This window comes from Coffea arabica, chromosome 9e, assembly GCF_036785885.1.
Source record: "Coffea arabica cultivar ET-39 chromosome 9e, Coffea Arabica ET-39 HiFi, whole genome shotgun sequence".
NCBI lineage: Eukaryota > Viridiplantae > Streptophyta > Magnoliopsida > Gentianales > Rubiaceae > Coffea > Coffea arabica.
Genome location: NC_092327.1, coordinates 40,738,466 through 40,808,304, shown reverse-complemented (window position 1 = coordinate 40,808,304; position 69,839 = coordinate 40,738,466). Strand labels below are relative to the sequence as shown.

At 37.3% G+C, this 69,839-nt stretch overlaps 6 protein-coding genes and 1 long non-coding RNA gene across 25 annotated transcripts; 5 read left to right on the top strand and 2 right to left on the bottom strand.

The window, feature by feature from the left end:
• Positions 1–10,243: 10,243 nt before the first annotated feature.
• LOC113710193 (serine/threonine-protein kinase STY46) lies at positions 10,244–19,283 on the top strand. Of its 2 annotated transcripts, none has more exons than XM_027233053.2 (16): positions 10,244–10,977; positions 11,440–11,554; positions 12,429–12,502; positions 12,691–12,810; positions 13,313–13,367; positions 14,074–14,145; positions 14,697–14,747; positions 15,053–15,228; positions 15,303–15,410; positions 16,348–16,421; positions 16,641–16,816; positions 17,403–17,498; positions 18,144–18,224; positions 18,311–18,364; positions 18,494–18,628; positions 18,766–19,283. In XM_027233053.2, exons 1-16 carry the CDS (start codon positions 10,769–10,771, stop codon positions 18,841–18,843), a joined length of 1,674 nt encoding a protein of 557 aa, XP_027088854.2. In that variant the 5' UTR covers positions 10,244–10,768; the 3' UTR covers positions 18,844–19,283. The 2 variants fall into 2 exon arrangements, with proteins under 2 accessions (XP_027088854.2, XP_027088853.2); XM_027233052.2 differs by having other exon boundaries at positions 10,246–10,977; positions 14,035–14,145.
• Positions 19,284–21,025: 1,742 nt separating this feature from the next.
• LOC140014832 (mechanosensitive ion channel protein 6-like) lies at positions 21,026–25,514 on the top strand. Its single transcript, XM_072066348.1, has 5 exons — positions 21,026–23,126; positions 23,971–24,094; positions 24,205–24,498; positions 24,637–24,839; positions 24,965–25,514. The coding sequence occupies exons 1-5, from the start codon at positions 21,175–21,177 to the stop codon at positions 25,251–25,253; spliced, it is 2,862 nt and encodes a 953-aa protein (XP_071922449.1). The 5' UTR covers positions 21,026–21,174; the 3' UTR covers positions 25,254–25,514.
• A 2,382-nt stretch (positions 25,515–27,896) lies between these two features.
• LOC113709654 (uncharacterized) lies at positions 27,897–31,268 on the bottom strand. Its single transcript, XR_003452761.2, has 2 exons — positions 29,290–31,268; positions 27,897–28,222 (listed from the first exon to the last, which is right to left on the bottom strand). It is a non-coding gene; the product is annotated as an uncharacterized lncRNA (long non-coding RNA).
• A 4,115-nt stretch (positions 31,269–35,383) lies between these two features.
• LOC140004016 (serine/threonine-protein kinase ATR-like) lies at positions 35,384–53,272 on the top strand. 9 transcript variants are annotated; one of them, XM_072066404.1, is made up of 16 exons: positions 35,389–39,428; positions 39,555–39,699; positions 40,250–40,362; positions 40,496–40,827; positions 40,931–41,055; positions 41,871–41,961; positions 42,080–42,652; positions 42,720–42,804; positions 43,086–43,398; positions 43,935–45,191; positions 45,511–48,892; positions 48,993–49,559; positions 50,018–50,641; positions 51,047–51,241; positions 51,648–51,922; positions 52,856–53,272. In XM_072066404.1, the coding sequence occupies exons 1-15, from the start codon at positions 39,272–39,274 to the stop codon at positions 51,813–51,815; spliced, it is 8,127 nt and encodes a 2,708-aa protein (XP_071922505.1). In that variant the 5' UTR covers positions 35,389–39,271; the 3' UTR covers positions 51,816–51,922; positions 52,856–53,272. The 9 variants fall into 9 exon arrangements, with proteins under 9 accessions (XP_071922509.1, XP_071922505.1, XP_071922504.1 ...); XM_072066403.1 differs by having other exon boundaries at positions 41,817–41,961; positions 42,729–42,804; XM_072066400.1 differs by having other exon boundaries at positions 41,817–41,961; positions 51,648–51,913.
• LOC140014844 (pentatricopeptide repeat-containing protein At2g17033-like) lies at positions 53,261–54,987 on the bottom strand. Its single transcript, XM_072066409.1, has 2 exons — positions 54,676–54,987; positions 53,261–54,564 (listed from the first exon to the last, which is right to left on the bottom strand). The coding sequence occupies exons 1-2, from the start codon at positions 54,961–54,963 to the stop codon at positions 53,503–53,505; spliced, it is 1,350 nt and encodes a 449-aa protein (XP_071922510.1). The 5' UTR covers positions 54,964–54,987; the 3' UTR covers positions 53,261–53,502.
• Positions 54,988–56,103: 1,116 nt separating this feature from the next.
• On the top strand, positions 56,104–61,583 carry LOC140014515 (uncharacterized). 3 transcript variants are annotated; one of them, XM_072065444.1, is made up of 6 exons: positions 56,104–56,318; positions 57,967–58,218; positions 58,578–58,721; positions 58,843–59,592; positions 60,777–61,184; positions 61,264–61,376. In XM_072065444.1, the coding sequence occupies exons 1-5, from the start codon at positions 56,208–56,210 to the stop codon at positions 61,170–61,172; spliced, it is 1,653 nt and encodes a 550-aa protein (XP_071921545.1). In that variant the 5' UTR covers positions 56,104–56,207; the 3' UTR covers positions 61,173–61,184; positions 61,264–61,376. The 3 variants fall into 3 exon arrangements, with proteins under 3 accessions (XP_071921545.1, XP_071921544.1, XP_071921546.1); XM_072065443.1 differs by having other exon boundaries at positions 60,777–61,583; XM_072065445.1 differs by lacking the exon at positions 60,777–61,184 and having other exon boundaries at positions 56,106–56,318; positions 61,264–61,583.
• Positions 61,584–62,899: 1,316 nt separating this feature from the next.
• On the top strand, positions 62,900–67,417 carry LOC113710594 (putative F-box/LRR-repeat protein 23). 8 transcript variants are annotated; one of them, XR_003452921.2, is made up of 6 exons: positions 62,900–63,692; positions 64,596–65,217; positions 65,548–65,912; positions 66,211–66,470; positions 66,926–67,027; positions 67,115–67,417. XR_003452921.2 is itself a non-coding variant. In XM_027233695.2 (2 exons), the coding sequence occupies exons 1-2, from the start codon at positions 63,256–63,258 to the stop codon at positions 65,005–65,007; spliced, it is 849 nt and encodes a 282-aa protein (XP_027089496.2). In that variant the 5' UTR covers positions 62,900–63,255; the 3' UTR covers positions 65,008–65,397. The 8 variants fall into 8 exon arrangements, 1 of the variants encoding a protein (XP_027089496.2); XR_003452920.2 differs by having other exon boundaries at positions 66,878–67,027; XR_011821433.1 differs by having other exon boundaries at positions 65,585–65,912; positions 66,211–67,027.
• The last annotated feature ends 2,422 nt before the right edge of the window (positions 67,418–69,839 follow it).

Genomic DNA, 69,839 nt, shown 5'->3' with positions numbered 1-69,839 from the left:
TTCAAAGTCTTCGGGACGACCAACAGCCCAATAATAGCATTAATACACAATTTATTAGATCGATAATAATCTAAATATCAAAGCATCTACATACGAGTTATCTTTTTGGGTGACTGAGGTTTGAGCTAACAGTTTTCAGAATTATTAGTAATTATGGTAGTGATATTTATGGCGCATATTTCCTTGCTCTACTGCAAGAAACGGAAACGATGATATACAAGTACGAACAACGGCTGGATCACATCACAGACGTTTTGTAAGTTTTGAACTTACAGATGCTGTACCTATCGGTTGTTTAGCTCAAGTTTTGCTCTTTTTTTTTTTTTTTTGATTCTTTTTTGGTGCTAAAATTTCTTTGCTTTTCCTGGCTTGAACAAGAACAATGCCATGCTCGGGAGACTAGTTATGATGATTTGCCATTCGTTGAAATAATCACAAATTGATGGACCTTGAAAAATGGATAATTCGATTGGAAATTTGTTCATACCATTAAATACGATTCTACAGTCAAATTTATAAAAGTTTCAACACACAAATCACGAACCAAAGGCCAAATAACTCCACGTCACACAAAAACTATCGATGCTCGATTTAGTCTTCTCTATCTAGAAAACTTTCAATTCCTTCTAATTGATCATTGGTTGCAGAGCAGAGCAACTTAGTTTGAAGTTGGATGCAAATTAAGGCCCCGTTTAACAAGTGAATTTTTTGGGTGTTTGTCTAAAACTTTATTGTAACTCACTGTAGAAGCTTTTAAAAAAGATTTTGCAGTGTGTTTTTTTTAAAAAATATTTTGCAGTGTATAGTTTAAAAATTTTGAGAAATTTTTTGAGATTACTGTAGCTAAAGTTTTTAAAAAACTTGTAGCAAACAAACTTAGCAAAAAATTTGTCTACCAAACAAGGCCTAAGATTGAGTCAATGCACTCATATTCCATACTAGTAATTAGCGTATTGTTCCGGTAGAGGTTGTAAATCAAGTCGCTGCATGTTACTCCAGGCCTACCAAACGTTATCGATACGATGGTGGGAACAGAAACAGAACAGGAACAGGAACAGGAACACACCATGTTCAATGCTACTGTCTTTTTTTTTAGGGTTAGGTACAAGAACCGGTTTCCCTTGCCTTTTCCGTTTCGATTATCCCGTCCTTCTAAAAATGTACCGTAAACGAGTTGCATTAACCCAAAACCAGAAGGGGAGGGGAGGCAAATCCCTCCTAAAAAGAAGGCTGGTACGGCTTAAGGAATATGTAGCCCACCGCAATACTGGAAGAATGAGCACCGAGCGAGGCGGGATTTTACCATCTCTTTACCCAACATATAAACTCCTTCCTGTTCTTTGGCTTGGCTCCGCTTTGGATTGATCTTTTTTAAAAACTAAATTTTTCATATATAATGTTATAGTAATACACAGACAAAAATAATTTCAAAAATACAAAAAACAACCTTAAAAATACAAAAAATAGCCTCAAAAAACAAGATCATCTACAGTAAAAGCTTTTCACCTATATTACTACAGTAAAATATTTCAAAAACATCACAAAAAACAGCTAATCTAAAGGGAGCAGCTTTGCTTTAACTTGTAATTTCTTTTTACTGAACTTTTTTTTTTTCAAAAAAAAGGGATGCATGAAAACAAAAAACACGTAGTACTAAAAAGGAAAGACTATCATTATAAACTTATGATTATGTTGGCGCATTGAAAGTGTCACACTTTTTATTTTGAAATATTTTAAAAACGCTTTTCAATCTTTCTTTTCAATATAGTCTTTCCCTTTAATCATATGCATGTTATCACTCAAATTCAAAATTTAAATTTGCGAGGATAAGATTGAAAAAAAAAAAAGTACAAACATCACAATTAAATCACTATTATTAACGAAGCATAACAAAATAATTGGAACCTATCTTCTAATCTAGCATCTAGGTTCAATGAACTTGAAAAGCGTCTAGATTCATTGAATATATGCATATATGCTTTGCTTTTAGAAGAGTTTACCGTGACGATTGCCGTCCATGTGGTTTCTTTTTAATCTAGCGTCCCGTTATGTAATCTTATAAATACAGTCATTCCATTTAAGCTTTAGGACTTCATATTTCCCTTTCATTTTCTCAGTGACATTTTAAATCCGTTCTACGTAAAATTTAGCAAACCTTGTATCCTTTCTGTTTTATAATAAGTCAATTAGAAATAAGCTCCCATAAAACCCATTTTAATACACAGGTTATAATCTTCAATTTCCTTTTTTTTTTTTTTGCATATAAATGAAGAGTAGCAAAGGAAAGATAGACGACGGGCCCTAGCGAAAAGGACCATCCCCGCGAGTTAGGAGTGCCAGGATGAAGATAAAGATAAACTCCAAAATAAAATGCTACTTGTCGGGGAGGGAAAGCAACCGGCGGAGGACCCCATTTGCCCAAACGTCGTATCTGCTCAAGTCCGGGCTTATTACACCGTTTTGCCTCATAAACCCATTAATATCATCGACTCTTTCTAGCCAAGCATAAAGTCCGTTTGGATTGCCTTTTTTTTTTTTGGAGATTTTTCCGAAAAAATCTCCATTTAATGTATGTGAAATAAAAATGGAGATTAAAAAATGAATTCACAGAAAACGTATTGATGGTTATTTGGGATAGTAAATTATTTGGAATAATTTTTTTAAAAAAATACTATAGTACTTTTTTAATGTGATGTATATGACATAAAAATATGTTGATAATGTAAACAAATAAATTTTTTTAAATAATACACAATCCAATAGTATCTGGCGATTAATTTGATAAATTAGGTCAATTCATTTTGAAGCAAAAAAAAAAAAAAGTTGTACTAGTTCACTTTGAATTGTTTAAATTTGATTTTCTAGTTAAATTGAAAACAAGTAACTTTTCAAATTTTGACATGTAATCATATCATACTCGTTCTATTAGAAAATAAGGGTTAGTACTAGTTTATATAGTAAGATTGTTGGGCCTGTTTGGCAAGCAAGTTTTTTGTCAAGTTTGTCTACTACAAGTTTTTTAAATAACTTTAACTACAATAACCTCAAAAAATTTCTTAAAATTTTTAAACTATACACTTCAAAATATCTAAAAATTTATACATTTCAAAAAATTTTCCTACAACTTCTATAGTAAGTTACCGTAAAAGTTTAAACAAACACCCAAAAAATCCATTTATCAAACAGGACCTGTGTTCTTTCCTTCTTTTATTTTTTGGCAACACATGACAGAGGGAGCATAGAATGTACCTATTATTTACTGTTGACAGATTTGGTCTGTTTTGCATTTATATTTATTCGCAACTAAAGAGTTAGAAATAATACTCTAATATCAGTGGCGGAGCCAGAAAAAAATCTTAGTGAGGGCAAAAATAACATTAAAATTTTTTATCTACTATTTTTCTAGTTTTTTAAGCAAAAAAAAAAAAATATTACCAACAAGTACAAATGATACGTATATTCCATAAAAAATCATGAAAAACATAAAAAGACGAACTCAAAATTATTAATGTAATAATTATTTTATTTTAAAAACAAACTAAACTATTTACAATTGCTGACGACGAGTTTTCATATTTTGATAATGGTTTACAACTTTCTCATTTTGAACTTCATGAAGTATATTTTTCTCAATATAAGTAACTAAACTAAATTTTGTGACCCATTCTTTCACATCTTTTCTAAAAAAACTCTGGGGGCACACTTAAAATTATGTTAAAATTGTATAAGTATTATAGAAATTTAAGGGGGGCAGTGGGGGCCCGTGCCCCCACCTTAAATCCGCCCCTGTCTAATACAGTTATGGAAATGCTGTATATACTCATGCACTATTGCTTTTCAAAGTTTAAGATGCTCTTATTTCACGTTTAGGGAAAAAAAAAAAGAATTCAAACGCAAAAAAAAAAAAAAAAAACCAAGAATAATATGACCAAATTAATGATATATCAACACAATACAATTTGTACAGATGAAATCTTAAAAAGAAGTATTTTTTTTTTTGCTATATATATATATTTAGCAATTCTAAAGGACGGTGGATTAGGGTTTTGTGGGAGTGGATGGATTAGGGTTTGTTGGGATAGGGACCGCGGGCAACCTTTGTCCTTGGATAGCATATTATACACACATAATTTTTATGGAATAAAATATTCCTCACATTACATATGAGTAAAATGATTTTTTATTTTGCTTTGGGATTAATAAATAGTAGAAACCCCGGACCGGAGGAGTTGGAAAAATGTACGCGGCATATTCCATCCAATATCCAGCGGCAGCCTGTCGCCGCTCCCGCTGCCACTCACCGTTATCCAATGCAATAATAGTACTAATATACTTCCGCCACGACATTTGCACGCTGGCTGGTTGATACAACGCTATGCTGATTTATTTAATAAAAAAAATGACCTTTGGTTGCATCCAAGAGCCGCTCCAACCACGTCAGCTAAATCTCCAGGCTTTTATCTATCCATTCTAGTGGAGTAGTAAGCTGACTTGTCTTCCCATCTCAGTCCACATTTTTAGGTAGTTTCCTTGAGATTTATTTCCATCTTTGGTCTCCATTGACTTTCTTTCTTTTCTTCTTCTTTTTTTTTTTCAATTATTTGTGTGTTATAGGTATTTGGAGAAAGTGGTGATCTTAAAATAAATAATTTATCGAGTTTGTATTTAGCTAGGTTAGGTGCCTACTTGGCCCTTATTTCTATTATGTGTGTTTTTGTAGTGTATAATTTTATCATTCATGTCTGGATCCGATCGCTCGCGGTGGCTCGTAAGCAAAAGATATGCTTTCAAAGATTAATTCGGAAAACTATTTTTTTTCTCTAAATTTTTTTTATGTTTTTCATAAATATATCAAATCGTTACAGTACATTTTTCTATAAAAATTTCAGAAAATAGCAATCCAAACGAGACCTAAACTTTCCTAGAAAGAGCAGTTTCATATTGGGAAATAAATAGATAAACCATCGATGCAGACCATATATCGCTATTTGTTTGGATTGGCATGATTTCAGATAAAATAATTTGCTTCACAAATTCTAATCACCTTTTTATCTTCCCAATCACCTTTTTATCTCACATACATCACCATCACAAAAAGTGCTACAGTAATTATCTCAAATAAATCATCCAAATAAACTCCTATCCAAACAAACCTACATGTGAATCATATTTTATCAAAAAAAATAGGGAGATTTGCCTTAAGTCATTCAGTAAGATATGACTGTGTCACAGAATAATATATTTCTTTTTACTGCTTAACTTATCCATTATTGCTATTAAAAAAAAAAAGATATCTAGGAATCCACTTTAATTATTGGAGTAATTTGCATCTACTAGAAACATGGATGGTGTGGAATGCTCTCAGCAGCGCGTTCAAACTTCAAACTGCTTTTTATTGCAACAAATACAAGGACAGCGTTCAAACAAGAACAGCTTCAATCTCTTGTTGCTTATCAAAGCCTTTGTTCATATCACACAGGTGGACAATAATACGTAGGAAAATGATAAGAGTTGTCTAAAGCTTGTCATATACAACCGTAACAGGAGGGTGCTTCTCCACGTTAAATGAAAAAGAAAAATAAATATTGTGGTTTAGTGCCCGTTTAGAGTTACGGTGACTTATTAATTAAAAAGTAGAAGTTCACTTCATGCGTGTTGTTTGGATTTATATCTTCCGTCAGTGCTTATTGTATTGAATAATATGTAATTTTAAATTTTTAATGTATTTATCTCTTTATTGAGTTCATAATATGGGATAAAATGATTAAATTTTATGTTTAAAATTTTAAAATACTAAAATTTGAGTTTTTACTAAAAGTCTTTTTAACACTGATAACTTTATTCCTAAATTTAAAGGATGGTGTTTACTAGATACTTTAAAAGTACTTTAATCATCCACAAAATGGTCTAAAAAGGAAAAAAGCTCTTACAAAATAGCAATCCAAACAGGAGGTTTTTGAACACATCCATCCTTGCACGCTTCTCATGTACCAGTGCATTTGGTGTTATAGGGCTTATTTGGCAAACAAGTTTTTGGCCAAGTTTGTCTGCTACAAGTTTTTTAATAACTTTAGTTACAATAATCTCAAAAAAATTCTAAAAAATTTTAAACTATACATTTCAAAATATTTAAAAATTTATACAATTCAAAAATTGTTTCTACAATTTCTACAGTAAAGTTTTAAACAAACATCCAAAAAACTCATTTACCAAACAAGGCCATAATTAAACGCCCGATCTAAAATGATTTGAATGAATAAATTATAAAAATACGAGACCCAATGAGCTTTCCTAGTTCCGGAAGATTAACAAAATGTTTTTTTTAAAAAAATTTTTATGGAGCATAAACAAAAAGGAAGAGGGTTCAGAACCCTCTTTCTTTCTTTTCTTTTTTTTTTGGTGGGTTCCTTCTTGTTTTTCTGGTCATGCATTGAAGAATATGTTTCTTGCTATTCAAAGTAGCAAGTCAATCAAAATGTATTTGGGGCTGCAGATAGAACCAAAGGGGAGTCGGCATTTGCTTCGTCTTCTGTCTGTCTGTCTGTTAATGTTATTATACTCCTACTACTAATCATCACATCACGATCAAACGGAGTTGAGGAGACGCCAAAGTTGTCATCGCAAAAGTACTATTCATTCTGCACCTCAGAAGCCAGCATCAATCAATCCCCTCACACCCCACCACCTATCGGTCCTATCCCCGCTACTACCTCCATCTGCATATTTATCTGCATCTCACATACTTCTCATGAGCTACCTGCCTCTGCCTCTAGCTTTGGTTTCAAAAGTATGTGCCATGTTAGCTCGATAAGTTGCCATCTAGCAGTGAAGACGTGGTGAATTTGCCTCTTAATTAATTGCTTCTATACGTAAAAAAAAAAAAAACAAAAGAGCATTTTCTGGTATATGAATTCAAACCATAGTTAGTAAAATATGATACGGGTATAGCACGAATTATACGTATGTATAGTATATAGATTTTTTTAAAAGTATGATTAAAAATCGGGTGCAAAAATGTGTGTTCTGCAAAATTATTTATATATATATATGAATTCGTACATGAATATTATGAATATATTTGAAAGTTATGGGACTTTAAACACCGTTAAAATTACTATATTTTTAAAAAATTATGCTACATTTGTACTATTTTAAGTTTTATCCTTTTGCATGAGATGTTAAAAAATCACTTTATTTCTTTTATACATATTAATCTGCATAATTATGGTATATATTTCTAAATAGGATTAATTTTTCCTACATTGACAGTGTATACACTATCAACGTTGGATGAATAACAACTACGCAAAATTTAAATTTACAATTCAACTTTTGCACACATGTCATGAATTAATCGGTGATAATATATACACTGTTAGTGTATATAAGATTTACTCTTTTTTTTTTGTATGTGCTGCTGTTATTTTGCATAGAACTAGAAAGATAAGTCACTGTCCTTACCCAAATTTTAAAGATTTTTCAAAAAATTGAAGTATAGTTCACAAAGTTTATTATATTTTTTGTACGGTAAATTGAGAAGTACGAGTATTTTTGAAGTATACGAAAGTTTTTTAAACTATACATACGAACGTGTATTACATAAGTATAGTACGAATATTTACTGACTAAGATTCAATTATTTGATATCAGCATTAGGCTAATGATCATCATACACCGTCTTTAATTGGTTATACACCCTTCAAGTGAAATAATGCGTGTTTATAAAATTGGTTATACACGCTAGAACTAGGGTTATGCTTATTATTGAGTTCAATCCTTAACTCAATCACTGAAAGTGGAAATTATACTACTGTAAAACATGTATATCTTAATTAGCTCTAGACTTGCAATTAAGGGATAAAGTTTGGAGTTTTATCTCCATGGACATTAATGGAAGAAAAGAGTTTAGAGGACTTTTTATTTTAATTATTTTTTAAACAGTAAGTTAGTCCAGGACGAATGAATAAGATGTCTACATTTATGCATAGTTTGGATAGCACAAATATCTCAAATAATATTTCGCTTACATCATAAACACTTTTTCCAACTCGCCTTTTTATATTTTCAATTACCTTTTTATTTCACATACATCACATCACAAAAAGTGCTACAGTAATTATTCCAAATAATATTTCAAATAATACTCTATCCAAGCAATCGAAACTTATAAGATTTGGCAAATAAGAATACAAACAATGCAACTTGTAGTAGTAGTCTAGACAAATGGAGCATAATGAAGTTGGTAAGACACTTCTGATGTAACAACAAAGATGTTACGGGTTTAAGCGATCAAATTCATTCTTCCTTAACTTTTCCTATTATTACTATCTAACAATATTAGGAGCATTAATAAATGGATAAACAATGGACCACCAAAAATGGACCAAAAAAAAAAGAAAAAAGACAAGGGCATGTACACGTAGGGTTGCCGTGTTTTTTGTGTAGGCCTAATAAAAACACATAGTATTTACCTAATCTACCAAATATATACACATACTAATAATTATTGGATTAATCTTTCCTACACCGACAGTGTATACACTATCAGCATTAGATGAATGACAACTATGCAAAATTTGAATTTGAAATTCAATTTTTGCATACATGTCATGAATCCAATGATGATATTTATTATATTCTTTTGCATAATTATTATATAAGATTTACTCATAACTATTATATTATTTTGCATTTATATACTTTTTCTATTTAATCTTGCTTACCATCCCTTATATTTATTTATATTTTATAATTAATTTTATATTTTAAAAAACATAATACCTGAAATATATTTTAACGAGTGTCCTACAGGTACCCGTTAGATAAATCGTAAAGGTAGTTATGGGCTTTGTTCCCCTACAATTACGTGTCTTATTACTAGATGGTTAAATTTTTCCTTTTTTTTGGCAAAGAGAAATAAAACAAAATAAATAAATTAAACTTCAGGGTTGATGCAAGAAGGTTCTTGGTAGAATGAGTAACAAAATTTTACTAATTTGTTTTGGGGGATAAAATGCGTGCAGAATTGAGTAGCATTCTTGTTTGATAACAAGGCACGTAATAGCGGTTGCAAGAGAGACTGTGAAAGAAGGTAATAATGGGAAGCAGCACGCAGTTATGTAAGGTAACCCATTCACAGTCATAGCTCAGTTATTTCACGTATCCTACCATGTATATTTATGCACCCCAGGTGCAGATCGGCTGGCTGTGGGATCACCTCATTAGGCCCCAGGTCGTGTGGTCGAATCTGCCCTCTTTAACAATCTCTGGCTTCTTGGTGGTGCGGGGGTCAGGGCCCAGTGGAGGACTAGTCGGTTGCCAATGCAATTGGATACCCCACTGAAAGAAAAAAAAAAAAAATACCATGTATATTTATATATATTAACAACTATTATCTTCTTTTATATTTATATTCTTTTCTTATTTAATTTTGCTCATTCTTTTTTGTATTTATTTACTTTTTCTGACTAATTTTATATTTACAAAAATATAATACTTGAAATATATCTTAACGAGTGCTCCACGGGTATCCGCTGGACCAACCGTTACTCATATTACCACATTGCCTTATAATAATCTAATCTGGAGTACTACCACAATTACGAGTGTATTGGCTCAAAGATTATTTGAAATAATATTTTGAAAAAACTATTTTAACATTTTTTTGAAAATATATCGATAATACAAGTAAATCAATATGTATAAATAAGGTGTAAATAATGTGTAATCCAAATATAGAGGGTGGATTGAGTCAAGTTAAATAAAATTTATAACATTATATTACATTTTTAAGTTTTTCTAACAGGTGCTCTAACACACTTAACATTCATCTAATTTACCGTATATATATATATATATATATATATATATATATATATATATATATATATATATATATATATATATATATATATATATATATATATATATATATATATATATACATACTAACAATTATTATCCTCTCAGACATTTATATACTTTTTTTATTTAATTTTATATACTCTCATTTGAATTTATTTATTTTTTCTAATTAAACTCATATTTTTAAAAATATAATATTTAAAATATATTTTAACGAGTACCCTATAAACACTTATTAGACATACAATAATATATATATATATATTTTTTTCTCCCTAGTACAAATCATATATCTATTACGGAGTCCGTAGGCAATGCCAACGCCATTTGCCTTCTTGTGCTTCGTGAAAGGAGGAGGCGGAGGGACGTTAGTACTAAATTATTAATTATTTATTAATAAAATCCACGCGAGATAGCGCACTGCCGCCGTTAAATCAAAGCTTCTTCTTCCCTTCCCTTTTTGCCTTTGCCTTTGCCTTTGCCTTTTGCTTGCTTCCTTACGCTCCACTCCCACCCGTCACTGGAGGCCCACCTTGTCCATTACCGCCACCACCTCACAAAACACCCCCCAATCCCCCTTTCTTTTTCTGCTTTTCTGATCTCTCCTCCCCCACTCCCTCCTCCTCCTAAGAAGTAGGAATTCTTTTTTTTTTTTTTTTTTAAAGTATACCTGTCTACTCCATTACCCAGAAACCATACTACAACCCGTTCGCTGTAGCAGAATCATGTTGCTGTTGTTATGAGGTGGGAAGAGCAGGGCAGGCCAAGGCAAGGCGTAATCAGGGCTGCAGATTTAGCTTAGTTTTTATGTGTCCTCTTTATCTTTGAGGAGAGTTGTCGGATCTTTCACATTTTTTTTTTAGTTTTTTTTTTTTGGATTTTGTCATCTTGATAATTTTTGTAAATGGTGATGGAAGATAACGAGAGTTGCAGTAGTAGAGTGGCGGACGATTCCAATATCAATATCAATAATAATAGTAATAGGCAACAGAGGAAGAAGGCGGAGGTCTACAATGAGGTGCTTCGGCGGCTCAGGGAGTCTCGCCACCCGGAGGCCCTAACCCCTGGTTTCGATCATCAACTTTGGTCGCACTTCAATCGTCTCCCCGCCCGGTACTCCACTCCTCTTCCCCTAATTCCTCCTCCTTTCTCTCCTCCCTCCGCATCGCAAAATGCCACACACCTACTCCTATATGCCGTCTTAATTTTGCATGCCATGTTCAGTTTTTTTCATGAATGCATGAACCAGTTGAGTCATGACTTTGCATTCTTGTTTGTTGCTACCTGCTATCATTCTCTCTTGCGGATTTTTAACAATCCCTTTCGAATTTTGTTGCAATTATTTTGATTCCGTTAGTACCTTTCTTTTTCTAATAACAAAAAAAAAAGAGAGAGAGAGAGAGAACAAATTTATCAACAATTTTCTGTTTTATTTGTCTTGACTTGAGGGTGATGGTGGCCTCTTGCATTTTTTATTTTTTATTTTTAATTTTTAAATCAATGCTTTTCTCTCCCTTCCCTCTTCCGCTGTTTACAGCCTCAAATTTGTTAGGATGTGTTGTTTCTACAATGAAGGTATGCTTTGGATGTAAATGTGGAAAGAGCGGAAGATGTTCTCACCCATAAGCGCTTGCTGCATCTGGCTCATGATCCTGTTAATAGGCCTGCTTTTGAGGTGCGCCTGGTGCAGGTAATGCAGCTTACGTTGTACGCCTCTTCGAGACAAATGCATTCTTTGTGATGCTCGGTTCTTCCTTCCTACTCATTTTCTGGTGGCGGGTCGATACTTCCGCTATTAACTGATTAACTTTTGACATCCTAAACATACTTTTCTTGAATTGCATGCTGAAGGTATATGCATATCTTTTATGCCGATTTCATTCCCTGCAGAAAAAAAAATCCGTGTCAAATGAGTTATAGTTGATGACAACTTTATTGTTGACATGAGAAATAAGGTTTAGTTGCTAAATGATAGTATATTTTTTTTCAAGTACCATTGACTTTGTTATTTGTTGCATATATTTGACAAAAATGAACACTATGTTTCTAAACTGTACAACTTCTGTAAATAATTCAAGCCACCAGCATGGATCCTGTGTTTGCATGACAGGGATATTTTATGGGGAACTAATCGCTGATCTTATCCCTGTAGATATTCAAATTTGATCTATGTTCACAATACAATTTTTCACTCAGTAATATGTATTGACATGTTGGCCATCAAAAACAAGAAAGCCTCGCCTAAAATTTTGTGAACTCATCTCATGTTACATGATGATTTCATCTTAACGCGTCCCGACTCCATTGGCACCCTTGCATTAGTGTTTAAAATCCGATCTCCAAGTTTTTTAATGCGTGCTTTTACGTCTCATATTTTTTTCCCTGATTTATTGGTACAATAGCTATATTTGTTTATGTAAGAAACTTATTTTCATTAGAAATTAGATAATTGTTTATTATCCAGTATGGTTAGTTGCTATCTCTTCTTCATTTGGGCTTTGTTTTCTGAACCCAGTGCATAACTCTTTCTACGTTTTAATCAAACTAAATTTCTCGTTGAGCAGGTTCCTCCTGTATCTGATGGGAATTCATTTGATTCTTCTGATCCAAGCTCTCCGAGAAAAGAAGTTGCTCGGAGGTAAGATCCTGACTGAGAATCCACGAATTTTATTCAGCTGACCTATATATGTATTGCAATATGACAGTTCAAGAAATGGAGACTATGTGATGCCCTTTAGTTCTTTTTTGTTCTTGAGGACAATGTTGTTTTTATGTGCACTTCTGATTTGGAAGCTGAAAAGTCTACCACCTTTTCCCATTTTTCAGCATCCATCCACCACCTGCTTTTGGTTCTTCCCCAAATCTTGAAGCACTTGCACTTGAAGCAAGTAAAAGTCCAGATGAAGATGCTGATATTACAGTACACCCCGTCCAAAAGGCTTCTCGGTAAGTAATATTGGGATCTGTTATTCTATTGGCGTCATCAATTAATACCTGCACCACGTCCCAAAGGTTTCTTGGTAAGTAATAATGGGATCTGTTAATCTATTGGCTTCATCAATTAACACCTTATCTGCTTTAAGCATCGGTATCTCGAAGATCATGCATGTCCTTAGGGTCTCTGGATATTCTCATCTCATTTTGTCTGTGTCAGCAATTTTTTTTTTTCACCAAGTGGCATGATTACTCTGAATTATTCATGTCTGATCTTGTTGACTTGGAACCATATGAAGAATGTCAGTTTTTAGCTCAAACTCTATGTCATTTAAGTTGATAGTAGTAGTAATACTTATGATCTGTTCAGTGTAATTATGTGTTGGTTGATGCTGCTTCAAACAGAAACTTAGCAAAGTTCAAGGTATAGTCATTCTGTTATTTCATCAAAGATGGATTGAGTGTCTTTGTAATGATTAAGCCTTACATCTTCATGCTATTGATGATTATGTAGGCCCATGCATGAGATTACCTTCTCAACTGACGACAAGCCAAAACTTCTTAGTCAGGTAGTTGACATGTTTACTTCTTGGACCTTTATAACATTAATTGTCAGAACTTATTCATACAACTAGATCACTCTGTCAGACAACTACATTGTCAGTCAGAAGCCAGGTTATTATGACGAGCAACTAATGCCTTAGCGATACAATATGAACATTTAGATATGGCCATACATTGACAAGGTCAAGATGTTACTACACCTATTCTTGTTGTGGTACATATGCAATGAGCAAAGTCCATCTAAAACTCAAACCTTGTGGTCAAGTATCTTCAGTTGGTTTGTTTTGAATGAGTAAAGAGTTATTTGTTAAACATTTCTGGCTTAAATATCTTAAAAATTGTCAGACAAGGTTTGGTGTTGGTTCATGTGATGCTGAAAAATTTAGTCTCGGTTTTGCTTGTATAATTATGAGCATCTTGATGCATTATATGTGGTTTTGTTGTTCATTTCTCCTCCCTGTCCTCTTTTTTATTGTCCACATGGATTGAATTTGACATTTTAAGATTTTATGTCGTAGTACTTAATCACTTAAGATTTTATGGATTCAGGCTTTTTAATACAAACTCAATCACTTAATCTAGCCTGTCTAGAAGTTTGGGCTATGTTATACTACTTTTCTGTTTCCTCTTGGTTCAATGACTTAGATGAATATTTTGACGCATCTTCTGCAGTTGACTTCGTTACTTGCTGAACTTGGCCTGAATATCCAGGAAGCACATGCCTTTTCCACCATGGATGGCTACTCCCTTGATGTCTTCGTTGTTGATGGTTGGCCATATGAGGTATTTAATCCTGTTTTTTGTCCAATTATATCCCAATGACGGCTTGATTACGACTGAAAGACCAGTTCAGTCTATTGTGTGAATTATTTGGAGGTTTTAACCACACCCAAATCTTTATTTGGTTAGAGTCTAACTACTATAGCTTTTTAACTGACTTTTCCAGCCACATTTCAATTGGACCCTATAGTTAAATTGTTGTTTCAAATTTTGTCTGCAACTTTATAATTTTCTATTATATAATTCTCAAGCACCAGCTTTGTTAACCAGTGGCTAGGGGAGGGCTCTTAGTGTCCTCCTTGCTGCCGGGTTACAGGGTTAGACTTCTATGCCTGGCAGTTGGGGGTAGGAAGGGTGTCAGGAGGGGTGGGAGGGTTAAAACGAAAAAAAACAGCAACATGGTTTCTAATATAGTTTGTGAAGCTTGTCTAAGGTTTATCACTCTAACTTCAATTGATAACAAGCCCATGGGTAACTTGAGGACATTTTATTGACTTTTTGTTTTATTCAAAATACAAGGAAAGCTTTTAAATGACATTTTTAAAGCTGTTTAGGAAGTTGAGCAGCTCAGAAATGCATTGCAGGAGGAAGTTGTAAAGATCAAGGTACTTCTCTAACATGTACCTGATTCATGCTCAAACTTCATGTTTTCTTAGCAAATATTAACTCCATCTAATATTTTATGCCTTGTCTACATTATTTGGCTCCCCTTATACTGCATAGTGGGTGTTAACGTTTCCAAAAATATATATATACTGCATAGTGGGTTATTACTATTTTTGTACTTTTTACAAATTAACGGTTTTTTTTTAAGTTAATGCTATTTCTGCCATTTATATTTGTGTTTCAGTATATGCCTAGTGTCTATGGCTAATTAAGCTGAAACAAAATCATTTTGATCGCCATGTAGGAAAAATCTTGGCCAAATCAGCAATTTTTATCTCCTCTTGGCGGGTCTGATCAAACAGTAATCAAATGTGAACCTGACCATTTGACTATACCTAATGACGGTTTTGATGTTTGGGAAATTGATCCTCAACATCTGAAATTTGAGCACAAAGTTGCATCAGGATCATATGGTGATTTGTAAGTCTGTCCTGTAGTGGCCAATTCATGTTTTTCATCTGTTCTCTCAACTAACCAAAGAATTGATGTTTTAGATACAAAGGCATATATTGTAGTCAGGAAGTAGCTATCAAAATTCTCAAGGCTGAGCGTTTGAATTCAGAGTTGCAAAAGGAATTTGCTCAAGAAGTTTACATTATGAGGTTTGTATAATGAAAAATTTTAGCCTAACATTGCTCATGGGTAGTACTTTTTTTTTGACCTTCTTCTATGTGGAACTGTTGTGTTAAATCTTGGAATTAGTAGATAATTATAACTTTGGATTTTGTACTTGATAATGTTTACTTGGTTGCCCCCGCTTTCATCTGTAAATGGATTTAAAATCCAAAGATGTTCTTTATTATAGCATGATTTGTAGCTTGGAGATTTAGAATTTCGTGTATGAATTTTAGATTGATCATGCTGTTTTATGTCCCTTTACCATATGCAACAAAAAAAGACATCTGTCAGGAAAATTCTTACTATAGGACAGAAATTAACAATTATAATGTGCTAAAATTTGGTTCTGAGTATTCATCTGTTGAAATACTGGCACTCACCTACCAAGCACACGAGTCTCCCTCCGTTGTATGATGGAGAAGAGCTAGGTTATTGTTTTGATGAATGAATCCTTGAGGCTTATGGTTTGACCCCAGAGCTTGAGCCAAGACTCAGCTTTAGGGGTCAGATCAGCGATCAACAATGGTGCCTTTCTAGTTATCGACCCTGGTTCTCCTGTCTAGCTTCACATATCATCTGCTCAAGCTTATAGATATACACAAACATGTTCTTGCTTGCATGTCTTTCAGTGCTGCAGAATTTAGATACTGTATTGTGATGTAGTCTTGGATATATGGGGATAATGTCAAGATTAGCAGTGTTTACTTTGTTGCGACCAAGTACCACCAATAGCTCATGTATTACCATAAGATCAACAGATTCAGTTCTTTCTCTTTGCACTACAAATGCTATCGTTTACATCACTATCAGTTTTTAATTTAATTTGATTCACCATTAATCATACATCTTGGAGGTAAATCTCTGACTTTCTAATTCTTGATCATTTCTGTGCTTTCATTGACTAGTAATTGGTACTTGCAGGAAAGTTCGGCACAAAAATGTTGTACAGTTTATAGGGGCATGTACCAGACCTCCAAATTTGTGCATTGTGACAGGTTCTTCTTAATGACTAGAACATCTCCTGATAATATTAATAGAGATGATATAATAAGGGGGAGGGGGCCAAGAAGAGGAAATTGAGACAGCATTTGCTCCAAATACCTTGAGATTCCTCTTTTTTAATCCCTTTGATGCCACTACCATGTATCTTCAACTGTTGCTGTTTTAAGCATGCTTGATTTTTCTTTTTTTTTTTTTGGGTTTTGTTTCCACAGAATTCATGTCTGGAGGAAGTGTGTATGATTATTTACACAAACAAAAGGGTGCTTTTAAGCTTCCGTCTGTACTCAAAGTTGCTGTTGATGTATCAAAGGGAATGAACTATCTTCACCAGAATAATATAATACACAGAGACCTGAAGGCTGCCAATCTTTTGATGGATGAAAATGAAGTAAGACGTGCTTCAATATTCTCGAGGCTTTTTCCCCCAAGTTTGTCATTACTCATTTAGATTTCTACTAGTTTATTTTTTTCCCTTTATATTTTGTTTGTAAAAGAATCATTTTAGTGGTTGCTTGTTCTTGTTTCTATTAACCAATTATGGAAATCAATTCTACAAGTTAAACAACTGTTGAAGCATTTATTGTAATCTTGATCAGCATCCTATTCTTCAGCAGTTATTAGCCTGTCTTTATAGTGATAGATTGATGGCATAACTAGATAATGGTCTGTATGCTAATTCGATACATTAAGAGATTAGTTTGGTTGGGTAGGTAGATCTGAATGGCTCAAGTGATGACTTTGCTTTGAAATGAATAATGTAAAGACTTGAATTTGAAGAGGTTTTGGCGATGGTGAATATCTTTTCCATCCATGTTTCCAATAAAAAATTCCTAGTCCTTTTTCTTGGCTCTTCATTTGGAGGAAAAACAAGAAAGTTTTTGGTTGACTAGGCTTGGAAGAGATGTCTAGACATTTTACCTATCCATAGACTGGCTGGAAGGTTTCTTCTCATTTTACATATTTTGGTTCTATAGGTTGTGAAGGTAGCTGATTTTGGAGTGGCCAGAGTAAAAGCACAGACTGGAGTCATGACAGCTGAAACGGGGACATACAGATGGATGGCTCCTGAGGTATTCTTTACTGGATTAAGTTAAAGGCCTAATTATCAGTATTATTTTATGGTTTTGCATATGTTGCATGCTTTTTGTGTTTGTTTTCTCATGGAAGGTGGTGAGGCTCATGTGTTAAATGTTTACTTCAATTTGTATACGTTGTACTCTTTAATTTTGTCTTTACGGTATTATAAAGAATTTCTTGAAATTGTCATTTCAGATCCCTAAATCTACCTCTTACAAACATATTCTCCACGGCAGCTTTTACAATTTCTTTTTATGTAATTCTTCAATTTTGTTTCGATGTACCTTGTTGCGGGTTTTGTTTTTTAATGAATTTTCTTGAGGGGGAGGAAGGAATTGAAGGGATTGTCTTAGACGTCTGGGCATTTTTGTTCCGTGGACTTTCGTGAAAGTAGCAAAAGGTAGTATGACTTTCTTGGATTGGATGACTGCATAAAAGCTGCAAAGGTTTTCAAATTTGGGTGCTAGTTGACTGTTGGGAGAGGTTTGTTGCTGTCTCTATGCTTTATTATGCTGGAATTTTGATTAGTCATGGCATGGTTCTGACTTGTAATTGATGGTATGATATTCTGTGAGTTTTTGTCATTTCTAGATTTCCTACTTGCATCTGCTTATAGATATTTTTGTTTCTCTTTGAAGGTTATAGAGCACAAGCCTTATGATCACAAGGCTGATGTATTTAGTTTTGGGATTGTTGTGTGGGAGTTGCTGACTGGAAAGGTGCGGGTTTTTTGTTGCAATAGTAATAATCAGGACAGAAATGTTAGTCAGCATTTATTGATTTATGTGTGCACATCTCTTGCCAGCTTCCATACGAGTATTTAACACCCTTACAAGCAGCAATTGGAGTGGTGCAAAAGGTAATAGTTTATTCATTCAATGAAGTAACATTCTCCAGGAACGAGTTAATGTTTTTGCTTAGCATGGCTGATTTGATTTATTTACAGATTTGTTTATCTAAGATGCTCTCCGGTTTTACTTTCTTTTAGGGTCTGCGACCAACCATCCCAAAACACACTCATCCAAAACTTGCTGAGCTACTCGAGAGATGCTGGCAGCAAGACTCAACTTTGAGACCTGACTTTTCTGAAATCATTGACATCTTGCAGCAAATAGCTAAGGAGGTAATAGAGTAATTTTGTTTGTAAGGTTCCTGTGTATGCCCCTAAATACCAAGTGCTTCCCCTTTGTAGCAAGAAGAAGTTTACAAGTTTTATCTTTCAACCCAGTTCTCTCCATGATATGAATATATGTGGAGCAGGTTGGTGATGAAGGAGAGGAGCGCCGGAAAGAGAAATCAGGAGGATTCTTTTCAGCCCTTAGACGCGGACATCACTAGATGAAGATACAGTTCCATTTCACTCATTTCAATTTCCCTCCCTTGTAGTTGGTACTGTACAGCATCTGTCTGCCTTCTTCTTCTCGCAGTCAAATGTTTTCGTTTATGCTCTCTTTAATTTTCGACTTTAAGAGGCGCTAGATGATGTTTTAGCTTCTTTTGTGCAACATTTTTTTTTTCTGTATTTCTCTTTTTTGTTTTCTTGGGTAAGTTGTCGGTTGGCTCACCATCAACACCGAACTTCATCAGCGTTCTAACTTCTCAAGAGTCAGAAAGCGAGGATCAAAAAAAGAAAAAAACATCTAAAAGGCTATTCCATACTTTGAAAACCCACATTGATCATTCTGATTCTAGTTTCCTAAATGCTCCTCATCAGATCTCTGTGCACATGTAAAGTTATTGAAAAAAAAAACGCAGTATAAGAATGGCGATTTTGTTCAGAGGGTACCTGGCTTCTGCTTTATATTTGTGTTACTACTAACAAGCGTCGTGCTAACGTCTGAGGGGTCGTGTCTCACAACAAAGGCAGACCTTTCTCTGACAAATGTTGGGGGGCCAATCCTACTATGTTTTTCAAGTGCTCTAGATGCTTGACTCTTAAGTCTTGGTTGTAACAAAGAACAAATATTTTTGCCAAAAGAATTCTTACTGGGAAATCAAAACAAAGCAGTTTGAAAATTAAGAATAAATTTTATATATACTAATAGTGTATGTTTTATCACCTTTGAATCTATAATATATATGTAAAAGTTAAATTTAAATTAAATTTTGTATAGTTGTTATTCATCTAACGTTAAAAATGTGTACACTATCAATGTAAGAATGATTATTTCTGGAAGGTTGTGTCACTGTAAGAAAAAATTATTCTGAAAGGTTGTGATATAACTGATATTTGTATTTAGGGAAGGATAGTAGTTTATTTTCGACAAACAGTTTTTTTATGAGGCGTCAAGCCAGCCTCTCTTCTTCCCTTTTTCTTTTTTTTTTTTTTTGGGTTTGGGGGGCATTGGGCATATTAACTCAGGATTAATCTTCTATACACCGACAGTGTATACATTTTCACCATTGGATGCATGACACGTAATTCAAATTTGAATTTAAAATCCAAATTTTGCATATGTATCATGCATCCAACTGTGATAGTATATATACTGTGTCAGTGTCAGTGTATATAAAATTTACTCATTAACTTATAGTAACTCAATTATGCTATGCTACTCATCAACTAAATGTCAGAATGTTTCTTTGCAAATGGAGGCTAATGACATGCTCTATCAAATTAAATCAGTGGGACGATAACGAAGTTTTTGCGGTGCTTTTTAGGAAAGAGTTGTGGCAGCAGCACGCTGGCGTTAATGTGGCGGCATCCTCACATTTCTCACCTTGACCAAAAAGACACAAATGGTACGATATGGCTTTCAACATGTCCAGTCCAATCCATTAAATATAGAAAATCTTACCTCAACCTGTTCACCGTTTGGCAAGTGAGTTTTTTGAGTATTTGTTTAAAATTTTACTGTAACTTACTGTAGAAATTTTTAAAAAAATTTTTAAAATGTGTTTTTTTTTAATATTTTGAAGTGTATAGTTTAAAAACTTTAAAAGGTTTTTTGAGATTACTGTAACTAAAGTTTTTAAAAAACTTGTAGCAGACAAACTTGGCAAAAAACTTGTCTGCCAAACAAGGCCTAAATTACGTTCCACAACTTCGTCGGCCTCGCTGGTACTCCTCACTCGCCGTCATGCCGGCCACCTGTCGTAGAGTTTTTTCCTTTTTTTTCCTTCCTAAGGCTAATCCCTCTTCTGTTAGGAGTTCTTGAAACCTTTTATGCTTTTTTTTTAAAAAAAAAATTTCTTTGGTTCCTAAAATCAATAATATATAGTACATGCCAAAAAAAAAAAAAAGAAGAAGCTAGTAGTACGTACTATTATTTAGTTATTTGCCATATTCATTCTTTCCCCACGTACGTAAACATATTATCTTATAATGTAAAACTTTCCCCCTGCAATGCAAATGAAGCCATGCAGCACAACCCCATCACCAAAATTGGGAGCAGAAGCTGTTCAAAATTATTCTGTTTCCTCGTCATAACAAATTCCAAATCCCACAACTGAATCGGTGATATTACGCTAGCAGTATTTGGAAACTCCTTAATTTAGCCACACCATCGATCGATGAATATGGATCGCTTCTCTTCTTCTTCTTTCAACAGGTCCTTCAAATCCAATGGTAGAAAGATTTCCATTGAGAACACAGAACCCCCTGACCACGAGAAACAGCCCATTCTCTCTGATCATCATCATCATCATCATCATTCTCATCCAACAACAATGGCATCGCCCTCCTCCCCCACCGACGACCACCGCCGCGAAGTCATTGTCAAGATAGATGGCGGCCCTGATCATGCCCGCGACGCTGGACATGGTGGCACCAACAACCAGGTTTGGAGGGAGCCCAGCATCGAATTCTGGAAAGACAACGACTCGGCTTCCCCCGGAGGACTCGATTACCGCCACCATCCTACCAATGCCAATGATATGGACGTCGTCGTCCAGGATCCGCTGTCAAAGCTAATTGGGCAGTTTTTGAATAAACAAAGAGCTGCCGGTGCAGAGTTGTCATTGGATGTGGACCTGGAGGTGGATGAGCTTCATCGAGATCAGCAAGATGGCCGTAGCAGCTGCACCAGCATCAACGATAATCGTAGGAACCCCAACCCTCCAAATTTTCCCCCTTTGAGCGGAGATTACCAAACCCGCAATGCTGATCACAATGATGATTATGAGCTAAAAGTTTCCTACCAGCAGGCTCCTGCAGCAATGTCGAATCGTAGTACTCCTACGCATAAAGTGATTGATATCGCACCCGATGAGAGACGACGTCAATTTAGCAAGGAGATTGAGTCATCCTCAGATGATGATGATCATGACGAGGAGTTGGAGGAGGAGGAAAATAATGAGAAGGTGCATCCCCTGCAAGAGTTTCATAGGAGATCGAACACGGATGCCAATAACAGCAATGATGGTCATAATGGCGTTGATGATGTTCAGGTGCTGAGGTGCACGTCAATACAGAGGAGAACCGGTGTGTTAGGGAGGATGAAAACTAAGTCTAGGTTAATAGACCCGTCCCCTGAGAGGCCCGAGAGAAGGTCAGGGATGATTGGGAAGCCATCCGGCCCTATTAGGGTTTCCGGGATGTTAGGGAGGGCTTCGGGGATGTTAGGGAAGCAGCCTGCGCCACCGGATGACGAAGAGGATGATCCGCTGTTTGACGAAGATCTTCCCGAGGAATACAGGAAGGCCAACCTTAATGCCCTCACCCTGCTGCAATGGATTAGCCTTTTCCTAATTGTGTCCGCTTTGGCCTGTACTCTAGCCATTCCCAAGTGGAAGAAAATGAAGCTGAGAGGACTCCAGTTGTGGAAGTGGGAGGTCTTGGTTCTTGTTCTGATATGCGGTAGGTTAGTCTCTGGTTGGGGAATTAGAATAGTGGTGCTGCTCATCGAGAGGAATTTTCTTCTGCGCAAAAGGGTTCTGTATTTCGTGTATGGCATAAGAAAGCCTGTTCAGAATTGCATTTGGTTGGGTTTGGTTCTAATTTCCTGGCAGTGCCTGTTTGACAAGAAGGTTGAGGGAAGTAACAGCTTCCTACGGTTCGTTAATAAGCTAATGGTGTGCATGCTGCTGGCAACAATTCTATGGCTGGTCAAGACACTGATGGTCAAAGTCCTTGCCTCTTCATTTCATGTTAGCACGTTCTTCGATCGAATTCAAGAATCACTGTTCAATCAGTACGTTATTGAGATGCTGTCTGGGCCACCTCTCATTGAGATAAAGGCTATTCAGGAGGAAGAGGATAGGACGATGGATGAGGTTTGGAAACTTCAGAATGCAGGTGCCACTCTGCCGCCTGATCTTAGACCACCTGCTTTCCACTCTGCTAAGAGTGGAAAGTTGAGTGGAAAGTTGATGGGAACAGCAGGACTACCCCCAAGGCCTTCAAGAACACTTAGTGTCAAGATCTCCAGCCCAATGGCCAAGCATCATGATGACCCTGGTATAACAATTGATGACTTGCACAGGCTGAACCCCAAGAATATATCTGCTTGGAATATGAAGAGGTTGATGAATATGGTTAGACATGGGGTCCTGTCTACGCTGGACGAACAAATTATGGGCAGCTCTCACCATGACGAATCTGCCACACAGATTAGAAGTGAGTGTGAGGCCAAAGTTGCAGCAAGGAAGATATTCAGAAATGTAGCAAAACCCAGGGCTAAGTAAGCTCACATCAGTCCACCTTTTACCTTATCTTTTCAATCTTCGTTTCATGCACTCTGTCGGACTTTTAGAAGCTAAAATGCCTCTTATCCAGTTGCGCCGAATCAAAGATCACCTTCCATGTTTCATGTCTTGACCTTATTATACTTGTTTCCTTTTTAGCCAAAGCACTTGAAACTAATGTAATCAATTTTCCTGAGTTGTTTGCACAAATATAGTAAAGCTAATGTAATGTAATTCTGTTCTCTTGTATAGGAATTGGAAATTAGGCTTCATAACGATCCATGTCTTGTAGATTCAAATTAAGTTGATGGTGTCTGATGTTGATATATTTCTTAATAAGGGATTCGGAGATTTAATCCTGCAAAGCAGAGAATACTAGTATTACTCGAGCCTAGACAAGTTCGGGTGGCAGTTATAATAATCCTATGGTTTTGTTCAAGAGAAGTTGTACGTAGAAGGTGTTAGTTGGTAATCTCCGCATACATTGGCTCTTGATCTTAATGCAAATTTTGAAGACAATTTGGTAGTAGACCAGCTCATTTTATAGTTGAAGTTAGTAGTAGATTTTCCCTCTGATCCTTTATGGAATGTGAATTTTGAAATTTGTCTCAAATGGAGATATCAGGTATGAGACATGCACAATTTTTTATCAGAGAGATGGTCTTGGATGTTGAACCATTTAATAGAACCATGCGATGACTCCTTATAATCTTGTGTTTTTCTCTTGACAATAACCCTTTTGATGGTTCATCTGATTCACTTCACTCACTATCTGACTTCAGTTAGCCTTAGCACTTATATATGGAATCATGGCTAATTAAAATTCCGTACTAATTGCAGATTCATCTACCTAGAAGACATGATGCATTTCTTGCGAGAGGAGGAGGCTTTGAAGATCATGAATATTGTGGAAGGATCACCTGAAAGTGAAAAAATCAGCAGGGCGTCCCTGAGGAACTGGGTGGTATGCTTAATCATTTGATGCCTTGCAGGGCCAAAAATGGTACAAACTTGTGATGTCTAGCTGACACTGAGAAGGAATACATTTAAGTCTTTTATGCCTCTTCCATGCAGGTCAATGCTTTTAGAGAACGGAAAGCACTTGCATTGACACTGAATGATACAAAAACAGCTGTTAATAAACTTCATCAGATGGTGAACGTAATAGTTGGTATCATCATCGTGATTATCTGCCTCGTAATACTGGGAATTGCAACAAGCAAGCTTTTGCTCTTCGTAAGCTCTCAGATCGTTGTCGTGGCCTTCATATTTGGAAACACATGCAAGACAATATTCGAAGCCATCATTTTCTTATTTGTGATGCATCCATTTGACGTTGGTGATAGATGCGAGATAGATGGAGTCCAGGTAACAGATGAACGAAATCAATTACTGCCTTCTTTTTTTGCTTGCATCCCCTTGTAGGTTTCTGTTTTTTTATTTTATTTTATTTTATGTTTAGGCATTCAAGTCTTTAACCAGCAGCGCCTTCCTTAATAATTTCAGATGGTTGTTGAAGAAATGAACATTTTAAATACAGTCTTCCTGAGATTTGACAACCAGAAGATACTGTACCCAAACAGCACTCTTGCAACCAAACCCATCCATAACTATTATCGCAGCCCTGACATGGGCGATTCAGTTGATTTTGTTGTCCATATTGCAACTCCAGCAGAGAAGATTGCCATTATGAAGCAAAGAATAATCAGGTAACATGGATGGGATTTATTTCTGTGAGCAGTGGCTCAATGTTAACAGCCTAGATTGTAAGATCATTATGGAGTGATCAGTGACAAATTTGTTTGTGTGTTTTCTCCAATGGCTTCGAATGCAGCTATGTTGAGAGCAAGAAAGAGCATTGGTACTCCTCTCCAACAGTCGTGCTGATGGACCTGGAAGGCTTGAACAGGCTGAAGATGTCGGTATGGATTAGACACAGAATGAATTATCAGGACATGGGAACAAGATGGCAGAGAAGAGCCCTTTTGATTGAAGAGATGATCAATATTTTTAAAGAGCTTGATATTGATTACCGCTTGCTTCCCCTTGATATCAATGTTCGCACCCTGCCTCCTGTTAACTCCAACAGGTTTCCCTCGACCTGGCCAACTTCTTCTAGCTGAGCAAGAAAGAGCTAGAGAAAGGAAGCATGGATTTGACTATGGGATGCATTGCCTGCCTAGGTCCAGGTTAGGTTCCACGACATGCTAACCTACGTATGCAGAAGAAGTCTCCTACTACAGAAGATTTACGGAGTTTCTATCTCTTTTGCTTGCACGATTTTGTCTGTCTTTAAACATTGTTATTATGAGTTGCAAATGTGCTACTCCGATTCTTCCTTGTTCTTCCTTGTAAGAGAGAATCAATGCGGAATTTTTCCTTTCCTTTTAGAGCATCAATTTCTTTCTTTGCTACTAGTTGTTGTAGTTACAATCAAGAATTTAGTCAATAAATCTTTCTTGATAACGCTGCTCTCTACACACTAATCCCACTTCTTTAAAAGATGCATCAGCTTCAAATAATCTTTTGAAATACAGGTTGTCATATCAATTGGTAATTGTTTGACTTCTGCAAGTAGTACGTTCGTTAGTATAGAATTCAGTATTAATGGACAACTTTAAGTTAAGATTGCGAAATTGCTTTATGAAATACTACTAGTACCCTAAAATTCAGGGTTAGTTACACTTTACTCCCTTGAATTTGGCCCCTAGCAACATTTTGTCTCGTAGAATTTCAAATATATACACTTTATCCCTTGCGGTTAATTTGTCCCCTGACCAAAAACTGAATTCAATTGGACACAATTACATTACTTATTCGATCTTTTAGCAATAAAAACATCTCAGTGTGTGTATTTACCTCGGTATTGATAGTAGTGCTTACTTTAGGTAAAATAAAATTAATTAGTGCATTTGGAATGAAAAATATTTGAGAACCTTTTTGCTGTAATTTTTTTAATATCATTTATATATATGAGGTAAAGAGGTGGTTGAAAAAAAAATAAAAGTATAGTGGAAAACATATTTAAAGAATCTCAAAATTTTTTTCACTAATAATATAGAATCCAAACAAAATATAAAGCAAGGTATTGTTGTTGCATAAAAACACCAACTCATTTTTATATCACGTGAGTCTATGTTTTTCCATATTCTGAATTAAAGTATAGCATCATTTCACAACCATTATACATTGGCATTAATATCATTTTATCAAAATTTTGGATGAAAAATTCATCGTTAATGTTTGGCTAGTCAATGAAGAATGCGTAGAGTGTATATATTTAAAATTAAGGGGGACAAGTTTATTACAAGAATTCAAGTTCACGAGGATAAACTACTATTAAACCCTAGAATTTATCAAGTGAGGAGAGGAAAATAGAAGAACAAAAAGTGCGGTTCGCTTTTTATCTTGCGTCCTTTATTTATTTATTTTTTTACGAAAATGTTAGAAATATTATTGATATAAAAAAACAAGCTATACAACTTGAGCAAAGGCCCATACTGAACTTTACAATAGTGTCCTTAGACACTGAGGACTTAAGAATTCCTCATCTTGCACTAAGCTAGTAGCATAAACACTAATCCTTCTACTTATCATATTACATTGGTAATCCATCAAGCTGAATGAGCATTTCATAAACAAAGCTTTTAGCATTTGGATGTCTTCCAGCAAAGGCCCATACTGAACTTTACAATAGTGTCCTTAGACACTGAGGACTTAAGAATTCCTCATCTTGCACTAAGCTAGTAGCATAAACACTAATCCTTCTACTTATCATATTACATTGGTAATCCATCAAGCTGAATGAGCATTTCATAAACAAAGCTTTTAGCATTTGGATGTCTTCCAGCTCAGCAAAAAGTCTTATATCTTGTGCTTTGTTCGTCCTCAAGCAACGTATCAACGGGGCAGGCGAGACTATTACTCTCACTTCCTGCTAGTTTTTCTCCCTAGCCTTACACAGTGTTGGTTTGATCGCTTCAGCATAGTCCAAAATGCTGTCCCCTGTGCTTCTTTCCCTTATGGCCCAGACAGCATATGTATTATAACCCTGATTAGCCACTATCTCAATTCTTAATGGCTTCCCTTCCTCTTGCTGGCTGACTTCCACTATAATGTTTATCAGATTGCTTTCATCATTGTTGTGCTGTTCTTCCTCGTTCCTTGCTGTTGTTTCCTGAATGCTCACTTGCTTGTCTATACTTTGGGCTTCAGTGTATTCCAACCACTCTAGATGAGCTTTCTGTACAATTTCAAAAGGGTGACGGTATCTATTGTTAAACATCTTCTCATTTCTAGCTTTCCATACTTGCTAGAGAATGTTGACAGTAAGTGCTTGGTGTTGTTGTCCATTAGTCCTGCTTATTGCTTCCAGTTAGAGCTGTTAAACGAGCCGAGTCGAGCTCGAGCATAGGACAATCGAGCTCGGCTCGAATCTCTAATCGAGCTAGTTCGAACTCGCTCTATTACTAATTCGAGCTTCACAAGGCGCTCGAGCTCGACTCGATATACAGGTAGAGAGCTCGAGCTCGAGCTCGAACTCGAGTTTGAGATCGAGCCGGTCCTGTCGAGCTTGAAGTTCGAGCTCGTTTACGGGTGAGAGCATATCAGTTCCTGGCAAACTCATATTTAGTCGGACAAAAGAAGAGCACATTCCTTAATATATCATCTTCAATTCCACAAGCTCGAATTGAAGCCAAATATTGCAAGCCAGGTCGAATATAAAAACTCAGATTACAATATCCAAACCAAATCAGATTACAACATGTCCAAAACATATCAAATAACATATCCAAACCAAATATCAGATTAGAACATGAAAAGTTTACATAAACAGCCACCAACATATCAGATAACATGTCCAAACCAAATATCAGATTACAACATGAAAAGTTTACATAAACAGCCCCCAAACATATCAGATAACATGTCCAAACCAAATATCAGATTACAACATCAAAAGTTTACATAAACAGCCACCAAACATATCAGAAGCCACCAAGCAACATCAACAGCCACCAAATCAGCTCGTGAATGATTCAGGAAGTTCAACTTCCTCAAATGTGATTGATTCGGCCGCATCAAGTGATTCCTACAAAACAAAAGTAAGAAAGTTATAAAATTCTTCAAAATCAGATATAAGGAAACTGTAACAACAACAAAAACATCCAATTAGTTACTTACGCGAGACTTATTCTTTAGGCCATGAAGACTGCGGAGCCATATATAGATCCTAAATTCATTTAATTCTAGCAGGCTAGCCCAGAGCTGTATGGGGACAGCTATCCAAGATTTTTACATATTGGACAGTAAGTGTCTAAGTGGCAGTGGCATTAATTATTGCCATTCATTCATCTTCTTAAAGGAACTTATGATTAATCGTAATTAACTTGACCAAATTCATCAAGCTAATTCAATGAATGATGTACAGAGTGATGCATATCAAGCCACAGGTTGTTAAAATTTGCTATGCTCAGGCTTTGCCCAGACCAATAATCGAATAGCAATCGGAGCTGCAATTTCTCCCACGTCTTCATATAATGGTCCCAGTATATGTGTGTGTGTGGATATATATACTAAATTTGCTAGCTAATTTTCAAGAAAAGGAAAAAAAAAGTGATTAAAAAAGAAATTAAGTAGACGAAAATCAGAGGAACTGGTACCAATTAAACACACATCTCTTACCACAAAAAGAAAAACTAATTAAACAAACTAATGACCTAAATAGCAATCAGCAGGAACCTACTGATGCAGATGTTACCATCCTTGGCCAGTTAATTAGTGCAAAACTTGGAAACAGCCATAGGGCCAAAAACATTATCTCGTTTATTAACATCAACATCCAACTCCAGCGATAGAAAATAGAACAATTTCGATGAATGTGAACAATAATCATTCTATATAAATATTGTAACAAACACTCCAAAAAAAAAAACAGTACTTGAAGACAATTTCGACATTCACTATTAATTTACTAGTATATTTGCCAGTCTTCAATACCATCTTTTTCAGATACAACAATCAGTATATAATCACCAAGCACATTCTAATCTGCTCGATACATGTGTGCTTGTTAAATTGATTGAAATTTAAATTCTTGAACCCAAAAACAAAGAAAGAAAAGGAAAAAAAAAAAAAAGAATCAGGGTCACTACTTACCAGAATGCAGTGAATCGGGGTATGGTAGAGGCTCCTGGCTCTACCGAGGTGGCTCCGTATGGCTGCTCCGTATGATGAGTCAGTGACGGTGGCAAGAATCAGGCGAGCTACTGGCCAAGGAAGGAATTCAGTCGCTTGATTCAGTGGGCTGCTTTTGTCAAGAGGGTGCGGCTGCGGCTGCGACTGCAGGTGTGGAATGGGAAAAAAGTTGACAGAAAGGGGAAAAGAAAAAATTAGGAGAATGGAGGCTGACGGTGAGAATGAAGGCTGCGGGGTGGGGTGAGAATGGAGGATGGCGCTTGGCGGTGAGAATGGAGGCTGCGGGGATTGGGGTGACGGCTCTGGCCTGTGGGACGGGAAAACGAAATACCAAAAGAGGAAAGGAGAAATTAGGGCTACAGCAGACGGGAGATGACTTAGTGTACCACATACACGCTGAAATGATGAAAATGTCCCTATCGTTCGAGCCTACCGAGCTTATACGAACCGAGTCTTCTCGGCTCGTTTAATAAACGAGTACTCATTAGAGCTCGAGCTCGGCTCGTTTCTCTCTGTTAACGAGCCGAGCCGAGCCCTTATCGAGCCGGGTCGAGCTCGGCTCGCGAGTTGCCCGGTTCGATTAACAGCTCTACTTCCAGTAGACCATTCCACCACTTATTGAAGTTTCCTTTGTAATCTGCAAGTCCATCCCACTGCAATGGAACCAATTTCCAGACTTCCTTTGCTTGATTGCAGAAAAAGAACAGGTGCTCTGTTGTTTCCTCTCTTTCCCCACATATCTGGCATATTGGCTCTCCCATTCTGGTCCTACAATATATCAGTTCATTCACTGGTAAAGCTCTATTCAAGCATTTCCACATAAAATTCTTCAATTTGGCTTTGATGTTCAGTTTCCACATCCATTTCCATCCCTTCTTACTTTGTCCAGTGATGCTTGATTCCCCTTGCCATCTGGTTTCCTTATGTTGAATATCCTTTCCTCCACTCAAAAACTTGTAAGCTGATTTGACAATGTACTTTCCATTATTGCTCTCTGTCCAAAAATTGCAGTGTTCCCTTCCACTCAAGCTAACTGGGATTTTGAGTATTTCTGTAGCATCTTTTCCATTGAAAGTTCTGAATATCAGATGTTTATTCCATCTGAAGTTGGTTATCAGTTCTTCCACTTTTTGTAACCTATAGTTCTGAGGCTTGTTGGTTGAAGGTTTCCCCTCTTTGTTATTTGGAATCCAGCTGTCCTCCGAGTGCTTTTGCCATTCCTAATTTTCCTCCACATTCCCTTCCCCACATCCTCTCTAACACTCATCAGGCTTTCCCATATCCATGAAGCTGTTTGGCTCACCTTGCATTGGAATATTGAGTTGTCTGGTTAATACTTGGCTTTTATGATCTTACTTATCAACAGATTGAGACATGTCACTAGTCTTCAGATTTGTTTTCCTAGAAGAGCCTTATTGAAATCTTGTAGGTCTCTGAATCCCAGTCCCCCTATGTTTTTGTCCTTAGTAAGCTTGCTCCAAGAGTACCAGTGCATCTTTCTCCTTTCATTTTCTTCTCCCCACCAGAATCTAACCATCATAGAACTGATGTCCTTACATAGCTTTCCTGGTAACTTGAAACAGGACAAAGCATATGTGGGTAAAGCCATTGTGATGGCTTTTAGAAGTATTTCCTTCCCTGTAGTACTCAATAACTTATTCTTCTAGCTTTCTATCATTCTCTGACAACTATTTCTGATGAATCAAAGAGTTGTTCTTTTGATCTTGTGATGACCATGGGTAAACCAAGGTATTTGCCTTCACTAACCTTCTAAATGTTTCCCAACCTCCTGCAAACTTCTATTTACTCCTCCTCAGTTAAATTCTTCCTGAAAAACACAGATGATTTATCAAAGTTTATCTATCTAACCAGATCTTTTTTCATATTCTGCCAGAATCTTCATAAGTGCTTCAGCCTGACCTGGGATTGCTTTACAGAAAATTTGTAACATCCCGAATATTAGGAGGTTGTTTGTGAAGAAAATATTAAAGTGTATTTCTTTGGGTTGATTTAAAACCTTATTTTGGTTTAAAAGACTAGAAACCCTAATATTGTAGCCAAAAACCCTAGTTTACTTGTGACTAACCGGTTTTCCTAAATCTCTCATATTTTAATTGAAACCCTAATTTTAATTACTGGAATTGGAAAATTCCTCACGTTTTCTTAAAAATTTCTTTTTATTTGAAGATTATCATTTATTAAAGCCCTACTATCCAATTATCCCATGATAAGTGTAAATAAACCTAGAAAATAAGGTTTTACGCTTTGGTTTCAAGTTTGGAGTAAAATTAGGGTTTTCGCGATTTTTCGCCGGATGAATTTTCGGTACAGAGTAAGGATTAAATTTGGAGATTAAAAGTGACTTTTAAGTGAAAAATAATATGTGAGTAGTAGCAGTAAAATAAGGTTAGTGAATGGGAAGTAAAAACCCTAGTACGTGAGTTTTTAAGAAAAACGGCGTGAACCGGCGGGTCCCGCGCACTACCGTTTGAACGCACCACTGGACCACCACTTTCTTGCACCACAAGCTTATTGATATTTGAGCCAAAATATCTTCTTATATTACAGCTAAGGGGACCGAAATTTGTGGCTTATAAGTAAGGGGAAGAAAGAGAAAAATTAGTGGCTAAGAATTGTCCAAGTGTTAGCCAAATTGTGGTCTTAATTAACTCTAACCTTCTTACTCCTTATAAGACAAAAATCAGCTTCATTTCTCTTCATTTTCTGCTGCCAAGAGCCGAGAGAGAGAGAGAGAGTAAGAATAAGAGAGGAAAAACAAAACTCTTCTCCATTTCTTCTTCAATCCACCAACAAAGTGAGAAATCAAACAAAAGAAACCGATTAATCTTGTCTTTGAGTGGTTAGTTAGTGTTTGGTGGTGAAAGTTTGGAAAAGGAAAGCTTGGGGCTGCTTTTAGAGACTTCTAACCAAGGTAAGAGAACTCATCTCTCTAAGTTTTGCTTTTGATTTTGTTAAATTAAGTTAGTAGTTTGATTATAGTGGTGGAATCATGGATGATTAGCATGATTTAGAGGTTTTCCCCAATTTATTTGATGAACTAGGGGTTCTGATTTTCTGCTCAATGTGATGTATGATGTGTAAATGTTGCAATTAAGGTTATATAAGGTTGTTTAGTGGTGATTAGAACCAGAAATTTGAGGAAATTACACTTAGAGCTAAAAATTCCAGATTTCTGGAAAATTTCCCAAGCATTCTGTCCGAAATTGTATCTATATGTTAGAGGCCGATTTGGCCTTTGGTCAAAGAAGGAAAGTTGTATAGAATGGCATTTTATAGGTGCCTGTAAAATTTCAGCTCAATCGGAGCAACGGAGGTCGTGAAAAGTCCAAAATACCCCTACTGTTTTAAGAATTTCCCAGCAGTCCGTTTCTTCAGTTTAGTCCAGTTTATCACGATTTTTGACCAGGATCCATTATGATTTAGCTCTGGGCCAAAACATAAAAGTTGTAGTGTTCTGAAGTAGCTTTAAAATGCCTCAAAGAAAACCTGATTCGGACTTGTGTACACTGAGTTAGGTCCGCTACAGCATAATGCGTTTAAACAGCCGATGAATTGGTTTCTGGTTTAGTAGTCTGAGATTTTGACTAAGTTACATTAGGAAATGGACTAAGTGACCTTCATGAATGTTGTAGCTTTGTGTCTTAGCTTCGAAACGGCATAGGTTTCGCCTTAATCCGATAAGCGTAGCCTCGGACAAGTTATTTCCGCTTGTACACGTCAAATCTGTCTTGTGCCACATTGAATTTCTGCACTTGTACTTAATGCGGTTCTTGTTGTTATGATATTGTGAGCCTATGGAACGGCTCTTGACATAAATTTCTGATATGTATGTTGTTGGGCTGTTGTTGAAGAAAAATAATGAAGCCTAAATGGCTGGAAAATTAGGTAAACACAAAGGGCATGCTGCCCAAATTTACGCTCGAGGACTATATAAATACACTTGCGACTTGGGTCGAGTTGATATGAATAGTACTTGAACCATCTAGGGTACTTGAGTCTTCTTGTTCGAGGTATATAAGTAAGGATTTGGCCGAACTTGTACCCTTGAGAAATGAAATAATGATTGCTCAAAGTACGTTTTCCCTTGTACTTTCGACTCGCATGACCATTTCAAGTATAAATGTTACAAAGTTTTATCATTTAAAAAGTGAGCGAGTATCTCACGAGTATTCTCCAAGTGAATTTCAATTTCTTGATTCTTATTGAACGAAACGTCTAAGTTTCGAACTCTAGTCATGTTTCAAAGTTCTCAAATTGAGTTTTATCGCAGATTTGGACTCCGAACTCGGAGTATAACCTGAAAGTGACCAGTAGCACTATATCTTTTGGGTGAGTGCTTTCAAATACCGAATTGAACTTGATACTTGAACTTGATACGTGACCAATCTGATTACATGTTTATATACGTGAATTGTAAGGGCAAGAGTGTACTTTATCGCACTTGCCCTTACGTGATATACTTGTTTATTGTTGCAATTGACTTGATATACTTGATTATGATGCGCGCACTTCCTGGAATTCCAGAAACCCTGTGGCGAGTTACTCTAGTCGAGCCGGCAAGGGCTTGGTCGATTGGGTAACGAACCCTGGGTCTCTTGTATTGTCGAGTGGAGTGATATCTCCTCGACTAATCGGTATACTCGAGTATTACCACCCGTGTTCTTGAGGATTTTGGGCCCAGCTGGGGGTTGAACGGTGGACGGAGAGTCGTTTAAGTGGTGTTCTACTGGATTGGTTACTTACTTGAAAGTTGACGGAGTGTCAACTACTACGGGATCAAGCTTCTGGTAATGTAATGGGAATTTGACTCCTGAGAGTCATCCGTATCCTTATACTTTGGAATGATTATTGTTTATTGGATTATTGTTTCTTTTGAAAAATTTTCTACATGCGCTCATTTTAAGATTGCTACTTGACGTGCTACTGTTCACATTTATGAACACTTTATGAACACTTTATGCTCGTTACTTTGCTATATCGAAAACTCGTACTTATAAATAATGGTCAATTTGCTATTTGGAACCTCACTGGGCTCTTAGCTCATTCCACTCCATTTGTTTTCCTTTCAGGGGTACGAGTGATGCGTGAGACTTGTAAAAAACTAGCGTAGCCTTTTGTTTGACTTTTGACTTTTTGGTCTTGTACTCGCGCTATTCCTCGAATGAAACATGTTGTACTTGGATTGTATACGTTCTGAACTAGTTTGGTGTATTGAGACTTTGTACTTCGATTTCTTAAATTATAAGCTTGAATTGGGAATGTTATTTATGGTTCATGGATGTGTGTACGTGACTCGATTGAGATAGTGAGTGAGTCCTGGCGAGAGCTGGGCAGGCGGTCCGCCGAACCCTTTGGTACGCCTTAGGGGGAGGTGGGGTCGTCACAAAATTGGTGTATCATCAGCAAAAAATAAGTGGGATACTGATGGTCCCTTTCTGCTGATACTCATTCCTGAAATCTGCTTCATCTCTTCAGCTCTTCTCAACAGATTAGATAATCATTCTGAGCAGATTAGGAACAAGTAGAGGGATAAGGGATCCCCCTGTCTTATACCTCATTTGGGAATGACATATCGACTCTGGTCACCATTCATCTTAAAGGAGTATGATACTGTTGAGATGCAACTCCATATCCATCTGATCCATGTTTCAGAGAACCCCATTTTCTGTATGATGACACCCAACAATTTCCACTCGACCCCATCATAAGCTTCTGACATGTCCAGTTTTAGAGCCATGCACCCTACTGACTCCGTTCTTTTATTTTTAGATAATGAAGGTATACATAGGACAACATGACATTATCTAAAATTTGTCTACCTGGGACAAAAGCTGACTGATTTTTGCTTATACAGAGATCAAGAGTCTGTTTGAGTCTATTGGCTAGCACTTTGAAAATGATTTTATACATGATATTACACAGACTTACGGGTCTATAGTGCTTCAGATTGAGGGGCATGTCAATTTTGGAGATCAGGGGGACAACTATGTGATTTAGAAACTTAAGCATGAAGCCTGAGTGGAAAAAGCTCTAGATGGCTTGGACCACCTCAGGTCTGACAATACTCCAGAATTTTTGGAAGAAAAGGGGTATCATACCATCAGGACCAGAAGCTTTGTTTGGGTTCATAGAGAAAAGTGCAGTCTGGATCTCTTTCTCAGTCACAGTTCTAGTTAAGTTAGCATTCATATAATCAGTAATTGTGTTTGGTATACCATTCAACATTTCCTCAACTCCCTCAACTCCTTGACTATCGAAGAGCTGTTGATAATAACATGCCATTTCCTCTCCTACTTCCTTTTCAGAGCTTGTCCATGTCCCATCCTCTCTTTGAATATTCAACATCCTGTTCCTTTTCCTTCTGCATTTAACACTAGCATGAAAAAACTGTGAGTCTTTATCACCCTCCTTCAACCAAATCATTCTTGATTTTTGGGACCAATACACTTCCTTATTGGAGTATGCTTCCTTGAGTTGTTTCTTTAGCTCATTCATTGTCCCTTTATTGAAATCAGGTGATTTTCTTCTCTTCTCAATCATAGCCTTAATTCTGTCAATTTCTTTCCTGGAATTACTTTGAAAGTTTTTTTCCATTTTAACAGTTTCACTCTGCAATTGGAGATTTTCCTGGTAACCTTGTACATTTTCGATCCTTCCACTTCCACCTTCCAAACTTCAGCAATCACCTGTTCAATTCCTTCTTTCTGTACCAATCTCTTATCAAATATAAATTTTTTCCTTCTTTTGTTCTCCTCAGGCTTTGTATCAATCAAAAGCATACTATGGTCTGAGCTATAGTTGTCTACATATTTACATTTGGCTTTATCATAACTTTGGTATCAGGTGGAGCTGCACAACATTCTGTCCAGTCTTTGCTTGATTTTCCCTTTATTCTCCCAATTATTGCACCATGTCTAATGATTCCCATCAAAACCTACATCTATAAGGTCATTATCAGTTATGAATTGCTTAAAATCTCTGAATGATCACTCCTCTCTCACTCTTCCTCCCCATTTTTTCTCATTAGAGACTATGTCATTAAAGTCTCATACAATTATCCACCTTGTTTCCCACAGTCTTTTTCTTCCCTTCTCCACTTTCCATTGATTCTTTTTAATTGCTGCATCACAACTAGCATAAATGCCAATCAGCCACCAGTCAACTTGCTTGTTATTATCAGCTATATGGGGTTCAATTGTGAAGGTTGTCTTTTTTATTTCTATTACACTCACTTCTTGCTTCCAAAATAAAGCCATACCACCAGATCTATTCATAGAATCCACTACTATACTGTGGTCAAAATGCAATATGTTGCTCACACTCTCCATAAACTTATCTCTATTTTTAGTTTCACTCAAAAAGACAACACTTGGGGAGAGAAGGTTATAAGCCTCCCTCAGCTGGGGAGTTGTCAAGGGGCTCCCTGCTCCTTGACAATTCCACACTAGAGCTCTCATGGATCACTTAGGGACCCATTTAGGTTGGTCCCCCACTTTCAGCTTCTTCTGTCCATGACTCCAAGGATTCATCCAGTTTATTCCATTTAGAATTTATCATCTCCTCCCCAATCTCTACCATATCAGTATCCTCTTGATAGTTTTTTCTCTTCCCATTTAGTTCCAGTTTCCTAATGTTTCCATCTACTTCACTTAACGGAGCTCTTTTCCTAGTGGGGGACTTCAATTGTCTTCTAATCCTTCTATTCATTTTCTGAATTGCCTCCTGACTCCTTTCTTGGATAGCTTCTTCTACCTGCATCATCTCTTCCATTCCTGTATCCATTCCTCCTGCAGTCCCCTCTTCATTTTCCTGCATACCACTGCTCCTCTCAACTGTTCCTTATTCTATATGCTTAGTACCCTTCCCAGTCCAAGTCCTACCATACTCCTTCTCTTGCACCCCTCCAGTGCCTAGTTCATTACTTATTGAATTCAGGCCCTCAATGAAAGCTTCCTTACTCAGAGAATTAGAGGAATTCCAAGAGTCTATTCTTTGTCCTTTTCCATATTGTTTGTGGTCCTCTCTTCTTATTATCTCTGGTTCATTATTCCCTACCTTGCCTTGTTACTTAATTTGTGAAACCACAGTTGTTGCCTTTCGCACCAATTCTCCATCGTTGAATCCCCACACCACCTTGTCTTGCCTTCCTCAACTAATATTCTACTTACTCTGTGGCATTCTTTTGTTCCAGTTAGCTCTCAGCCAAGGTCCATCCTCTCACTATGGTAGGGGACGTTTTGCAGTTCCTCTCACTATGCCCAACTATGCCACAACCATAACAAAAGTCCGGACATCTTTCATACTTAAAACTGATCCATTTCAACACTCCGTTGAGTTTAACTGTTGAGCCTCTCAGTAATGGGAGTGAGATATCAGCTATCACTAACAATTTCAAATGCCTACCTTCCTTTCCTCCAGGTTGAGGTATAATAACTTCTTTCACCTCCTGAAAGATTGACCCAATTTTTCACCCCACCTCCTTAGAGATCCAGTGTACTGGCAAATTCCATACCTGTATCCACAAAGGGGCCATCTTAAAAGCACTATGGTCATCTTCTATTCCATCATACCAACTTCTTAGAACCAGAATTTGGTTATCTAGAATCTACGATCCTCCATTCAGTATCCTTTCTCTATCATTCTCAATAGGGATGTCAAACTGAAACAGGTTAGGGTCTAACTTCATGACACTAAGGCTGCAAGGGTAACCCCAAGCCAGACTAACAAAGTTTTTCACCCCTACAAAGTTAGCTATTTTCTCCCCTACTATTTTCCCTACCAAACTTTGTTGGCACTCCTGAACTCCAGTATCAGCATCCTCCAGGTCTAGAGTTGTGCCCCCCAGTTCCTTCTCAGAAAGGGCAAATTTCTGGATTATATCTGCTAGTTCCTCAGTCATAGTAACTCAACCACCAGAGGTATACCAAACATAGTTACAATCTTGAAGAGATCTTAAACTAGAACAAGCAAACGAAACAGAAAGAGACTACACCTACTCACATAAACACTAAGCACAGGAACAACCCCGCAAAGGTACACAAACGAACAAGAAAAAAGAAAAAAGAGAAATTTAACCGCTAACCCGAATCAATAGGGTGCCACTAAAACTTTACCTGTCTAGCTAATGGTACAATCGAGTGGAAATTTAGTATAACTGCGTCATCTATGCACCTTCTATCTCAGTTTCTAGCTCCCGCAGCAGTTGCAGTCTCAATTTTTGGAGGGCCAACAGTAAAACTAAGATTGCAAAGATTCGGGCAGTATTTCAAGTGTAAATGGTTGTCTATACTCGCTTAATCTGAGAGTTTTTTGGTGGGTGGGAATTGGAAAATCAAGGTGTTTATTTTTGAATTTTTTGAACTTTTTTGAAAACTTCCACGCCCAGGAAGAAAAAGGCACAACTCTTAAGAGAGAGAAAGGTACTCTCAAGAGAGAGATTCTTGCGTACTTTATTAGTAATACAAAATATGGAACCACTCAACCAACGAAAAGAAAAGGTAAGGGGACCCAAAGTTGTAAATTGAATTTTTTTTTTTGGAGATTGAATACACACGAGGATTTCGAATATGAAGTTTTGAGATTTTATTTTTTTTTAGAAAATAACTTATATAAAGTTTCATATCTAGCTATTTTGAAAAAAAAAATTTGTTTGAAGAAGAAAAGATTTATGTTATTGAAGCATTTGTTCACCTATTATTGCTTCGTGAGTTCGTGCACCTTAGTGATATACTCCGCTCCTTGACTCCATGGGTGCTAGTGGCTAGTGCTAATAAAACCCCGTCTACAGAGCAAAGTCTCTGAACTCAATTTAGTGCTGCAATTCGAAGTGCTCCAGGGAAGGAACGGGGAAGCGGGAACCACCGGCACCGCCACCACTTGAGACTTTCCCGCAACTTAGAAGTGAGAGTGACGTCATTCATCGATGGCGAACCTCTCAAGCCTGGTACATGAGCTCCGAGAACGCATTGCCGCGTCGTCGTCAACTCCTCCGACCAAGCAAAACGACGAGGCTCTGGAGGCACGTTTCCGCGCCGTCCTCCCCAATCTTCTCCACGCTTATGTCGTCCCCTCACCCTCAGGTCTCTCTCTCCAAATCCAATCTGCTATACTCCCTCTCTTTTTTTTTTGCCATGGACTATTGTACTACACACCGGTGTTGAATCTTAACTATTTGTTCACTGATTTATATTGATCATTTATCGCAGCGAAAGAAAGAGAGGTGATGGCGGTATTGAAGCTATTGACGCATACCGCAAAGAGCTTTCCTGGAGTGTTTTATCACGGCAAGGCTGCTGCAGTCCTACCTATCATCGGTCGAATAGTGCCATTCTTTGCCGAACCTGCATTTCGGTCAGTAATTTCTTATCAATGCTACATATCATTCTTTCCTCGTTTCAAATGTCAAGCGAATGTTTATTATTCGTGGATTTTCTGCAACTGTATTTTCTTCCTACTATACCTCTTGGTACATTACTTCTTTTTTCTTTCCTGAAATTTTCTTTCCACTTTTTTTTTTAAATCACTTTTGTTATTGATTGCTAGTGCTTTGCCTGGCTCCAAACTTTTTGATGAACTAATGTCAAAAATGTCTTTCGCAACCATTGATCATGAATGACATCTGACACAGTTTTGAGTTCATTGAAACAAGTTTTACCAATAAAAAAACCCCTCGCCTGTCACAGAATGAAATGCAAAATCTAAAGCAAATGCAGCAAGGCTTCTGTCATTGAACTTTATGGAATTCAGTATGTACTCCTACTATCAAGTCTAAAATATGTAGGAGCTGTAACAGATAAGCCTTGTACTTCAAATTAGTTCCGTGAGCTATAGAATCATTATACTGGTTTGTGCTGCTGTCTGGAATCGGTTGACATAATTCTCTTGATATTATTCATTACAGGTCTAGACATGGAGTACTTTTTGAAACAATTGGCTCCTTGTTATCTTTACTTCGAACAGGAGATCGAGATGCGTATCGCAACTTCTTTGTGGATATCATGTTGCTGGTTGAAGGTATATTTGAGAACTTTTATATATTTTTTGGCAGTAATTGCTATTGCCTAATGTTGTCTATTTCCATACAGTATTCTGTCTGGCAGAGGTCTGATCCATTTTAAAAAGTTAATGTGCTTTATTTTTGTTATAGATCTTCTGTACGTTTGCTCCCTTTATGGTGAATCGTGCTCTACGGAGCTAGAAAAAGTTTGTTTGAAGTGCTTTAATGTCTCTTTTGCCGGAGCTTGTGGTGAAGATGCTCTTCTTAGTCATGTCCCAGCATCCAGCAAACCTGCTGATGGGTATGGCATTCTGATTGATCTCACTGGAAAAGAAAGGTGGCAGCCTTTTGCTACATATGCCATAAAGTTACTGTCTAAATGCTTAACTGAAGGAACTTTATATGTTGAAGGACTTGTCTATACACCATGTGTTTTGGCTGCCTGTTCCCTTATGTGTTATGGAGATGACAACTTGCATATTGTGAGTGGCTAACTGCTAGTAATTCCTGCCACTTGAAAACATTTTCTTGCTACATTTATCTATCCAGCACTGGTTTATGACCATAAAGTTTTTTCTTGATAAGGCATGTTTTGACTTCATCCGCCTTATTGGAGCAGTGATGGACTTTGACATTATTCCTTTTGAAAAGTTAATTCAGTCTATGGCAATTATTCTTGGCGAAGATGAGTATGGACTTCCAACTTTCAGGTATCCTGATGTGAAATTCTTTACATATCTGTTTCTTGTTTTGATTTCACATTGCAGTTTAGGTTACTCTATCCTCGTTTCAGTATTTATAAATTTGTACATTCTTCGGAGTTCTAAACTAGAGCAAAGAGGAGGGAAAATACAGAAAAGAAGGAAAAGTAATTGCAATTTTTTCTGGATTTTCATGGGTAGTGATGTAGGTTATGTCACATTATAAAGGCTTTTCAAGATCTGTGTGGGATACTTCTTCATAATCTGATTCATTGATCCAAAGTTCTCCAAATGTACTTTTATATTGGACTTGGCTTCAATATGCCTGATGAACTACTGAAGGTTGAAGATAGACTTCAAATCCTTTGGTTTCCTCTCTGTTGAAACCTTTCTCGGTCAATTTGCAAGTATCTGACTGATTATAAAGCAAATATATGCACTTTCACAAAATCGCCAAATTTACCCATGGATTTTATGGAAGAAATCCTTCAAATTTTTAGCATCTGTGCTTCTCCTCTCTTTGGTAAATTTGAGGTTCCATTCATTCATAGCATTCATCAATTGTTAGTGGTTCTTACTAAAGTATATGAAACAGGTACAGTACATGTGTGTCCTGAAGTTTTCCTGGCTTAATAATGGCTTTTTCTGGATCTTCCACCCTTTCTATTGACTGTAATTCATTTGCCTAGTTCACTAACAACTCATTATTGGAACAGTGCTTTATGTGTTTATGCTCTGTCCATTGTTATGTAAGTTTTCTTTGAATGCAGAGGTACAGCTTATGATTCTTCTTTGGCTGCATGCCTTTGTGCATTATACTCCAGTTGTCCTGATGATATTGTCAAGTCAACAGCTTCAACTTTCATAAAAAATTTTCCTGAGTCATTCCTCAAAACAAAAAGTCAGGAGCTCAAGGTTAGTTTTGCTGCTGATTGTCTAGCCTGCAGTGTCCTTTTTAGGACTTCTTCTGCTGGAGGTTTGTTTAAACCTTTCACCATAGTGACCTATCTAATCCACTAACCTACTGCTTCAGGCTGCTTTATGTAGTGCCTATGTCAGGATTGCCAAAAGTTGCCCCCCTCATATTTGGAGGCCCGAGAATCTTATCTATCTGCTTCGCTCAGACAAATCTGTTTTTCTTCTGATAGATTGCTTTCAAGTGGCTATATCTAGACTTCGGCTAGACTTTTGGGGAGGAGGATTGGCTAATGATTGCAGTGTATCATCCTCAGGGGACAATGAAAATAAGAATTTAAGAACCACAGAGAAAAGACCATCTATGGACTTTGAATATGCTGATTCAAAGCGCCAAAAGATAGTTGATGAGCGTGAGGATTTCATCACCAATTGTAAGGGTGTGCATGATGCTGCCAATAAGCTTATAATTGCTGGAGAAAGAGAATATGCTGATTATATGCACTCCTTGTTGAGTCTGTTTGTAGAAGATTTAGCACCTCCTTTTGAGAAGGCTAGCTCATTGAGCCCAGAAGTCGAGTTAGCAGCTCTTATTGCACTCTGTGTTGTATTTTGTGAATATCCCCAACTGAATATCTCACTTTCCATATTTAGGCAGTTTTACAAGTGGATTCCATGGATAGCTGAACAGGTTGGTTGATTTTTTGCATATGTATTGTACATATTTTGAATTTCCTATGTTGAGATTTATGCATTAGTGGTTTCAGGAAAACAAAGAATCGCCATCCCCTGTTGACTTATCCTTCTTTCTTGAGGCAGTTAACATCATGTTGCTCACTCAAGGTGAGAGAAGTAATCCATTTTTTTTTTAATTTTTTTTGGGGGAAGGCGCATGATCTTGCTAGTTTAAGCATGAGTTATAGCTTCTAAGACTATCATGCTCAAGCTTTCTTGGTGATCCCTGATGTCTATGATGTAAAGTAGTCCTGCATCCACAACTTTCTCTTTTGGTGTTTGATGTGAATATTAAGGAACTGCTTTTTGATGACCCTTTTAATTGGTTAGAATCTGATGGTTTTATTCTCAGCTATTTTACTCTAACTTGTTTCCTCTGCCTTGTCCAGGCTGCCTTCCTTCGGATGGTAAGCTTTTCAAATGCCAGACTGATTGGACAGAGTTTATAGGTTCAATGCTAAAACTTCCATGGATATATTCTCTTGAAAGAAGTGAACCTCATCCACCATGGAAGGCAAAATGCCTTTCTGTGCAAGTGCTATCCAAGATTGATTTTTCAAAAATAGGAAATAATCTTGATATTCTAGACTTGAGTCTTCATGACCAAGCAGAAGAGGTTAGACTTGAAGCTGTCATATCTATGCCAGTGATTGTATTGTGGTCTGGTTATGGTTTCCTGACACATATGTTCAAGAGGCTAGAGTAAGTTAACAGAAAGTTCTAGACATTCTGTGAGTGCGCACGTTATATGTTTAACTGTAACACCAATATTTGCTTAGGATAATGCACAACGTGTACAACAAGAGCATGTCTACATAAACTTCTTCAGGTTAGCAGTACATATAGGACAAAGCCAGCAAAGTATGTTGATTCAAATTATTATGTTATTTAATTTTTTTAAGTAGGTATGGTATGATTGAACAGAAACTTGCTTTCCTGATGCTTTCTTCAAAGGCGTGGTAGTCAGTTGCCAAATATTTTTTTACTAATATGCCAACAGTTTCTTCCCTGAAACCTTGCACTTATTTATTTTAATTTTTTAAAAAACAGCTTGATCCTTATATATTTTAGCTCCCCTGTACATGCTTGTAGGCAAGTTTGTTCCATATCTTGAGATAGATTGAGTGCACTTTTTAATGGGATTTCATTAAGGGGCTTTTGTGTGCATCATTTACAAAGTGTTTAATTGTTCATTAATTTCATACATCTGAAAACTTTGTGCTTTCTCTTCTTTGCAGAATCTTGTTACTAGAGTCAAATGACAAGATTAAGAAAGCCATTCCTCTCTCTCTTGGTTTTCTGGCTTGTCTATATGGTTCTTGTCATGGTCTGGGTACATGGTGGGAAAGTGGATGCAAATTATACTTGAACAAACAGAACAGGAGAGAGAAGTCAACTACACATCATCTATTGCGAGGATTTAGGTGTTCAAAATGTGACAGTAGAGTTGTGGTGAATCAGGACTTTTGTTCAACTGCTGTACATCCCCCTCGCTCTTCAAGCATGGAACACGTCATAGGTTGTGATTATACATGTTTGCAATCTCTATTTTTCCAGTTGCTATATGATGAATCATCAGAAGAGGTTCAAGTTGCTTGCATAGGGATCCTTGGGCGGGTCTTACTCCATGGAACTGGAGATATATTGCAGAGTACAAGATCTGAATGGATGAACTGTGTTGATTTTTTACTCCTGCACCAGAAAAAGGCTATCAGAGAAGCATTCTGCACACAGATTAGTTTCTTCTTTGAGGAGCCTATTTTGAATTGTTTAGTTTTGGATACGGATTTGATAAACAAAACCAAAGAACAGAAGTTCATGGACAAAATTAAACATGCTTTGGCTGCAGCTGACGATCCATTGATGTTTGAGACTCTTCTTGAAGCTGCAGCAAACATTTTGATCTCAGTAAATATAAAGAGTCAACCATTTTTGATGTCACTAACTTTGTTGATTGATCAGCTTGATAATCCTCATGTCACAGTACGAATAACAGCATCAACTTTGATAAAAAGCTCTTGCCATTTTCATTTTAAAGGGGGACTTTGCACCATCCTTTCTAAAGTTCTTCATATTCGAAATGAGCTGTATGATTACCTATCCACCAGGCTAGCAAGCCGACCAGAAATGATTGAAGAGTTTGCAGTAGCCGTGCTTGGAATAGAAACTGAAGAACTTGTAAAGAGAATGATCCCTGTTGTTCTTCCAAAGCTCGTGGTCTTTCAGCATCATAATGATCAAGCAATCATCATACTGCATGAGATGGCTAAATGTCTGAAGACAGATATGGTGCAACTAATTGTTAATTGGCTGCCTAAAGTGCTTGCTTTTTCTCTCAATCGAGCTGATGAACAAGAATTGCTTTCTACTTTGCAGTTCTACCATGATCAGACAGGATCTGACAACAAAGAAATTTTTGCAGCTGCACTACCTGCACTTTTGGATGAACTCGTGTGCTTCATTGATGAGAAAGATCCAGAAGAGGTTTGCAAAAGGTACAATGTAGCAGAAATGGCTGAGCAGTATTGACTATTATTTTGATAATTGTGCAATCTCCAATATGGCTCTCTTTTTACATTGAGTTTTAAACACCTACTATGGTACATGAGGATGCATACTCAACTTCTATATTTATTTACAGTGTGCTTTCCTTTTTTGTGTTTGTGGAATCTTAGAATGGAGGTTGAAGAAGAGGGAAACCATAATTTTATATCTTTCCTTATTCAAAAAGATAAACTACTGGATTTTGACAAGACTCTACAAAGTTAGCAGCTCCTGCAAAAGAACATCTTTTGATTAAATATTATTTTGTAGGTTAACACAGGTGCCTCAGACGATAAAAGAAGTTGCGAGAACTCTAACAGGCAATGAAGATCTTCCAGGATTTCTAAGGAATCACTTTGTTGGTCTTCTTAATAGCATTGACAGAAAAATGCTTCATACAGAGGATGTATTATTGCAAAAACAGGCAATCAAACGCATAGAGATGCTCATTAATATGATGGATACGCACCTTAGCACTTATGTGCCAAAACTTATGGTTCTTCTCATGCATGCAATTAGGAAGGAACATCTTGTGGGGGAGGGTCTTGCTGTCTTGCATGTTTTCATTAAACAACTGGTCAAAATATCGCCTTCCAGTACCAAACACATTATTTCTCAAGTGTTTGCTGCTCTCGTTCCCTTCTTAGAGAGAGATAAAGTGAATTCCTCTTTGCATTTAAACAAAATTGTGGAGATTCTTGAAGAACTTGTGCTTCAGAATAAATTTCTCTTAAAACAACACATCCACGAGTTCCCTCCTTTACCCAAAATTCCAGCCTTAGCAGAATTAAATAAAGTTATCCAAGAAGCACAACGGCCAAGGTCTTTGAAGGAGCAACTCCTAGATGTTGCAAATGGGTTGAATCATGAAAATTTGAATGTTAGATACATGGTAGCATCTGAGCTGGGCAAACTGCTAAACCAAAGAAGGGAAGAAGTCACGGTTTTGGCTATTAAGGAAGGCAATCAAAATATGGATGTATTAAGCTCTTTGTTTTCGTCGCTGCTCAGAGGCTGTGCAGAAGAATCAAGGACTTCAGTTGGACAGCGGCTGAAGTTAATATGCGCAGACTGCCTTGGAGCAATTGGCGCAGTTGATCCTGCAAAATTTGTCAGTTCTTCAAGCACACGTTTCAAGATTGCATGCTCAGATGATGACCTAATCTTCGAATTGATCCATAAGCATCTGGCAAGGGCTTTTAGAGCTGCACCTGACACAATTATTCAAGATTCAGCTGCATTGGCTATACAGGAGCTTCTAAAAATTGCTGGTTGTGAGGCCTCTCTTGATGAAAATGTTGCAGCTTCTACTTCAGAGAGAAAAAATAAACCACCTCGAAAGGTCCCAGCATCTGCAATCAAGACGGAAAATCATGGCACTGAAATCTGTGGTAGGGGTCAGAAACTGTGGGATCGTTTCTCTGATTATGTTAAAGAGATAATAGCCCCTTGTTTAACCTCAAGATTTCAGCTACCTGATGTGTCAGATTCTGCATCTTCTGGTCCTATTTACCATCCTTCTATGTCTTTTAGAAGATGGATATTCTTCTGGATCAAGAAATTGACTGTGCATGCTGTAGGTTCTAGGGCAAGTGTTTTTAATGCCTGCCGAGGTATTGTGCGTCACGATATGCAAATAGCAATGTATCTTCTTCCATATTTAGTACTGAATGCAGTTTGCCATGGTAATGAGGAAGCACGTCATGGTATAACACAGGAAATTCTATCCGTCCTTGATCTAGCTGCTTCAGATCATGGTTCTGTAACTGTTCATGGTATCAATCCTGGGCAAAGCGAAGTCTGTATACAAGCTGTCTTTACACTGCTTGATAATCTTGGTCAGTGGGTCGATGATATTGAACAAGAGCTTGCTCTTTTTCAGTCCCTGCAGCCATCCAATTGTAAGCAGCAAGGTCCCAAATCGAAGGAAAATAATATGCATCTTGTGAAGGACTCGGAGGTGCTTACACAATGTAATCATGTCTCGGATCTACTGGCTGCAATTCCTAAAGTGACACTAGCGAGAGCCTCTTTCAGGTGTCAGGCCTCTGCCAGGTCTTTATTGTACTTTGAGTGCCATGTGCGGGAAAGGTCGGGCTCCTTTAACCCAGCTGCAGAAAAAAGTGGCTTTTTTGAGGACGATGATGTTTCATTTTTGATGGAGATATACAGCAATTTGGACGAACCAGATGGCTTATCTGGTTTGGCTTGTTTGCGGAAATCAAAGAACTTACAAGACCATCTGTTGATAAACAAAAAAGCAGGAAATTGGGCAGAAGTTTTGACTTCTTGTGAGCAGGCTCTGCAGATGGAACCTACATCTGTTCAAAGGCACTCAGATGTCCTTAATTGTTTACTAAACATGTGCCATTTGCAGGCAATGGTGACTCATGTGGATGGATTGATATCTAGGATTCCTCAGTACAAGAAGATGTGGTGTATGCAAGGTGTTCAGGCAGCATGGAGGCTAGGAAGGTGGGACTTGATGGATGAATATCTCACTGGGGCTGATGAAGAGGGTTTACTTTGCAGCAGTTCTGAGAGTAATGCTTCATTTGACATGGATGTTGCTAAGATTCTCCAGGCAGTAATGAAGAAAGATCAATTCTTGGTGGCCGAAAAAATTGCATCATCGAAACAGGCTCTGATTGCTCCTCTTGCTGCTGCTGGCATGGATTCTTATGCACGGGCCTACCCCTTTGTAGTAAAGCTTCATCTGCTGCGTGAGCTAGAAGATTTCAACATGCTCCTTGCTGGTGACTCTTTTCTGGATAAACAGTTGCAGCTTAGTGAACCAGATTTCTGTAAAATAATAGCAAACTGGGAAAATCGGTTGAAGCTTACTCAACCATCTTTGTGGGCAAGGGAACCGCTTTTGGCTTTCAGGAGACTTGTTTTTGGTGCTAGTGGTCTTGGTGCTCAGGTTGGGAATTTCTGGGTGCAATATGCAAAACTATGTCGTTTAGCTGGTCACTATGAGACAGCAAACCGTGCAATTCTGGAAGCTAAGGCTTCAGGTGCGCCTAACGTTCACATGGAAAAGGCTAAGCTTCTATGGAGCACTAGGCGAGCTGATGGTGCCATTGCAGAGCTGCAACAATCCCTTTTGAACATGCCTGAGATTTTGGGCTCTGCTGCAATGTCATCCATCACCAGCCTGTCATTGGTTCCTTTGAACCCACAGCCTTTACTTTGTGATACACAATCTTTGAATGAGAATCGAGATATTGCAAGGACCCTCCTACTTTACTCTAGATGGATCCACTATACCGGGCAAAAGCAAAAGGAAGATGTCATAAGTCTTTATTCAAGGGTAAAGGAGCTGCAACCCAAGTGGGAGAAAGGATATTTTTATATGGCTAAATATTGTGATGAAGTCCTTGTTGATGCCAGAAAACGACAGGAAAACAGTTTCGAACTACCTAGGGTGGTCCCATCAAATTCAGTTCTATCTTCTGCAGCTTCAAATTCTGAGAGGCGATGGTGGTCCTACCTTCCTGATGTGTTGTTATTTTACGCAAGAGGGCTCCACAAGGGCCACAAAAATCTCTTCCAGGCACTACCGAGGTTGCTAACCCTATGGTTTGAATTTGGTTGTATTTATGGAAGCGACTCTGCATCCAATAAAGATATGAAGAGTGTGCATGCGAAGGTGAGTTATTTATTTCTAAAGTGTGCTTATAACTTTGTTAACACACCGCTATTCCCATTAGCTTTCTTTTCTTTAAAATTAGTTAGGTGCTATCTTGTAGGTCACCAGCATCATGCGAGGCTGTTTAAAAGATTTGCCAACCTATCAGTGGTTAGCTGTTCTGCCTCAATTAGTGTCTAGAATTTGCCACCAAAATGAGGAAATTGTTCGTTTGGTGAAACACATTATCACCTCTGTTCTGCGGCAGTACCCACAGCAAGCTTTATGGACTATGGCAGCAGTTACAAAATCCGCAGTTCCTTCCAGGAGAAGTGCTGCTGAAGAGATCATAGATGCTGCAAGAAGAGGATCCAGTCAGGGAGGCACCCGCAGTTTGTTTATGCAGTTTGCTACTTTAATTGATCATTTAATTAGGTTATGCTTGCATCCTGGACAAGCTAAGGCAAAAGCAATCAATATCTCAACTGAATTTAGTGCCTTGAAGAGGATGATGCCTGTGGACATCATCATGCCAATTCAGCAATCACTTGCAGTTAATCTACCTTCATGTGAAATGAATGTAACAAGTCCCAGCACCTCTGATATTTTCTCATTCACAGATCTTCCTACAATTTCTGGAATAGCAGATGAGGCTGAGATTCTTTCCTCGCTTCAACGACCAAAGAAAGTAAGGGTTTCTATTCTAAGTAGTTTGCAACCTAATTGGTTTTCATTTGTGGAAAATGGTTCACACTTTGTAAAATGGATTGCCTTTAATTGTGTTTATATTGACTTCATCCCCCAGTTTTAGTTTTTATTCCTAAATGGTTTGTACTTTTATTGAGTCCCTATGTTCATATATATTTGTTTGCATGGTTTTGTTCCTTCTCTATCTTAACCAAGAGATTCCTTCCCAAATTTATTGCTAGAGATATTGACATAGATAGGACATAAAGCATCCTATTTTCTGACATATGGAAGCAGGTAATCATTGCCATTCTGACCTTTGAGTGCATCTTGTTTTTGGATGTATGGCAGATTGTTCTTGGGAATGATTGCTTAAAATCAGGATGTTTTTTCCCCCATAACATTCCTTGCATGTGTCTAGTGTCTTTGTGGATTTTCTACGACTATTTTATTTTGCAGGTTTTTCTTTTCGGCAGTGATGGTACTAAGCGTCCATTTCTCTGCAAGCCAAAGGATGACTTAAGGAAAGATGCACGGATGATGGAATTCAATGCAATGATAAATCGTTTGTTGTCCAAGTGCCCTGAAAGCCGCAAGCGTAAGCTTTATATTCGCACATTTGCTGTGACTCCGCTTACAGAAGACTGTGGGATGGTTGAGTGGGTTCCTCACACTCGTGGACTGCGACCCATTCTCCAAGATATCTATATAAGCTGCAGGAAATTTGATAGACAGAAGACGAATCCTCAAATTAAGCGAATTTATGACCAGTGCCAGGGGAAAATGCCGGAGGAAGAAATGCTAAAGAATAAAATTTTGCCAATGTTTCCTCCAGCCTTCCATAGATGGTTTCTTAACACATTTTCAGAACCAGCTGCTTGGTTTAGGGCTCGAGTTGCATATGCCCACACAACTGCTGTGTGGTCAATGGTTGGGCATATAGTTGGCCTTGGTGACAGACACGGTGAAAATATATTGTTTGATTCTACCACAGGTGACTGTATTCATGTTGATTTTAGTTGTTTATTTGACAAAGGGTTGCAGCTGGAGAAACCTGAACTGGTGCCTTTTAGGCTGACACAGGTAAAGAGGAGAAGAAGAATGGTTGTATTGCAAATTGTGACTGAAAAACAGAGAATTTTTAATTAGTTACTAAATTAAGTTTTCTCAGAAGTATGTGGAGATGTTTATCTTTGGCACTGGCCTTAGAAAATGAACACTTAATAAAGTTTGAAATTCAGTTTATCTTTCTGCCACCTCATGCAGGTGGAATGCTTTGTAATCATAGTATAAATATCTAATTTCAAATTCATTTGAAGGTTTAAGTAATAACTTCTCCCCTGTAGCTGGTAGACAGGGCTGTGTATGTTTTTCCCTATTGTTTAACAGCATTCTTCAGCAACCTGCTTTAAATTATATTGGATTTGTATTATTATTTAGGGTGTGGTGTTAGAATATGCTTACAACTGGTATTATATGGACCTGCAGAACATTATTGATGGATTGGGCATTACTGGATATGAAGGCATCTTCTTGAGGGTCTGCGAGATCACACTTTCAGTACTGAGGGCACACAGAGAGACACTGATGAATGTTTTAGAGACTTTCATCCATGATCCCCTTGTGGAATGGACTAAATCTCACAAGTCCAGTGGGATAGAAGTTCAAAACCCCCATGCACAGGTTTGTGTTTATATTATCTTTCTTCAACAAAAAATTCGTGTTACAGTTGATGTAAGTCCAACAATCTCTCAGTATGGGAGTACCTTAGTTGATTTGAAGCTGTTATATGCCTTTATTTGCAGGGTTATCTACTACAAAAAAGTGTTATCAAGCAATTCCATACTCTGATTTGAGACTATAGTTGTTCCAAATTCTGTAAAATGCTTTTCTTACAAGCTACATTGCGGATAAATTGTTTCAGCATTAGAAGTTTCTGAGTGAATGCATTCAATTGGTTTAATTGGTAGTTGTTTATCAGGTGACTTTTAGTTACCTTTGGACCCCTGAACTTTGTTCCCATTGGGATATATATAATAGAATAGAACCATAAAACCATAGAGAGCTAACTCTGTTTTCTGAACTGCAGCGAGCCATAAGTAACATTGAAGCACGACTGCAAGGAGTTGTTGTCGGTGTTGGAGCTGCACCATCACTGCCTTTGGCGGTAGAAGGCCAAGCTCGTCGATTGATTGCAGAAGCAGTCTCACATAAAAACCTAGGGAAGATGTATATATGGTGGATGCCTTGGTTTTGATTAAGGCAGGAAGTTTCGGATTCTGTGTCTCCTGTCTGTTGACTTTACCAAAATGGTTTTGCAGTTGGTGTGGATAAACTCTCTTTTGGAAGCATTAGGTTACTTAGGTATGATATATACTTCCGCACTATATGCTCCTTTACATATTTCTGGTTTTTAGCTCTTATCTGTTTACATGTTTGGCGTCCATAGGAACATATATTTGTGCGTTCATTTACCATACTGGTTACATGCAACTTGAACTGGTTTATTACTTGATTTCGTTTAGCCTCAATACAATTCCTAGCAAGTTCACTCCCCGTTTTTCTGGGATTGTTCTTTGCTATGATCTTGTGTGTGCAGACGGGGGCCAGGTGAGCAGGTCACTGTTCTTGTAAAACAGACCATCTAAATTTATTAGCCTCAACAAACTTTTAGTAGATTCACCTCAAATTTTCTGGTGTGTTGTCTTCTGCCATGTAGTGATGCATTGGCAATAAATGTGTAAGAAGGCTTCTTCGCATCATGTATAGGGTAGCATAGATTAATTAAAGCTAAAATCTGGATGGGCTTAATACTAGTGACAATTAGTAGTGGTTTATTATCTGCATTTATTGCTAGACATCACCCTTCCCGTGATTATGGTTTTATATTTCCTACGGTATCAACATATCATTCATTACCATCTCTATTCACTGTTAGCTTTGGCCAGGGTGCAAGTTTTGGGTGTTGAATTTGGGAAAGAAATTGTAATGGAAGAGGCTGATTGGGTTAATTATCGTGATAGCTCAATGCAGCTGGAATTTGTTGAAAGTCTCTGCATATTTCTTGCAGCAGGGATAGAAAAAGTACTCATAAATCTATGGTGGCCATGTTTGAGGATTATTATTAACTCCTCTTTTGTGTTTTCTTTTACTTTTAATGCAATAGAACCATTTGTTGCAATGCTTCTTATCCATTAATTTAGATGGATAGTTCCTGGATGGCATGATCTCAATGTTCATGGTGCTTGCCATACTTCAAATCTTCTGCTGATCTTTATGTTTTGGGGACCCTGCCAGTGCTCTTGTAAAGACATTGGATTACACTTTCCAGATGATTCAACATGGGCGATCTTTTTCCAAACAGCAAGAGACAAGGCAGGAATACCTATGTGCGAACGCTCATTTAAGAGTCTTTTGCGTGAACCTCATTGCATCCTTTGGAAGGCAATGTAGTATTTTATATAAATATCAAGAAAAGGATTTTATATAAACCTTGGATTGCCAGTTGTATGTATAGTCATCGATTCTACGATGATCTGGTTATTGTTGAGTGCATTTCCTTGTAAATTTGGAGGGCCTCACTCCAAGAATTTTGTCATGATGTAAATTTGTAAATGGATCCGCTAAATTATGCCACACCTGGGGCAAAGTAATGCTGGCGGTTCTTTGCTCCTTGTGCCAGCAAATAGTAAAAGAAGACCATTGCAGGCATAATGCATTGCACGCTTTGTATTGGAAGTATAATGAAGTTGACGCATTACAGGGGCTGCCAGATTCAGTCAGCACTCTCAGCAGATCAAGGTTTTTTAGCCTTACCCAAGTAAGTTGAAAATGAGATGACAAGAAGAAAAAGGCATGCCCATCTTAATTAATGCTACCATGTTATTATTCTTCATCGATACCTGCCCATCAGCATGATCTTAGTTTCGGAGCAGTCTGAGAAATCAGCATAACCAATCACTGAAAACTTTCCCTTTGGCAACAAAACATCCGAGGTTCCTCCTGTCAATTCTTAGAGGGCACTTTATCCGCAGTATCATCTCCCTCAGCAGACCTTTCACTGGGGATTCCCCTCTTGAAGCACTGTGTTTTCCCGACCCACAAACCACTGTGATCTGAGTTGGAACCATATTGTCTCCCGCCGAAAACCTCAGCCGCAGCCTGTCAATCCACTGCAAGAAAATCAGACATGAAGTGCTCAAATGCATTCCGTGCAGATCCAACTTCAACTCGGCAAAATTGCATTCCATTGCCTCGTCCAGAACGGATGATGCAACCAACTCCCGGACCAAATCAGCCTCCTCTTGGGACAAATTGCCCATCAAGTCTTCCATTGAAAGGGGAATGGTTTTGGGATCTTGCAGCAGTAAAATGAGAGTGGGGCATGAGTTCAAGACTGAATTATAAGTCCGAATAGAGAATGAAACCTCCGAATCTTTCATTCTCCGAAGCCATGAAACCATTTCGGAGAAAACCTTGTGCGATCCAAGTGAAGAAAGCACCATATTTGAACAAACCGTATCCAACTCAACCCCTGCGTCCTCCATTTGAGTCACACTCCTCTTCATATCCTCGAACAACCCTAACCTTCCATAAGCATGAACCAAGGACTTAAACTCAAACCCACATGGCTTTAGCCCCACACCTCTCATTTCTTCCATCAAATCCTCAGCTTCGCCGGGCAACCCAATCTCACAAAGACCGCTAATCATCGACTCGTACGCTCGTTTTTGCACGTAAACCGACGACGAACGAGCGAGAAGCTCCTTCAAGCTCGTGAGTGAATCAAAGACTCCTTTGCTGGACCGGTGCTTGGCGTTGGAATGAAGGAGATGACAATAAAAATTGCACAGATCTCGGTCATGGGCCGGCAGCTTCTTGAGGGCCTGGAGAATTAAGGCCTCAGCTTCGATGAACCTTTCTTGCTTGTACATGAGAGCTGTTACATCCGCCAACAGCTTAGCGTTCCAGCTGAACCATGAAGCTTGGCTCATTATGAGGTACAGCTACAAGAAGCATCAGAAGGGGCTTGAGAGCTAGGTGTAGAGTACGTTACGTTGTCGGATCAGTAGATATAATTGATATACATACATACGCAAAGAGACTTGAGAGCTTACAGGGAGGGCGAGGTGGTAGGAGAGGTGAGGGTGAGCGGTGGTGGGGGAGAGGAGATGAGAGAGAGTATCCAGAGCCACGTGTTTGGATGAAGTTTTAACGAACTTTCGAAGTGAGCGGTGGTGGGCGGCTGAGGAGGATTCGTCGGTGGTGGCGAGGGAGCTTAGGAAGCGCTGGCCTTGTTTGCACAGCGAACAACACACCGGCACCACTGGACCGCACCGGCGATCCATTGCCGGCGTTGGCATTTTCCAGAGTATTAGCCGCGTGGGTGTGGCTGCTGACGCCATTTTAAATGACCGTTTCTATTTTGCCTATTTTGTCCTTGAACATATAAGTGTTTCAGACACTTAGATTATTTGAAATAATTTTTTTAAAAATATTATGTATTTAAAATAAAAAATATATTAATGATACAAACAAATTAATTCTGATAATTAATTCACTATTTAAACAGTTTTTTTTTTTTTTAAGAAAAGGGAAGTTAATACACAATCTTTTTTTCCCATGTCTATTCAGCTCCCAAATAAAAAGTAGCTCTTCTTTTCTTTCCTAAACTCCCAAATAACAAATTTATATTATATATTTGATATAAAAAAGTGATTGAAAAATATATTAATGATACAAATAAATTAATTTTAATAAATAATTCACTATCCAAACAATTCTTTTTTTTTTTTACTTAAAGAACCCATCTGTGAAATAAGTTAATACACAATCTTTTTTTTCCCCATTTCCATTCAGCTCTCAAATAAAATAATAACTCTTCTTTTCTTTTCTAAACTCCCAAACAAAATTTATATCTTTTCTCTTCTTTTTTCTTTTCTTTCGTAATGTATCAGTTCTCTTCTTTTCTTTTCGTTTCTAAACTAGGAAACTAGGCCAAAGGGCATTTGTCAAGACAAACAATTTGCTGTGTAAGATAACAAACTCAGATCTACTAGGCTTTTTTTTCCTCTTTTTTTTTTTGGTTTTTTTGGGGGGGGGGGGGGGGGGGGGGGGGGGTCGGGTTGGGTCAGGCAGCTGTCCTTCTTCGCCTATTTTGTGTGTTTGTGTTTTTTCCTCTCTTTTTTTTCCATGTGATAATGAGAAGCAAGTCCAAACAAACACTAAAGTAAAACCAAGGCTTTGGAAGTTTATCATCTGCTATTGATGGTAGCAAACGAACAATTAAAACAAAAACCAGTAATCCATTTGGCGAGACTACCAACTGCTGAGTATTTCCGTTTTAGTATTTATTATTATTAAAAAATAAATAAATAAAGAGGAGAGGGGAATTTTATCTTAATTGCTCCGATCTTTCCTTATTTACTACTGATGCCAGAGCCACTCCTTTTTTTTCCTTTTTTATTTTTTTATTTTAGTGATATATATATATATATATATTTTTTTCATTTTGGCGAGATATATATATATATATATAAATGCATTCACTTGGGAGTTGAGAACTAGACGCAGTGATTATTCATTTCATAACTCATAGCAGCAGGAAGTAATAGATAGATTAGCAGTTCGGTGACATCGGCGCCACGCCATGAGAAAGAGGGCAAGAACCAGCCTTGACACCGCCGTCGTCGATCTCTGGAAACGAGAGGTCGGCGACCTCTCCACCAGAAACTTCGCTCACCGTCTTGCTGCATCTGAGGTTTTCCCCTTTTTCTCTTCTGCTTTCGATTTTTCCTTTAACCTCATTTACTTTAACCTAATCGTTCAAAGTTTTTCTTGTTTTTTTTTGCCTGAGTTCAATGCTCTATGGATGTCATAATTTACTTCTGTTTGCGTCATTACTGTTAAGATAATTCACTTGATCATGTGCTTCTTAGTTGTTACTCCGTACATAAGTCGATATCTCTGTGTGTGTGTGTCTATATATATATATATATGCTCGGTCGAATTTAGTGTCCTATTTGTATGCACTGATATTATACTCAGTTTTGTAATTAGTGATTACATTCATGAATTTAATGTAATATTTTGAGCAATTGAGTGCTAATTGGTAGCGCGGAATAAACTGATCTTTATTCAGTTTCAATCACGTTAACACTGCTCAGATACAGCTTTGCTTGTGGCCTATAAGCTCAAGTTTCGACGGAAGGTACGAGTCTTTGGTTGTTAAATGCACTAGTATTCTCTCTCAATGCTTCTTTCCCCCACCTTTATAAACGACTACTGTGCATCTTGAACTTTGCTTGACTTTTATTCGTATTCAATTACACTCAGGTCCTATTTCTCCCAAAGTACATTCATTTATGTACTTTGTATGGCACAAATATATTGTACGAAGCCGTATTTTGATCTATAATTGCAAAATTACATAAAAATGAAAATATATTTGCTGCAGAACAAATCCCAACCAAAAAAAGTTGCAGTAGAAATTGTTAGCAAATTCAATCAATAAAGTTAAATTAAAGCACATAAAACAAAGTTCTTTACCTATTCTCTACTCACAATTGAGGCATTCACAATATACTCAGTGCGCTTTCATTCAGTCAAATAAATGCCTCTATGAGAGCATTTCCCAGCAATACTTTTCTCATTAGGTATCACAAAGAATGAGCAAGAAAACATTCGTGCATCCTATATTGCAATCAAGTCTTGATAATTTTATTGCAGAAGATGTACGTTAAGTAGTTTCTGTAGATAAAGCTTGCAAGAGATGTTGGGTTTAATTTATGGAGAGTATTTTTTTTTGTCTTCCATGCTTTGCTTACACCTCAATTACCCCCTTACTTTTCACCCTGCTGGATCTCAGCTTTGCTTATGTGTACATTCTTTTATGGCTTCAAATATCTTTTAACTGCACGTTTGTCTCTGTTGAATCAGGAGTCTAAATTGTCTTGCTGATTTTGTAAGAAATGGTCAATTGTTCTTTTTCCTTTATTTGTGTGTGTGTGTGTGTGAGAGTGTGAGAGAGAGAGAGAGTCTTATTGTCTTCAGTACAAATGTATAGTGATACACATCTATGAGGGTCATTACTAGCTACAACTTACAATGTCAGCCTTCCTATGTTATTGCATCAGATCTAAGTCAATGCACACTTCTTTATATCATCATGCGTTGATGTAGTCATCATGCTTTGATGTAGGAAATGCTGAGTTGGAATTTTCCTTTGTCCTGCTAGTAGTTCTATTAATGGATACAAGGATAATTTCATGGTCTACATGTGGTTTTCCTGTTCATTTTCCATAGCTTCTCTGACAAAAGACCAACATCTGAAGACTTGGGTTGTTAGGAGAAGCTTAGTACATTAAGCTTCATATGTCTGCTATTTGATCGATGGTTAATTGTCTCAGGATCTTGTGCTTCGTCTTGACATCTTTGGGAAGCTGGATAAACACAGAGGTTGTGTGAACACAGTTAACTTTAATGCTGATGGAGACATTCTCATATCGGGTTCGGATGACAGGAGAGTGATATTGTGGGATTGGGAAGGTGGGAATGTTAGACTGTCATTCCATTCAGGCCATCACAACAATGTCTTCCAAGCAAAAATCATGCCATACACTGAAGATAGAAGCATTGTAACTTGTGCTGCTGACGGACAGGTATAAATTTCATTGTTCATTTAAGTAGGATCACAAGATAAAAGAACATTATCTGCTAGAATTTTTGCAAGCGTACGTAACGTTCCGAAACCTACCTTTTTTTTAGTATCATCAATCATTTTTCTAAGGAGATCTGTCTTTTATTTCTAATTTTTGGGAGCTCACCCATTTTGGATCGTCACCCTTAGCCTCTTTCCTAAAATAGAGTGGGGTTGAAATCTGAGTTCTGTTTGATTAAATTTTTGTTTATTAGTGGTGGTATACAATCAGTTTGCTCAACAATGAAGACATACAAGTCTTTTTGATACTTATTTAGAAACTCTAATGGATTTTCTTATCAAGGGCATTTGTCTATATAGGTTAGACATGCTCAGATACTGGAGCGTGGAAAAGTGGAGACTAGGCTCCTGGCTAAGCATCACGGACGAGCTCATAAGCTGGCCATTGAACCTGGAAGCCCGCATATAGTTTATACCTGTGGTGAAGATGGATTAGTTCAGCATGTAAGTTTTAATCCATTATGTCCATTCTCTGCCCAACCCCTTCTCTCTCTCTCTCTCACACACACACACAATAGTATTGCCTCCTCTCTGTTTGAACTTTTTTGGCTAAATGTTCTAACAGATTGACCTGAGGACTGGAGTTGCTACAGAACTTTTTACATGCCAACCTATTAGGGAAAGGAGTTTCCTGTCAGTTGTTCAACTAAATGCAATTGCAATAAATCCAAGAAATCCCAATTTATTTTCTGTTGCTGGAGCAGATGAATTTGCTCGACTTTATGATATTCGCAAATATAAATGGAATGAATCAACTGATTTTGGTCAGCCTGTTGACTTCTTTTGTCCCACTCATTTACGTGGTGATAAGCATGTAGGGATAACTGGATTGGCATTCTCAGACCAGAGTGAACTTCTCGTGTCCTACGCTGATGAGTTCATTTATCTTTTTTCGAAGGATATGGGACTGGGACCTCACCCAGTACCACCTTCTCCTGTGTCCAGCAGTAGTGATGGTACTGAAATGGGTAATGATCACCGGACAAGTTCATTTCCAGCAGACATGGATGCTGATGCTCTAGCTGGTCCCCAAGTTTTCAAGGGGCACAGGAACTGTGACACAGTTAAGGGTGTGAACTTCTTTGGTCCTAAGTGTGAATATGTGGTGAGCGGATCAGATTGTGGGAGAATATTCATATGGAAGAAGAAAGATGGGGAGCTTATTCGGGTTATGGAAGCTGATAAGGATGTCGTAAATTGTATTGAGCCTCATCCTCATACCATGGTGCTAGCTAGCAGTGGAATTGAGAGTGACATAAAACTATGGACTCCAAAAGCCCTTGAAAGGGCTACTTTGCCGACAAACATTGAAAAGGTGTGTCATCACTGCTGATTAATTATTTAACCATACTGATTATGGTTTCTTGTTTGGTTTTTACCTACTGGCTGCTTTTTTGGACTCAACGCAACTGCTAAATGTAGTGCAGCAAATTAATCAATGTGGAGGACTGAAGGGTGGTAAATAAACTTATATCTTGAATGCCGTGGATTGTGTCGCATAGTCTGATTGTTGTCATGACATTAAATCAAAATTAGTATTAAAGCCAAAGTTCCTGCATTGAATTTACCACATAAATTTTAACAGGATGTCTATTAATAGAGTCATTGTGTGCAAGGCTGAAAGTGATACTGGTCCATGATTTATCCAACTGAAGCAAGGTACTAAGCATAGTGAAAAAGACTCGTTTCAGGTGTTGAGGAAGTGCTTGTTTGATGATTCCACTTTTGCAAACAAACAAAGCGTTGGCCTTCTTTTTAATCTTTACACATGCTCCGATGGAGCAACTTTAGCACTTTTGCTACTGGATGCACTTGATCAGAATGATCACATTCTTGTGATGTAAAGTTTTGAGGGTTTGATGGGAGAAATTTTATAAACATACCAGAGATCTAGTTAAATAGCGTTGAAGATTCTCCTCTCATCTTCAAATGTGGTTAATTGAATGTTAAAGGAGAAGGTGGTTCTTTCACTAGAGCAAAACTGAATAATTGCAGTGTGTAGCTTTTAAGCAGAGATTTAGGTGAGAACCTGGGTAGTATAACATTATGTTGCGTTACTAGGGGAACAGAAAAGAAAGAGGAGAAGCAAAACTAATAGTTGAAGAGTGTTAATGCCAACATTGCAAATTGTTAATTCTAGCATTGCTTATGACTATTATCTTTTAATTTATTGGATTCTTTTCTACGTGGTTTGCTCTTCCAGGTTTATCGTTAATCCTCTTTCTGCTTGTTATCTCTGAAAGAATGTCGATTCTACTTCTGTAGCATGCTTGGTTTTACATTGATAAAATCATGGATATTCCCTGCACTACTCTTGTTCCATCTCTGTTGTGCTAGAACTCTACTTAGAACTTTCGGTAACATACCTAGGGCATATGATGCTACATCTTTGTGGAAGTAGTTAAGGCCCACTAGTACAATTCCACAATGTTAGAGACACTATCTTTATGGTGGCAGAGAGGTTCTTCTAATTTCTCTGCTGATACTTCTGTGACTAAGGTACTAATTCCTGGTCGAATTCATTTCTTCCCCATTGGCGGATATGAAGATGACAGTGACGATGATGACGAGGAGTATTTCTATTATGATGGTGGTGATAGTGAGGACTTTAGTGATGATTATGAGGAAGAAGAGGAAGAGGATGATGAAGATTCTGTGGTTGATAATGATGATGATGTTGATTGTGAGTCAGTGGATGTTGAGGATGAAGATTCTGTGGGTGATAGTGATGATGATGTTGGTTGTGAATCAGTGGATGTTGAGGATGAAGATGGTGAAGATGAGGAGTTTTATGACAGTATAATTGACGATTGTGATGGTTCTTTTGACACTATTAATGAGGATGAGGATGAGGATGATGAGTTTGGTGATTCTGATGATGATGACTGGCTGTGATGGGAAAGAAGCGTATGCAATGATTATAGTTGTATAGACACTTGGTGATGATGATCACTGTTGCTGATGATTTTGTACTTTCTGTTTCCAGCGGAGGCCCAAGAATCGGCGCTGGATGTATCATCTGGCTTCTCCAGAGGACCTGATGTTGCAGTTGATTTCCCTGCAAAGGCGGAGGACAAGCCCTGAGCGTGGAGGAGAGAATTCAGATGTGGGGCGGGAGCTGCTACAGCTTATTTTGTCATTGAATGGGAACAGCGAAGGTTCCTCTGATGATGGTGGGGATACAACCAGTGCTGAAGATTGTCTCAATTGAGCCATCTTAAAGCAAAAACCTTATGGCCTGCAACAGAAATTGTACATAACTTAGTGAATAAGTTGAAACATTTTAAGGTATACTGTTTTGCATCATTTGCTTGTTCTCATGTTTATCTCTCGTTTTCTTCCCACTTGGTTTCTCTTATATGTTTGCTACTGTCCCTGGAATTGAATTATTTAGAATGATCCTGTGGATACATAGGAAGCTACAAAAGTAAAAGCAGCAAATGCCTGTTTTTGCATACTTATTAGCTAGGCTAACTGTTTTTTGCGCATTATGTCCCTGTCTGGTCGTGGTGGTCTTGAACCTGCGCCAGCCAGCCGTGGGAGGCTATATTTGAACCGCCAATTCCAAAGCCAACTGCTAAAATCTGGCTAATGGAGAAGGAAATAAGAATAATAAAGCATAAAAGACTTGTTTTTTTTTTCGACACTCGGTATTTGTCTATTTTACATCTACTCTGACGCCCACTCCCAGGAGGATCCAAACTACTGGGCTTATGGGAGGGCCGACAGGAACTGAACCATCATCGAATCAGATGGATGCACTACACATCTGTCTGGATTTGGAGAGTTGCACTTGTGGCAATTAATGGGATGCAAGGTCAATTAATGAGAGATAAAGTTTGATCTTACCTCTCGCCTCATCAAGCCTTAAACCAACTCCTCTATTGGGAGTTGGTTGCATAAAAGACTTGTTTGGTGTCGCTAATAGTGTCATCAAGCATTTGTCCAGTGAACTTGTTTGCCCTTTCGGTGCTAAGCAGTACTGTGGGAAACAACTTATTAACGTAGAATGTCTATTATATCCCTTGTTTTAAAATGTAAAAATAAAATATTAAATTATATATTATTTAAAGTTAGGCTCAATTAAGTTCGAGTAAACCAAAACTAAAATAAAGTCAAAGTCGAGCTGAAGTATTTTGGTTTGACTGAGTTTGAGTTGGACTTACACTCCCAATTCTCAATCGACCGCTACCTCATTATTCCGTGATTGTGGAGTGATTAAGGGAGAAAATAAGAGCGAGTTGCTCAAGAATGGCAAGAGCGGCAAGGAAAGACCAAAAGTAGGGGGCCCATCAGATGTAAGTGGGATTGAGGGGTGCCTGGTTCTTCTTGCTTTGGAATTGGAAAGGGAAATGGAATAATTCCTAGAGGCCTGGTAACGAGGATTTTGGTCAATTCCCCTCAATTTGATTGGGAATCATGAATGGTCAAATTTTAAAGTATAATTCTAATATTTTAATTTCTATTGCACTGGATCAAGCATGGAATTATTGTAATTTCAAGTACCAAAATCCCTAAAAAGTGTGCGATTGAGAATTGGAAAAAATAATAGATCTATTAGTGTGTGATTGAATAAGAGAGATATGAAAATAGTACGAAGAAGAGTGAGGGATTCCAATAAAAAATATTTAATTAGGAAAAAAAATGGGGGATTGCCTCATTTCTTGACAAAAAAACTTGTGGGAAATATCTTGACAAAAAATTCCTTTGGCAAACAGACAACAACGCACCGGAAAGAAGCCACATCCTCAGGCAGGCATGGGCATGAATTGTGAGTGAAAGGTCCCCTTAAAAAGAAAGGGACTGAGCCAAGGTGAAATTGTCGAAGCAAGAAAAGGGAAATAGGCAGAGAATTGGAGAGAGCCTTGATAATTATTCTGATATTATAATGCTTCTTAACCAGTGAGGTATCTGTTGCTGCACTTTCTAACTGGTTCGGCTGTGCGCTGGGTGGTCGACAAAGGCAGGGAGGGAGGAAATGCAAAGAAGAGCATCATGGGATGCTCTACCCAGCACATCCCTAGTGGAGATATTTTGCAGAACCCCCATCAAAGATCGCTTTTGCAGCCTCCCTCTGGTATGCAGATCGTGGGCCGACGTTTCTCGCAACCCTCGGTGCTGGGCTTCTATGATCCCGGCCGAACACTCATCATCTGCTTGTGCTTTTGATGATGCCTTCATCAAACATTCTTCTTCTTCTTCTTCTTATAGTCGTCTTGACAGCCTCGCTTTTGACGACCCTTTTGACGGGCGGCGCAGCCCCGATTCCGACCGCGGACTTGCTATGCTCCGGTCACTGATTACCAGAGGGGCTGGCGGAGCTGCCGTTACTTCTCTCTATTTCTTCCCTTTTCTTACTTGTGTCGAGGCTTTCCGTCCCAATGATGACGCCCTCCTTCGTCTCATTGCACAAAGGTCACCTCTTTGCTTAATTCATACCTTGTTCAGTTGAAAAGTAGTAGTACTTTTTGAGTTGCTGTTAGTAGTAGGTTACTAATTGACTGAGCTGCCTATATATCATTCCTGATACGTTAAGAACTTTCTATTCCAGTAATTAATTCTGGATGCTTTCCCTTGAAAGAAAGATGAACCGAGTATTTGGAATGTTGAAAGAGCCAAATTAAATTATTTCTAGATGAAATCCCATCATTCTTACGAGTTCAGAGTGGCCTGAACTTTTTGGAAACTAGCTTAAAACTTGTTGAAAGAAAACTGATTCTCCACTTTGTCCTTAGAATATGAAAAATTTCTTTGGGTTAAAAAAAATCATTACTAAGAAAATCGTGTAGCTCAGCTCAGAAGGGAACGAGCTGTTGTAGTAGTACAACTTAAAAGCAGCAGAGTGCAATGAATATTCTCGGTATTGGATATAACTCTTGTGGTAATCTCAGTGACGTTTTTGCTTTCCAAATGCATGATTTTTTTAGTTTCAATTGGTATGATGTAAATTCCCTGGGCAACTCTATGCACTTCCGGTTTTAAGATTGCTAAGCATATTTAGTATAGTCATCAATACAGTATGGTCATCAATACCCTCTTCTACAATTGATAGCTTAGAAAGATTCCTGTGCTCAAAATATGAAGTAGAATGGTGTAAAAAAGTAGGTTCAGGATGTAATTTTGCAGCTCTTATGAATTGCAATGCATATAGCGTACATTTGTGATCAATTGCTGGACCAATAATTTCCTTTGAAGCTTATCAGCTACAATTAAGTTCACACTTATCTTTTGTGGATTTTCAACTTCACCTTCTAGGCTTTGTTATCATACTGCATGTGCCCAAACTTGCAGTTCTGTTTCATTTTGATTTTCTTGCAGTTGCCCAAACTTGAGACACCTTTCTTTTCATGGATCCTACAATGCAACTGAGGGAGCAATTTTGGAAGTAATGAGCAAATGCCCAAAACTAGAGCTTATTGACTTCTCCGACTCCCCATACTTCACTCCTACAGTTTTAGAACACATGAGCACTTGCTGTCCCGATGTTAGGGGGATTAGAAGAAATGGATTCTTGCAACCAGGTTTCGCTTCTGCTCTTGCTGTAGGCTTTCCAAATTTGAGGATCTTGAATCTCTCTGGTTCAACTATTGTTGATAAAGATCTACTAACTATCATGACTGCAAGAATTGGGATTCAGTACCTAGACATTACCAATTGCCAGCAGTTGAAGTGTTACATGCACATCATAAAGCGAGCCCCTGTTCAGATATCCCAAATCCTGTTTGATTGAGATTCAAGAATTGATTACTACCAGCTATTGAACCTTGCGAGTGCCTGCTTGTATAACCTTCAAAATGGTGAGTTTACCAGAATAGAACTCCAGACTCCAGAGTCGTGTGTGGTTGTTTTCTTCCTTGGCAATGACTTGCTGTCACATAAAAAAAATGCAAGTTGCTGACTTTCATGGGATTGGGCTCTTCTCGTAAATGATGGTGAAGAGGTGAGCACAAATCCAAACGTTGTACTATGTTTTATACTCATGTGTTTGGATAGAGTAGTATTATTTGAAATAATTATTGTAGTAGCACTTTTTGTAATATGATATACGTGAGATAAAGATGTGTTTATGATGGAAGCGAAATATTTTATAACTTAATTTAATGTCCTTTTTGGATTCTTACTTTTTTTGTCAAAGAATTTTTTACATTTCTCGTAAACACGTTTCTCAATAAGTTTTTTTCCAGTACTTTATAGATTAAATCGTTACAGTACATATATTTTTATATAAAAATTCCAATAAAAAAAAAAAAAAAGCAATTGGTATTTGCAGGAGCAAATAGCTTATTCCAATTGCCGTGCCAGGACAGACAGCCAGTTTGTTCCACAGAGCACTTTTGAAGTTTTAGTCTTTGGGCGGCGTTATTGCCGGAATAATTTTGCTCAACAAGACAAATGGTCAGGGCTCCCCCAATCAAACCAATTACCGCTGGAACCCAGTTGCCCTTATATTTAACCATCTTCTTGCCCGACAAATCAAGAATCTCACGCCAGCAACTCCACCAATTACAATCTCATATTTGTCCAAAGATGATGGTGCAAGGTGCAAGGTGCAAGGTCGTGGAATTTGGAACATTGAACATCACAAATTGTCACGCTGCCTGAAGTGTCCACCTCATATGACTTACCATCATCATGGTGAGTTATGTCATAAAATGGCCAGTCCCATTGATTTTTTTTTAATTTTTTTATTTAAGGGTGCGTTTGATAAAATTAAAATTTGAATTCATCAAATTATTGAATTGTTAAGTATTAAATTTAATACATTTGAATGTGTGTATATCACGTTCATTGATAAGTTCTTTAGCTACGAAATTCATTATTGCCACTTAATTAATTTAGATGTTCAATTTTTCTTTTTGTTATTAAACGCGTCTGAACATATTAAAATCTGAACATATTAAAATTTAAATATTGAATTGAATTATCAAAATAGGGTACGAATCTTAAAAGGGGAATATCCTAGCTTGCAAAATTTCAATTGGAACATGTAGCAGATACATTCTTGGCCAAGACGGAACGTGCTGAGGTTGGGTCAAAGAAAGGTGGCGGAATCTTATTTTTAATGGATATTGAGGGAGTCACGAGCCTGCTTGTGGACACAATCCATGGGCGAATTATTGAGCCTTCGAAGGAGAAGCTGGTTATATATATGATGGATTCACGAGATGGATCCGCCCTGCGCATCCTTTTAAGGTGGTCACACTGTCTGATTTGCTTGTCTTTCAATTTTTACGTGCATTTTCTTTTCTTTTTCAGTTTAAAACTTGTTACCTATAAAAATATAGACATTTTAGGACTTTTATTCTCAGACTTTTATCAATTATTCTTGATTTTTTTACCAATTTCTCTCAAACTTCTTCAAAAATTAAAGTTCTTCTAAATCTTTTTCAGAGTTTATCGTAAATCGCTCTTTTGTTATTTACGAGAATCGCTCTCTTGGGATTAATTCTAATCCTGGGGATACCTTTAGGGCGTCGTCTTGGATTAATTCTAATCTTAGGGATAACTTTCGTTAAAACAGACAGCCTGTGTATGTGGTCCGTAATCTTTCTTCCGTCAAAGTAAGACGAAACTTAGAGAAATCGAATATTTTGAATCAGGTGCAGAATTTCTAATCGTATCTTTGATTTGATAATGGATGGTGATAGCTATCGAAATATCTCATCTCTAGCACCATATGAATGGCTATAACTATTTGGAATGGTACACTTTCGCTGCCGCGTCACCGCCCCTGTGACCAAAAGTACAAGGTCATGATCATCACATATTATCTCTTTTTTTTTTTTTGCCATTCGTCGCTTTTTTATCTATATCCTAATATATTCTAATTTATCTAGGGGAGGCTCAATTGAACTTACAAGAAACAAGTGGAGACTGAACCACTATCGGATCAGACGGGTGCACTACGCACCCATCTGAACATTTTAGAAGAGTCTCTTATTGTGACAATTGATGGAAAGTAAGGTTCGAAACCTTGACCTCCCAGACTTGTGGTTATCATATATTATCTCTAGCACCATAGGAAATTTGTTAAAATTGACTGTTGAAGAGCATTCCAAATCTCATAGGATTGGTTGGATAAAAGGGATAGAATTTGTTGAGGTCACTGCAAGGTAAAATTACGTCGTTTTTCGTGATCACATTTCTCTATTATCTTTTTCTTTCACATATATCAAATCGCTACAGTAATTTTTTCATGAAAAATAACAGAAAATGCAATTCAAACGGAGCATAACTATTTTCAATGGTACGCTTTCGCTGCGGGGCGTCACCATCCCGTATGACCATAACTACAAAGTCATGATCATCAATCATGGAAAACGAATTTGTGAATAAATCATTTATTAACGTTGCATGATTAGCAAAAGTATTCAGTCTTGGAACCGAATCTGTACTCTAAACAAGGGATGCAAAAGGGTGGAGTTCACATCTTCTTTCATACACAGCTATGAGCCAACTCGGGAGAGAAAATAAAAGGACAAAGTGGTGGATCCTATTAGCAATTGGTTGAGGAGTTAAAAAAACTTTGACTATTCTGTCTTGTTAAGTAAAATCATTCTGGCCACACAATGTGCTTTCACAACAATGCAATCATTATTGTTTTTAAGAGTTGATCTTAGACACAGCACTGCAGTGTTAGTATATACATTATCACAGTTGAATGATTGCGTACTACAAATGTAAAATTTTAGATTTTAAATTTTAATTAAAATTAATTGTTATACATTCAATGATAATAGTATATACACACTGATGATGAATAAAAAATTATTCATTTCTTTAATAGTATTTATGTGATGTAAACTTTGTTTTAATTCAAAAAAATAAAATACAATAATTGAGGAACTTTCTGCACTAAATCAAGGCTGAGGTCCTTCTCGTCAGTGTATGCCTTGGAAATACGGGCTCATGTAAAAATGGAGGACGCGAAAGTACCTGTCAATGGGTTAGAGTAATTCTAAGAAAGATGTAGGACCTTCTTGTTATTTGGTAGTCATGTGTACTGGATAAGAATGGGCAACGTTCATCAGTTGACTAACTAATAACACAAAATCATTCTAAAAAACCGATTTCAACAACCAAAGTCCAAATAGCTAATAATCCTTGTACCAATACGCAAGTCACATCTGCAGATTTAAGTGATCCAGCTAACTTCAGTAACCAAAGTCCAAGTAACTGATAACACGAATCATTCAAGTAATTGACCACTACACACAAATCATATCTGCAAAATTTGAGGAGTACATTTGAATTATAAATCCCATAATTCTATAATAAATAACTAATAACACAAAATCATTCTAAAAAACTAGCAATCCCTAACCAATTTTATTCTCATTTATTATCCATCCAAAGCAAGGAAAAACAACCGTACGCATCATAGTCTGAGCACGGAGGAAACATTTCAACGATGTCTCAATTCCAAACTTGCAAGATTGCAAAAGAAAAGACAACTGATCACAAATCGAAACCTAAACCGTAGTGATCCCAAAAAAGTACTCCAAAAGATACAAGAAGTTCACTTTCAAGAAAGACATGCATGCAGAGATGCACAATATGTATTTTATTGTGACGCTTCTTATCTAAAAGAATTACAAATAAAGAAAAAATTTCTTTATACATATTTATTTTTGTATACTACAGTATTATTTATAAACTATGTAAAAATATACTAATTTTGAATTCTGTACGGTCTTAATTTTTATAAAAATGGAGGTAGGTTGTTTAACCAACGGATTAATTCATGCAAAGATTGTGTCTTCTCATTTGTAATATAAACTCCACAAAATTCAACAATGTTAATTAATCCACTAATTGGCTTTTGTATTAAAGGTTAATTGGCGTAAAGAATGTTTTCGAATCTTCGTATAAGATTATCAAATCGAGCGTTTAATATTTGTAAGTATTTCATTTTCAAATCAAATTAAACATGCTATTACATTTATATCTATCTATATACCATTCATTTTCTAATATATATTCCTATTTTTATTTTGATGACACCATATTTACACTAGTTTGATGTATTTTAAGGCTCTTTTACTATTGTTTTTGGGAGAATGAAGGCTACTTCCAAACCTCAAACAGGATTCCACCCACCCAGACAATTACGCTCAGCACAGCATCCAGAAATTTGATAATTGTCGAAGGGCAAAACTTGTAAAGAAACATGCCTAGGAGAAATATTGGGATATGACTCTATCGTATCCCTCTCTCCTGGGTTTTCATTTTCCAACTACAATTGGGTCTTCAAGGCCACTTATTATGTAGGCATGTTTAACGGACCATGCTAGCAAAAAGGAATAGAGATTTCTCCATGGTTATGAGTAGTAGACCAAGGCATACTATTTAATATGGTTATGAGTTAGGAATATGTGAACATTTATATTTACATGCTTATTAGTAATTGAAAATTTTGGATTGCTAAATTAAGTTTTAAATTAGTCAATATTCTTAAACCCTTGTAAAATGTTTGAAAATAATTTTTTTTTACAATGTAACCATTTGTTTTTTCTTTTTTTTTTTTAAATCAGGAAAGCCATATCAATTTACATTACTGTT

Coding starts and splice junctions, on each gene's coding strand:
- LOC113710193 (XM_027233052.2), top strand. CDS start 10,769: ATGGTGATGGAAGATAACGAGAGTTGCAGTAGTAGAGTGGCGGACGAT. Junction 12,503..12,690: donor AGAAAAGAAGTTGCTCGGAG/GTAAGATCCTGA, acceptor CCCATTTTTCAG/CATCCATCCACCACCTGCTT. Junction 13,368..14,034: donor AGCCAAAACTTCTTAGTCAG/GTAGTTGACATG, acceptor CATCTTCTGCAG/TTGACTTCGTTACTTGCTGA.
- LOC140014832 (XM_072066348.1), top strand. CDS start 21,175: ATGGCATCGCCCTCCTCCCCCACCGACGACCACCGCCGCGAAGTCATT. Junction 24,095..24,204: donor CGTCCCTGAGGAACTGGGTG/GTATGCTTAATC, acceptor TCTTCCATGCAG/GTCAATGCTTTTAGAGAACG. Junction 24,840..24,964: donor ATGAAGCAAAGAATAATCAG/GTAACATGGATG, acceptor CTTCGAATGCAG/CTATGTTGAGAGCAAGAAAG.
- LOC140004016 (XM_072066400.1), top strand. CDS start 39,272: ATGGCGAACCTCTCAAGCCTGGTACATGAGCTCCGAGAACGCATTGCC. Junction 40,828..40,930: donor GAGATGACAACTTGCATATT/GTGAGTGGCTAA, acceptor TTTCTTGATAAG/GCATGTTTTGACTTCATCCG. Junction 42,805..43,085: donor CATCATGTTGCTCACTCAAG/GTGAGAGAAGTA, acceptor TGCCTTGTCCAG/GCTGCCTTCCTTCGGATGGT.
- LOC140014844 (XM_072066409.1), bottom strand. CDS start 54,963: ATGGCGTCAGCAGCCACACCCACGCGGCTAATACTCTGGAAAATGCCA. Junction 54,565..54,675: donor CCTACCACCTCGCCCTCCCT/GTAAGCTCTCAA, acceptor TGCTTCTTGTAG/CTGTACCTCATAATGAGCCA.
- LOC140014515 (XM_072065443.1), top strand. CDS start 56,208: ATGAGAAAGAGGGCAAGAACCAGCCTTGACACCGCCGTCGTCGATCTC. Junction 56,319..57,966: donor ACCGTCTTGCTGCATCTGAG/GTTTTCCCCTTT, acceptor TAATTGTCTCAG/GATCTTGTGCTTCGTCTTGA. Junction 58,219..58,577: donor CTTGTGCTGCTGACGGACAG/GTATAAATTTCA, acceptor TTGTCTATATAG/GTTAGACATGCTCAGATACT.
- LOC113710594 (XM_027233695.2), top strand. CDS start 63,256: ATGCAAAGAAGAGCATCATGGGATGCTCTACCCAGCACATCCCTAGTG. Junction 63,693..64,595: donor CTTCGTCTCATTGCACAAAG/GTCACCTCTTTG, acceptor ATTTTCTTGCAG/TTGCCCAAACTTGAGACACC.